At 40.7% G+C, this 72089-nt stretch overlaps 3 protein-coding genes and 1 long non-coding RNA gene across 8 annotated transcripts in view; 3 read left to right on the forward strand and 1 right to left on the reverse strand.

Annotated features, from left to right (window-relative positions):
* The window catches only part of LOC121654236, a 10237-nt gene extending 8562 nt beyond the window's left edge, over window positions 1-1675 (forward strand). The window contains exon 2 of the mRNA XM_042008271.1: window positions 91-1675. Within this exon, the coding sequence (XP_041864205.1) occupies window positions 93-1424 (1332 nt within the window). The 5' untranslated portion in view covers window positions 91-92 and the 3' untranslated portion in view covers window positions 1425-1675. The remainder of the gene's footprint in view (window positions 1-90) is intronic.
* A 14050-nt stretch (window positions 1676-15725) lies between these two features.
* Window positions 15726-17000, forward strand: LOC121655608. 2 transcript variants are annotated; one of them, XR_006013251.1, is made up of 4 exons: window positions 15726-15900; window positions 16322-16665; window positions 16786-16851; window positions 16975-17000. It is a non-coding gene; the product is annotated as an uncharacterized LOC121655608 (long non-coding RNA). The 2 variants fall into 2 exon arrangements; XR_006013252.1 differs by lacking the exon at window positions 15726-15900 and having other exon boundaries at window positions 16295-16440; window positions 16543-16665.
* A 12-nt stretch (window positions 17001-17012) lies between these two features.
* Window positions 17013-19784, forward strand: LOC121655150 (PHD finger protein ALFIN-LIKE 1-like). The gene is made up of 5 exons (XM_042009602.1): window positions 17013-17258; window positions 17403-17508; window positions 18347-18429; window positions 18774-19082; window positions 19735-19784. The coding sequence occupies exons 1-4, from the start codon at window positions 17253-17255 to the stop codon at window positions 18867-18869; spliced, it is 291 nt and encodes a 96-aa protein (XP_041865536.1). The 5' UTR covers window positions 17013-17252; the 3' UTR covers window positions 18870-19082; window positions 19735-19784.
* Window positions 19785-22059: 2275 nt separating this feature from the next.
* On the reverse strand, window positions 22060-39744 carry LOC121653721 (interferon-induced very large GTPase 1-like). 4 transcript variants are annotated; one of them, XM_042007374.1, is made up of 7 exons: window positions 39602-39744; window positions 38783-38838; window positions 38601-38632; window positions 32599-32636; window positions 27835-27928; window positions 27472-27509; window positions 22060-27378 (listed from the first exon to the last, which is right to left on the reverse strand). In XM_042007374.1, exons 5-7 carry the CDS (start codon window positions 27866-27868, stop codon window positions 22624-22626), a joined length of 4827 nt encoding a protein of 1608 aa, XP_041863308.1. In that variant the 5' UTR covers window positions 27869-27928; window positions 32599-32636; window positions 38601-38632; window positions 38783-38838; window positions 39602-39744; the 3' UTR covers window positions 22060-22623. The 4 variants fall into 4 exon arrangements, with proteins under 4 accessions (XP_041863308.1, XP_041863326.1, XP_041863318.1 ...); XM_042007392.1 differs by having other exon boundaries at window positions 38738-38838; XM_042007384.1 differs by having other exon boundaries at window positions 38783-38890; window positions 39602-39724.
* Between the last annotated feature and the right edge of the window lie 32345 nt (window positions 39745-72089).

Raw genomic sequence — 72089 nt, forward strand, 5'->3', positions numbered from 1 at the left:
AACGGCATCAGAAATGTATTAAAATGTGGAAGAATGAAAGTGAATGCAGAAAAAGAAAAGCGAACACAAAAGAAATGGGTGGAGGATTAGATATGACTGGAGATATAGGAAACAGGAGGGATAATGCATCCCTGCCTAGTGCACCTCCACCATATAATAATTCAGGGCATTCACGACTCTCTCCATATCGTTCACTGCAGGAGCGATTACAGGCGCTGAAGGTGGATCCAGACCTGGACTCCTGTCCCCCGGTGTTGCAGCCCCAGCCGCCTCAGCAGCAGGAGCAGCATCGTCCAGAGGACCGACGGAGAGATGAGACACCGGGTCCCGCTGACTCCACCCAGGACCAGGCTACAGGGGGAACTGAAAGACCATCAGCAGACATGGCCAGCCCTTCACACACCAAGTCCGGGAAGATCTATGGACCGGAGGTGTCATCAACCTCCCCCCTCCACAGACTTGGGAAGGCTGCCAAGGGCCTATTTCTGGGACAAAATACTGCTGAAGATGAGGACACTGAGGTCTTCATTGCCCCCATGGTGGAAGTATCAGGACCCACCGGCCCCATACTGGTTTATCGCCCTTGGTCCCCCTCTGAAATCATGGAGCATGCCAAAAATCTTCCTGACCCCACTGAAGATGGTGAGAAAGCTAGCGAGGAGTGGAGAGCTTTCTGCCGCGAGCACCGCCCTACTGGACTTGAACTAAGGAAAATCTTCGCTAAAGTGCTCACTGCTAGTGATCTGGCTAAAGTCCGTCCCCACCTTCCTCCTGATGACACCTGCCTGAAAAATCCGAACTGGGACGATGACACGAACCGAGTCTACAGAGAGGCCATCACCACACTCTGTAATGGCATAAAGACTGAGTTCCCTAATCGAGGGAGTCTGGCTGCCCTGAGAAATCTGATTCAGGGCCCAGATGAGCGCATGGAGGCCTTTCTGCACAGATGTGAGACTGTTTTCACCCGACATTCTGGCTTGGAGCGCCCTACAGGAGAACTGGGAGACACTCCAGGACCATGGGAACGCCTTCTCTGTCAGACGATCATTGAAGGGATGAACAGAGATGTGTTGGAGTTGGTGAAAAGACAGTATGTGGGGATGAGACATGCGACCAGATTGACTGAGCTTCAATGTCAAGCTAAACATGCACAAGATGTCATGGATGAAAACAAGAAAAAAGCTGAATCCAAGAAAGACAAACAGATGTCAGCAGCTCTGACTCTGTTCACCTCCCAGAATCAGCCACAATCCAACAGGGATGGGAGGGGCAGAGGCAGAAGCAGAGGAAGACGAGGGAGGGGCGGCAACCAACAACAGCGTGGGGCGTGTTATCGCTGTGGCCAATACGGACACTGGAAGGACGAGTGCCCTCATGTTCATGGGCCCACCCACCAACAGGGAAACCAGCAGGCTGACTGAGGGGCGGACCCGGGAGGCAGGACTCCAGAGGAGCTTTTTTCTCCACCCACCACAGCTTTTGCTGAAGCATCTGTTGAGGGAAGTGAAATGCACACACACACATACACTCATTTAGCTGCTAAAGCTTATAAGCGTTTTCCTTTGTTTACATTGTCTGTGAATAATCAACCAGTTTCTTTTATGGTTGACAGTGGAGCAACTCATTCAGTTCTTAAGACAGGCACCCTAAATCCCACTCCACCATTCAGTGGTAAGACTGTCATCTCCGTTTCTGCTGGGGGCCATCATGACAAAGAGAAATTCACGGTACCTTTAACCTGCTCAGTACAAGGTGAGCATCAATTCACACATTCCTTTCTTTTGTCCAAAGTTTGTCCTGTAAATTTACTGGGCCGTGATCTTATGTGCAAACTGGGCATTCAGATTTCCTCTGGGTCTCAGGGGCTGACCATATCATGTTCACCTTCTGAGTCTGAGGAAAAAGATTTTATGATGGTTAAATATAGCCCAAGAGCTCCCTGCTATGTTTATCAGTGGAAAATGGGAAGCTCCCCTCTTTCTTCACATTGGCTGTCCCTCTGCAGAGCCAGAGTCTCCCCAGGGGCAGAGGTGATGGGGGAGAGGGATTTACATTGCACATCCCATGTCTGTCCTGATGGTCCTGACCAGCAGTATGAAAAAATCTTTTTTAGGGACTGCTCTGACAAACTGACTGTGACGTGTATGTTTTGGAATGAAAGTGTGTGTGTTTTGTCTGTTTCACTAACTTCTGACCAGCTGAAGTTGTTTAAACTTCACACACATCCACATGTCTCCCTTTCCAAGTCTCCCTCGGCTGAGTGGAAGGATTTGGGCCCCTTTGTTGCTTCTGCTCTCAGTGAGTCTCAGTGGCAATCCACTCATGACTCAGCAGTTTTGTTTTCTCCAAGGCTGGGTGTGTTCAAGCAGAGCATGCTCTCTGTGATTCACTGCCAGAAGGTGTTCAGTTGGTGGATGATGATTTTCTGACATGTTTCTCTGCTGACTCACCTTTGCCACCTGTTCCCCCAGCTCTCTCTCAGGTTCCCTCTGATTTGTGGGCCACTTCTCCTCATGATGTGGGCCTGGTTAAGAACTGCCCCCCAGTAGTCATCACTCCGAAGTCTGACTACCGCCCCTGCCAGAAGCAATATCCTCTCAAACCTGAGGCTTTGGAGGGTATTACACCTGTCTTTGATTCACATCTTAGGAGTGGTATTGTTGTTTCTTGTCCAAATTCACCTGTTCGCACTCCTATTTTCCCAATCATAAAACCACGTAAACCGCCAGCCAAACCTGACTGGCGTTTTGTCCAAGATCTTCAAGCTGTGAACAAAGCAGTTGTTCCACGTGCACCTGCTGTGCCCAACCCCCACACCATCTTGTCACAGATTCCTCCTACTGCCACACATTTCTCTGTTGTGGATCTGGCTAATGCTTTTACATCTGTTCCTGTTCATCCAGACAGCCAGTTTTGGTTTGCTTTTGAGTTCAATGGGAAGCCATACACTTGGACCCGGCTTCCCCAGGGGTACTGTGAGTCCCCCACAATTTACAATGAGGTTCTAAGAGATTCTCTTTCTTCTCTGCAGCTTCCACAGGGCGTGGTTTTGTTAAGCTACGTCGATGATCTTCTTCTCTGCTGTCCCTCTGCTTCAGCATGTGAGGAAGCCACACTGGCCCTCCTCCTTCATCTTCATTCTGAGGGTCATAAAGCCAGTCTACACAAGCTGCAGTTCTGCCAGTCTCGAGTTCTCTTCCTGGGACATCACATTTCTGCCAACACCAAGGCCCTGGCTCCTAAACGGATTGAGGCCATTCAGAAAGCACCGAAACCTGTCACCAAGAAACAGCTGATGTCCTTTCTTGGTATGGTAGGGTTCTGTCGGGCCTTCATTCCTCATTTTTCGGAGCTTGAAGCCCCCCTTGCGGCCTGCATACATGGTAAAAATCTATCTGCTCATGACCATTTCCTCTGGACCCCAGATGCTGAGCAGGCTTTTCTGTCTGTGAAACAGGCTCTGTGTTCTGCTCCAGCTCTGGCTCCGCCTGACCCATTCAAACCTTTCTTTCAGTTTGTGGATGAAAAACATGGGTTCATGTCTTCTGTTCTCCTTCAACAGCACGGCTCTCACAAACGCCCAGTGGCCTATTACTCTTCCAAGCTCGACTCTGTTACTGCAGGTCTTCCTGGATGTCTGCGAGCTGTGGCAGCATGTGAAAAGGCTGTTCTTGCATCACGTGACATTGTGGGCTACAGTGAGCTAACTGTTTTTGTTCCTCATTCTGTTTCCATCATTTTGCTTGAACAAAAGACTTCTCATCTGTTTGCAGCTAGATGGCTGAGATACACCACAGTTCTTCTTGACATGCCTAACATCACTGTCAAACGCTGTACCTCACTTAACCCTGCCACTCTCCTTCCTACAGCAGATGATGGTGTTCCACACTGCTGTGAGACTGTTCTGTCTGAAGCCTGCACTCCAAGACCAGATTTATCTGATGAGCCTCTTCTTAACTCTGACCTTGTTCTTTTTTGTGATGGCTCCTCCTCCAGAGACCCTTCTGGTAAGAACAGAGTGGGTTTTGCTGTCTGTAATGAGCATCAGGTTCTCCTCTCTGGCTCTCTCCCTTCTCATTTCTCGGCTCAGACAGCTGAACTTGTGGCTCTCACTGAGGCCTGTAAACTCGCACAGGGTAAGTCTCTGACTGTGTACACTGACTCACGTTACGCCTTTGGTGTGGTCCATGACTTTGGTGCGCTGTGGCGTCACCGTAAATTCCTCAAATCTGATGGTAAGCCTATTCTGAACTCCACACAGGTCGCTGCTCTCCTGGATGCTATTCTCCTCCCTTCAGAGGTCGCTGTTGTGAAGTGTCAGGCTCACACTAAAGACACTTCTTCTGTTGCTCATGGTAACGCTTTGGCTGACCAGGCTGCTAAGCAGGCAGCTCTGTCAGCCTCCCCACACATTCTCACTTCCTCTCCTGTCTCAGAGGAGGATCAGTCTCCTCCTTGCTCTCTACAGGACATCCAGTCTTTTTCTACTCCAGAGGAACGTCTCATCTGGAAGGAAAACTCCTGCACCCCTGACTCTGCAGGTATTTGGCGCTCTGCTCATGGTAAACCTTGCCTTCCTCGTCATTTCTTCCCATGGTTTGCTAAGTTGTCACATGGGGCAGACCATGTGTCAAAAGGAGGGATGGTATCTTCCATAACATCTCTTTGGTTCACAAAAGGCTTCACTGTGGTGGCTGAAAATTACTGCAAAAAATGTTTGATCTGTGCAGGCTACAATACAGCCCGTCCTCTTGCCTGCCCTCCAGCTGGCCACACACCACCTAATCAGCCTTTTGATCATTTGATGATGGATTTCATTGAGTTAACACCTGCAGAAGGTAAGAAATATTGTCTAGTCATGGTAGACATGTGGTCAAAATGGGTTGAAGCTTTTCCAGCTAAGCATGCTACAAGTTCAGTCGTGGCTAAGGCTCTGGTGACCGAAATCATTCCAAGATGGGGAATTCCAGCTAAGGTCTCATCTGACAATGGTTCACACTTTGTCAATGCAGCCCTGAAAGAGGTAAGTGGACTGTTGGGGTTCCAGCTTAAGACTCATTGTGCTTATCACCCACAATCAGGCGGAGCTATAGAACGAGAGAACGCCACTTTGAAAGGTAAGCTGGCTAAATGTTGTGAAGAAACAGGACTGTCTTGGCCTAAAGCCCTCCCACTCGTTCTTATGCACATGAGGATGAGGAAACGTGCCCGAACGAACCTGAGTCCATTTGAGATTCTGTTTGGCAGACCTCCTCACACAAGTCTGGATCCCCCAGGACTCTCCGTGTCCACCACACACTGTGAAGGTAACATGCTTGCTTATTGCCAAAATCTGTCCAAAGTTCTCTCACAGGTGCAGAGTGTGGTGAAGGAGGCCCTGCCACGCCCAGCATCAGATCTGCTCCACTCTTTGGTTCCGGGAGACTGGGTCCTGGTCCGGGAGACGAGGAGAAAACACTGGCGGTCTAAAAGGTGGCTGGGTCCATTCCAGGTCCTGTTGGTCACTCACACAGCTGTGAAGGTCGCTGAAAGGTCCACGTGGATCCACGCATCCCACTGCAGGAGGTTCCAAGGTACACCGACTCCAGCTCCAACTGACCTCCCAACTACAGGGCAGAATAATCCCTGAGGTCAGTCCAGTGTGAGGTAGTCTGTCCTTCACTGGCAACATGAAGTGCACCCAGGCTGCAGTGATGGGGTGGGCGTGCACCGTCCTCCTCATCCTCATCACCCTCCTCCTCTGGTACCTGGATCCAACCGGTCCTCGCCCCACACAGCGAACCCCAGCTCCGTCCCAACCCGCCAGACGACTGCAGGGGACAGAAGCACCCTCCTTAAGGAGGCACCGTCGAGATGACCACACCCTTCAGCATCATGACCACACTGATAATCTTTGGTGGCAGGTTGCAAACATGTCAGCTCAGACATTGACCAATGACAGCTGTTATGTTTGTGGACTGGTGCCACATGCCACACCTTCTCAGTCAGTTTTCATTCCATATCCAGTCCCTTTGAACACTACTTTGTGGACTCTGATTATGGGTAATAGATTAAACCAAAGGAACATTACCTGGCCACACCAGCGCCCTCCCCTCTCATGGAGGAGACCAGCTGGGTTTTCCAGCAATACAAACTCTACATGTGTTTCATCCAGAACTGTTTTCCGCTTGAGAGACTAGATCGTACTAATCCATATTCCTCTCCACCTCTCTGTTTTCAGCGGAACGGGACAGATGCACAGACTTTTTTAGGACACACTCTAGGTTGTCAGCGTGTTATTCATGTATCATGTGTATCCTCACCTTGCTCCAAACGCTCTGACTCGTTCACCTTAAATCCTTGTGATTTATTCCCTGACTGCTCTCCTTCTACAGATTGGGGAGCTGGAACTGTTGTGTTTAACCTTACAGCACTTTTGCCTTTTTCTGACCTCCCTATGTATAATAACTCTGTTCTCAAAACCACCTGGTCCTACATCCCATCAGACACCGGCTTTGGATGCCCTCAGAATATGGTTTGGACATGTGGCAGACACTCCTACATTTACCTTCCTGTTAATTGGTCTGGGACTTGTTATTTAGCTTACCTGCTTCCTGATGTCTCTGCCTTCACCCTGACTCCTAATGGCACTCTACAGCCCCTTTTTAATCCCCATTCCCATTCACACCGTGTTAAACGTGGTCTTTTCTCTCCTCAGCAGAAAGGTGCTATGATGATTCTGCCCTGGTATGGTGTGGGGGAATTAGCCTGGGCTGCGGAAGATTTATCTATCTCTCTGGAGAATTTAACCTCTCTTGTAGATTCTGGCTTTAGTTTGCTGCAGAAGGAAGTTCAGGCCTTAAGAATAATGTCTCTGCAAAACAGGATGGCTCTTGATTTCTTCTTAGCTGCTCAAGGTGGCACTTGTGCTCTCATTGGAGATCAGTGTTGTACTTTTATCCCTGATGCATCTGCTAACTTCTCTGTGATCCATGATGCCCTTACTGACCTCTGGGACACTCTACACGACCGTAATAATGCTAATTCGTCTTCTGAGGGGTGGGGGTTATGGGATTGGCTTATTAGTGGTTCCTGGCTCACTATTTTAACTAGAGTTGCTATTCTCCTGACTGTATTTTTCCTCTGTGTTCTGGTTGTATTTTGCTGTGTGATTCCTCTCATCAAGTGTATGCTCAGCAGAACGTTCAATTTCCATGTTCATCATTATGCTCCAGTGGATTCCTCTCCCTGCAATGATGTTGATTCTGGTGATTTGGAGTTCTTTGAGTAAATTTTCTCTTTATGTGTGATTAATATGGTTCATTTTAATCAAAGGGGTGGATTGTAATGGAAAATTTATACACATAGCCCTTATACTCTATAATTTACTCTTTGTATTATTAACAACCTTGACTTGTGCTTCACTGAGGAAGAGAGCGACTTGTACCCAGATAATATTTAGTGAGCTCTCCTCCCCAGCACAGATGCTGATAACAGTCTTTAGAAAACATTGTACCAGGTGCAGACAATGTACTGAAGATTTGCAACCAACGACCTTGATGCCATCACGTCATGCGAGTCTATATTAACCAAGCCCATGTATGTCTCTGCGGATTTGCTCAGCCAAAACTGTTTGACTGTGTGACTCTCATTGCTGATCAGCTCTTAATAAAAATACTCTGTTTGATTCTCACTTAGTGTGTGATCTTTGATAATAAAATTCCACAACATTAGGAAGCAGGGAGTTGTAGGTGACAATGCACTGATGTAATGGCTGATGTACCAGCAGAGTTTGCTCCAACGACTGGATGAGGATCGTCTCAGAATCTGGGTTGAGGGAATCCAAGGAGAGATCCGCTGCGGGGTGTGGGAAAAGGCTGCTGAGCAGATAAGAGGTTAGAAGGAGGTTTACTGACCACATGTTACAGCCTGGAAATATTGAGTTATAAAATGTTATAATTTAGATATTGTCCAGGTGAAGTGTTTAGGCAATGTTCCTTTCTTTTATTATTATTATTCAGGTGATTTTGAAGTCATCCGTTCTGTGGGTATTTTCTGTTGTGTGTGTTGCAGGGACATGTAACACTTGTGAGTTATAGTACGTCATCAGCCTGCGTGCAATGGGGTGTGTATACGCAACGTGTGTGGTGCAGCGGGCCCGGTATGTGTAACGTGGCCACCTTTGCATGTCCTGGCTGCCTCAAGAAAATCCATATTCTTTTTAAAGAAATATATGCAACGCGGGGCGAATAAAGTTGCCAAAATCAAGACGGAGTCTTGTCTGCTTCAAGGGTGCAACACACAGGTCGGACCGCTGAAAGGCAGACAGCGGGGAGTCCAGAGAATCTCCGATGGGGCAAGGAAGGTTGAGTCCGTGATCCGATATCTTATTCCTATAAGCAATTCCAGAGGTCAGAGAGCCAGGAGATCCAAACATAAACAAGCAGAGTACCAGACAGGGGGCAGGCAGAGGCGAAATCCAGATTCAAACAAGATAGTCAACGACAGACAGGCAGAAATACAAAGGCTGGATACGTACAGGAATGAACCAAGACGATCTGGCAGGGAAGAGTTGTCACCAGCAGGTATAGGCGAATCTTTGTTTACATCTTTTTGCGCATGCGCGTGTGGTTGGGTGGCAAGAAGACCTGTTGAGATGGCGGAACCTGCTAGCATAAACAAGAAAGTAAGCGGGCGAAATCCAAATTATATAAGTACGCTAAGCTCCGAAGACCAGAGGAGGTATAGAGAGAAACTAAAAATTTGTGTTGCAGACAAAATCGAACAAATACAAAGCCCATATGAAGTCTGGGATGACGAAAAATACTGGTCTGACTCACCTGCAACTTGGCCACAGATGTGCTGGGGAGATATTTATTCTTATTTAGTTGAAAGCCCTGGACCCTTCACCCACGAGAAGTTAAAAGCTTTTAAAAGCCTCGAAGCTTATAACTATTTTGTTTCAAGAAAGGTTGGGCCAATCTTTTCGGTGAAACAAAAATCAGTGGTCGTGCTCAAAGCGGAGGTCAGACCCGGCCAAGCAGAGTCACAGCGTGATTCGCATCTTCCGTGGGTGATCGCCCAAGAAAACGGTGAAATAATCACATGTCACTGCGACTGCAAAGCCGGGTAAGGCTTTATTTATCAGTGCCTTTGAATTTTTCATTTTAAATCTAATGACTGTTTTTCAATTTTATTGGTCCTGTTAACTATAATTTAAATGGCGTTTGGTCTATCGTGAAAAACGATCATAACATCTTACAAAATTTTTCTTTCAAATCCAGTCTAGGAGAAACATGCAGTCATGTAGCAGCTTTAATGTTTAAAGTAGAAACAGCGGTCAGGATAGGACTTACAACAGCTGCGTGTACCAGTGAGGCTTGCAGGTATGCAGCTTCTTGCCACCCAATACCGTGATGCAATGCGGCAAAAGGTAAACACTGACGTCACAAAAGATTCGCCTATATAAAGCACTCAGCGCAGGTGGAGCGCATCAGCAATCATGCACGAATGAGGGGAAGATGCCTTCAGGGCAGCTGGGAAACCTGAGCCCCGTACCACGGAGCATGACAATTGTATCTGTACACTTTCTCTGGTTTCTCATATATTGATTAAATAATTTTCTGTTTTCTGGCTTAATATGAGTTCAACATATCAGTGGCAGTTCTTTTTCAACTTGCTAATCTCATTAACCCGTATTTTATTCCCAATAGAACATACTTAAATAAACAATTAAAATTAACTTACATAAATAAACAATACTAGATGTTAAAACTGAGACATTTTACCATTTCATGGAAAATATTGGCTCATTTTGAATTTGATGGCAACAAAACATCTCAACAAACTTTTAACAGGGGAAAGAAAGGCCTGGAAAAGTAACTGGTACCAAAAAAAAAAAAAAAAAAAAAAAAAAAAAAGCTGGAGGAGCATTTGAGAACTAATCAGGTCAATTAGCAGATGAGAAACAGGACTGGGTATAAATGGAGCATTTCAGAGAGGCAGAGCCTCTTAGATGTAAAGATGGGCAGATAATCTGTGACAAACTACATTTAAAAATGATGTACTAATTTCAGAACAATGTTCTCAATGTAAAATGGTTAGATCTAAAATTTCTGTCGAATCTGTTCATTTTCTTTATGAACAAGGATGGGTATAGAAAGTGGACGAATGAATGAATGAATTAATTTTATGTTTGAAAGCTGTACATATAGCAGCCTAATTGTACCAATTCCAGTTACTGTATTGTCTACATTGTATAGCAATGTAACTAACAAATATAAAGATAATATACAGACTTAAAGGTAGCACTTTACAGCACAGTAATAGTATGGTAATAGTGTATTAACATAATACAAATACAGAGGAAATAACTGTGTAATACCATGTAAGTAATAACCAGGTAACATCCTGGTAGTAACACTGGGTACATCAAGGTAACAATAGAATATAAATTAAGTTACAGGGTAATAAGGAGCATGTAAGCTACAGTAATGGGAGACAAACAAATTTAACAATAAAGTGAAAGTATTTGGTAGTAGTATGGTAATATTATGGTATTTATTTGGTAACTGGAAATGTCTACAAAATGTTTAGACAAGGCAAGTTTATTTGTACATAACAATTCAATGACGGTGATTCAAAGTACTTTACAGATAATAAGAAACATAATTTAACATTTAAAACAAAAGAAAAAGGAAAAAGAAAGAATATTGGATAAAAATAGTATTACAACATGGTCCAGTTTAAAAATGAAAGCTTAAAAGAAACTGATGCAGATCGAGGCTTTTTGAATAAAAACTAGTGAAATACAGCAAAGAAGAGGAGGATCTTTAACCTGGAATAAAATAAATTGAGTGTTTCAGCTGATCTGAGGCTTTCTGGGAGTTTGTTCCAGACATGTGTAGCATAAAAGCTGAATGCAGCTTTTCCATGTCTGGTTCTGACTCTGGGAACTAATAAGAAACTGGATCCAGATGACCTGAAGGGTCTGGTAGGTTCAGAGGTCTCTGATGTATTTTGGTCCTAAACCATTCAGAGCTTTTTAAACCAGCAGCAGAACTTTAAAGTCTATTCTCTGATGAACAGGTGTCACGTACCAGGAGATTGGACTCATAAATAATCAGAAACCCAGGGATAAATGATGGAGTTTTATTTAACAAACGAAAGAATGCACAAAACTCAGGTAACTGGCGGAGCTCAGAGAGACCGAGTGGAGAATGGCAGCAGCGGGCGCTTCCGTGTTTCTCCGTCTGAGCAATAAAACCAAGTCCGTGATCTAGAGACAGTATCTTGTGAGCAATCCAGATGTCAGTAAACCATAGAATCCGATAATGAACCAAGGCAGAGTTACAGGTGTTACACCAAAATCTGTGACCCATCAGATACTGTGACTGCAGGGGGCGATAGTGGGTTCCTTTTCTGTATGACCGTCTTGGTAGACGGGATAGAACAAGAGCATTAACGAAAATTACGGAGGAAAATAACGTTACCTCCGTTGTTTCCATGGCTGTTAAGTTGCCAATTATCGCTCAGTTCGACTAATACCATTATAAACATGTATGCTGTATTTGAGGAGTAATGCTCAGCAGAGAGACTTCTTACCATAATAGTAGCCTATCCCATTTGAGACCCCTTACTGTGTGGTACCTACCCATAAAATATAAAACGGAGTCTATTTTTTTAAACTAAGCAGTAGGCTACTTAGCACCTATATATCGTCAAAATATCTATGTCATCATATATATATATATATATATATATATATATATATATATATATATATATATAACACTTCAAGGTGTTTAACACGTAGTTAACCCGCTGTCAGAAAGTGTTCCCTTACTGTACCTGCATTATAATAAACCCACAGCAGAAAAAAATGTGTTTTTATGTACTCCTACATCTCTCCTCTTTATTTCGGACACAATTTATAAAAGTATGTCACTCTACAGGGACAGAAAAGCCCAGGTCACCATTTCTGATAGCCATCAGAAAGTGTTACCTTACTGTACCTGCACTATAATAAACCCACAGCAGAAAAAATGTGTTTTTATGAACTCTTACATCTCCCTTCTTTATTTTGGACACAATTTTAAAAAGTATCTCACTCTACAGGGACAGAAAAGCCCAGGTCACCATTTCTGATAGCCATCAGAAAGTGTTACCTTACTGTACCTGCATTATAATAAACCCACAGCAGAAAAATTGTGTTTTTATGAACTCTTACATCTCCCTTCTTTATTTTGGACACAATTTTAAAAAGTATCTCACTCTACAGGGACAGAAAAGCCCAGGTCACCATTTCTGATAGCCATCAGAAAGTGTTACCATACTGTACCTGCACTATAATAAACCCACAGCAGAAAAAATGTGTTTTTATGTACTCCTACATCTCTCCTCTTTATTTCGGACACAATTTATGAAAGTATGTCACTCTACAGGGACAGAAAAGCCCAGGTCACCATTTCTGATAGCCATCAGAAAGTGTTACCTTACTGTACCTGCACTATAATAAACCCACAGCAGAAAAAATGTGTTTTTATGAACTCTTACATCTCCCTTCTTTATTTTGGACACAATTTTAAAAAGTATCTCACTCTACAGGGACAGAAAAGCCCAGGTCACCATTTCTGATAGCCATCAGAAAGTGTTACCATACTGTACCTTCAGTATAATAAAACCTAAAATCATGCCTGTTGTCCTCTACAAAGAACACAAATAATGATTTTCAAACAGGTTTCAGAACTCCCAATATTTTTCGAATGATTTTCGGCCAAAATAACCATCAATTTAATCCCCAAAAGATTAATATGATGTTTTCTATTTTTGCCAATCGTCTTCTGCAAACGGGCGTTTACATTTCATCAACCAATCACAGCTCACCTAACTGCTAATAGCTGAACCAATTAGTTTCGCCTTGACCTGATGGTAATATACGTCGAAAATCTTCACCTTTCTGGTAACACACTGAGCACGCTTTGACTTCGTCAACATGGAGCCAGATAAATATACAGAACTGACCAATTTCCTTTTGAAAGGCGAGTATCCTGACAACTTTGATAAGCACCAGCGATACATGCTCCGAAGACGAGCAGCGAACTTTTGCGTGGCAGGTAAGCTTCATTAGCTTATGATCTGGTATCACTAGCATGTAGTTAAATGTGCCAAATAGTTGTCTTGAAACAAAAACATTAACTTTGAATGTGTTTTTTTTCTAATAGACGGAGAGCTATATTATGTTCGACATAAAGGCTCTGAAAAAGAGGCCAAGGCCAAAGTCGTCTGCGGCGCATCCGAGGCAAACTCGATTTTCATCGAGTTCCACGCGAGTGAAATTGGTGCTCACTGTGGCCAAATTAAAACCAGGGACGCCATTTCCCAAAGGTTTTATTGGCCATCCATGACAAATGATATAACTAAATGGGTATGATAAATCCCTTACACAATTTTTCAGCGTATTTCAAATCACAGTCGTGTACTGTTGAACTAGAAACAAGTTTATAACAGGTGTTTCTTTGGTGGCTATATTTTACCATTTGTACTTTTAGAGCTTACCTTTATGAATGGTTTAAACCGAACCAAGCCTTTCTTTTCTTTCAAGTAAATCAAAGAAAGTAAAGATAAAACGTAGTCATTATACACCAATAAACTAACGCTTTCGTACATAAATTTTCTTACCCAACATCATAACATCAACATACTTTTTAACTAACATTAATCCATGGGCAAGTAGAATAAGAGGACATCCATATTTTGCTGACTCCATCCTGAGGTTAAAACGTAGACAAATGTACTTCATATTACTGATATGCCAAATTTCTGCTTTTCTTGTGGGGCAACAACAACAAAACAAACCTAAAACACAAAAATTTGAAAAATGTTTATTAAGAAAATATTCTATCCTCCTAGGTATCAGAATGCACAGTTTGCCAACAATACAGGGCTGATCTTAAAGTTGGCACAGATTACAAACCCATCAAGGTAAATATTTTCTCTTCTGTCAAGCAATAAATTGTATAATTGACCATAATTAGCCACATTTACATAGCAATGTCAAGTTTACACTACAATTTTATCACAAGAATAACTTTAATAACCTATTATGTAATGATGACTATCATGACTAAACTGCTACTTATTCCCATTTGAACAAATTTAATTTTTTATCTTTTCCTTCCTTTAACAGACCAAACATCCATTTGAGCTGGTAGGAATGGATTTGATTGGGAAGCTTGTGGTAACTGACCAGGGCAACCAATATATTTGTGTTATTATTGACTATTGCACAAGATGGGCCCAGGCCTATCCAATCAAGTCAAAAATAGCAGCAGAGGTCACAGGATGCATCCAGAAATTCGTCTATCAGTTTGAGGTTCCCCAAAGAATCCTCACTGATCAAGGGAAGGAGTTCCTGAACAAAGTATGTGTTGCCAGCTATGTCTGACATAAACTTTACAGTTTTCATTAAATAGCTCCTTAACAATTTTTAGTTAAAAAGAATTCTATAAAAAAAGACTCAAATGACATACCCTTTTTTATTTGTACTTTTTTTTTACAGATCAACACTGAAGTGTGTCAGATTTTGGGAATTAAAAGGAGTCTATGCGCACCATACCACCCACAGACAAATGGTTTGGTGGAGAGGCTCAACGGTACCATTCAAAGGTTTGTTTTTAAAATGTGTTCTGTCAAGGCCAGTGGGAGACTTGTAGTAATATAATTTTCAAAATTTCTGATTGCTTGAAAATATATCCATGAAATTATTTTTTAGAGCTTTGGGAAAACTGGTGCAGGACAAAGGGAAAGACTGGGATCTCTACCTGGATCCAGTAATGTTTGGTCTGCGCACCAAAAAGCAGCTAACAACTCGCTTCTCTCCATTCTTTTTAATGTTTGGAAGAGAAGCGCGTTATCCGGCAGAGGTAGCAGAAAACTTTCAGGTAAACTACTTCTAATTTTAATATCTTGTACAGAACATATTTTTGATTTTTAAACAATCGTAGGAAAAATGTTTGATTATGGTATGAATGTCTAAGAAAAATTGTTATATCGTTTTGTGCCATGTTCTTTCTCTTTTTACAGGTTGATGGTTCTTTTGAGGAGTCTTTCTTTGAAGAAGAAGTGGCTGTAGACATACGACGGCACGAAAAAATACTAAACATTGTCCAGAGTAACCAAGAAAAAGTTCAACAAAAAACGAGGGCAAGACTACAAGCACAAGCTGAGCCTCAAAGTTTGCAGGTGGGGGACATGGTATGGCGAAAAAACAGTAGAAGTCAACAACGAAAGGGGCGGAAGCTGGAACCAGACTTCCTCGGACCATACATGGTCACAAAGGTTGATGGAAAAAGTGTTGACCTTGTCGATGATAGTGGAAAAACAGTCTACAAGGTCAATATTGACCACCTTAAGAGATACAAAGAGGAGACCCCGAGGATCCCTGGGAGACTAAGCACATCTCCACCACCCACTCCTACGTGCACCCCAACTGCTCCTCCCAGCACCTGCCTTCCAGCCACTCCTACTACCTGCACTCCAGCCACTCCTGCTACCTGCACTCCAGCCACTTCTACCACCTGCACTCCAGCCACTTCTACCACCTGCACTCCAGCCACTTCTACCACCTACACTCCAGCCACTTCTACCACCTACTGTACACTCCAGCCACTTCTACCACCTACACTCCAGCAACTTCTACCACCTGCACTCCAGCCACTTCTACCACCTGCACTCCAGCCACTTCTACCACCTACACTCCAGCCACTTCTACCACCTACACTCCAGCAACTTCTACCACCCGCACTCCAGCCACTCCTACCACCTGCACGTCAGCCACTGTAACTTCTGCCACCACTGAAACATCCTTGGCAAGCACCTCTCCACCAACATCTGCTTTTTCCAACAATGCTGAGAAATGTGAGGCCATTAAAGATACACACAATAGTTATATTATAGACTCAATTTGTAAACTAATGGAATTCGCCATTATATAACTGAAATCACAGTAATTACATGGCAGTTATTACTTTGTTATAAAAAATTTAAAGAATATTTTAATGAGAAACATTACTGATGCTCATTGACCATGTTTTTGTATATACAAATGAACACCAGTAAGAATAATGTTATTGGTATACCCTTAAAGAATTTATTCATTTGCTGGTTTTTAAAAATTCTTCCCATTAGAATGTATTATTTACACATTTCTGTAATCTATCTATCTATCTATCTATCTATCTATCTATCTATCTATCTATCTATCTATCTATCTGTCTGTCTGTCTGTCTGTCTGTCTGTCTATAATATTGAACACCTAATCCTCTCTACTTTTTGTTAGATGTTCAAGAGGCTTGGAAAGGCAAATCTGTTCATGTCCTCCTGTCACGGATTGGACCTTACAAAATATTTTTCTGGGACATAAACAGGACAAGTCCCAATAAGGAACTTGAGAGTGAGGTAATCTTGAATAATTGACTTGGCCTTGACTCTTATTTCCCCATTTAGCATCCAAAAGCTAGCATGCCTCTAGTAAAATATATTTTTTTTCACCTTCCCTAGTTAATAAATGCCTACCTCTACAAACTTGTGAAAAGACACAATGACAAAGGAGGCAAGCAAGCGTTCTTTGTTGACTCATATGCCATGACAGACATATGGAGGAAGAAGAATACTCGACTGAAAGTAAGACAGTATTTTGTCTTTTGCTTTTATTAAAAATAAACAAAAAGTGCATTTTGCTTTGCTCATAAAATCTGTTAAAAATCTCACCCTGCAAATTTTATTTTTATGTGTTTTTTTAAGTGTGACCCTGCGTTGTATGACGTAATCCTGGGAGCAGTTAACGAGCCTGGCCATTGGATATTTACAGTAAGTTTGCTCTTTCTTCTATCACATGTTCCATGCCAGTTCCAAGTTAACTACTCACACCCTTGAACATCTTACATCACAACACTGAGCTGACTATTAAATGTTTTTATTTTGATTTCCAAGGCCATCTTTCCATTAGAAAGAAGAAGGCTTGTCCTTGACCCAGCAGGCAATGCTCACTCTAAGGTCAAACAGTGTCTGGAGTCCAACAGGTTACCACTGTATCATTTATTGTTCATTAGCTCTTGTATTTAGCCTTATCTTCCGAAATAAGTTTGGATAAATTATTTATTCTTTGTAGGGCATTCATCAGGCAGAGGACTTTGAAGTTGTCCAGGTGGAATGCCAGCACTGTCCCACATAGTTTACAGAAGGATGCCACATCCTGTGGAGTCTTTGTCATGAAAGTATGAATATTTTAACACTTCCCTTATTTATTGCTTTGCATATTGATATAAACATTTAGCCTGTTTTTTGCCTTCATTAATATAATAAAGATTATTATACATAGGGTGGGTACTTTTTCACCATTACTTAATTTATGTCCTTAGTATGCTGAGAAAGTGCTGGCAGAGGAGTCACTCATCTTTGACAATTCAGCCAAGGCAGTGGAAGGATACAGAATGGAGGTGGCACTGGCAGTCTTGAGAGACACTGGTATGTTTACACCCCCAAAAATGATTTCTTTCAACACAAGAGGCATTTGAAAAATGAAATGCATGTAGTTCTAAACTCAGAAAACGATTGAACACACAGTTTAGAAATCTTAAAGGAAAACATACTAAGACTTGCTGTTCACAGTAAAGGCACAGCATCATATCTTCTTATCATAATCTATAATACTATAAAAATCACTTCACAGTTCAGACCAATTTTAACAACACTGTCCCATGCAACACCATGTTGGGTGGCAAAAAGCTAGACTTGGTCTCTGCGTTGTCCATGGAGTGACTATTAACTTGCTGTGAGCTTCCTCATCGAGTGTGGTTCTAGACTTGACACTTTGTAAGCCAGTTCAGCTTTTATAAGGGCAGGTCAGACAGCCATATTTTGATAAATTTGCTCTTGCTGGTGCTGGAAAGCATAACTTTTTTCCAATGATATGAAAAAACTGAAGCACCTGTAAGTTGTCAGGTTTAGTCCATGCTGGGCTGACAGAGATAAAGATGCATTTTAGAGTGTTATTGGAATGACAATAATACTTTATTAGCATTTCTCATAACTTTGACAAAATGTAGTATTATTTTAGAGAACATATCCATCCATTTTCTACACTGCTTGTCCAATTCAGGGTCATAAGAGATGGAGCCTGTCCCAGCTATTTGCATGCAAAATAGCTGGGACAGGGCTTGCAAGTCCCCCTGAGGACCAAATATGTTAAAACATGTTTGACTTGATTATATTTGTGTTGGAAGAAGATTGCTTTATGCATTCTTAAACTCCCCTCTGTCTTTAACATGAAAATTAATTACAATCATCATTATATTGTTGACAGATGATCTCAGTATGCTCTGCCACTGTTGTGGAGAAAGTGAGACAGAGAAGGGCTCAGACAGCGACAGCAACACCACTGACTGGGTAAGCTATTACAATAACAATTTATTTTTCATTTGTTTGCATTCAGGACCAAAAAAATAGTACTGAGTTCCAGAGATAAATATATAAACAATGATGATAGAAAGTATTAAAATCATGTCAAATCGGGTTTGAAGAGGTAAGATTTCTATTTACTGCCTCGGTCTTATCTGAAGAATCATAGACATGTCATTGTGTCACCACCTTAAAAATATGAAGAAAGATGTGATTTATTGAGTGGAAAATGTTCAAAATAATGATGAGAATGACAAAAATTTCAACAACCTGAATAATCAATCTAATTAAAATCCTTGCATTCATGTTATGGAAAATCATGTTGTTTACAGATTGAGTGTGACCAGTGTCAGCGGTGGTACCACAACAAATGTGTTGGCAATCCAGATGGCAGCGTGTCGTACAGCTGTGGCGCTTGCAGAAAGTGAAAAGGATGTTGACTCGCCCTAAATGCCCAGTGCAATCCCCCCATCAACAATGTCCAGATTAAACAAGTTGAAAAAAGAAGACATACGTTTTGTAAATATTCCATAAATGTTATTAAAACAATTTGTAAATGTTTGGATAAAGAGAGTAACAATTATCTTGTGTATTATTTGTAAAGACTAAAGGTATTTAAATTTGGGTTTATTATAGTGCAGGTACAGTAAGGGAACACTTTCTGATGGCTATCAGAAATGGTGACCTGGGCTTTTCTGTCACTGTAGAGTGAGATACTTTTTAAAATTGTGTCCAAAATAAATAAGGGAGATGTAAGAGTTCATAAAAACACAAATTTTCTGCTGTGGGTTTATTATACTGAAGGTACAGTATGGTAACACTTTCTGATGACTATCAGAAATGGTGACCTGGGCTTTTCTGTCCCTGTAGAGTGACATACTTTCATAAATTGTGTCCGAAATAAAGAGGAGAGATGTAGGAGTACATAAAAACACATTTTTTCTGCTGTGGGTTTATTATAGTGCAGGTACAGTATGGTAACACTTTCTGATGGCTATCAGAAATGGTGACCTGGGCTTTTCTGTCCCTGTAGAGTGACATACTTTCATAAATTGTGTCCAAAATAAATAAGGGAGATGTAAGAGTTCATAAAAACACAAATTTTCTGCTGTGGGTTTATTATAATGCAGGTACAGTAAGGTAACACTTTCTGATGGCTATCAGAAATGGTGACCTGGGCTTTTCTGTCCCTGTAGAGTGAGATACTTTTTAAAATTGTGTCCAAAATAAAGAAGGGAGATGTAAGAGTTCATAAAAACACAATTTTTCTGCTGTGGGTTTATTATAATGAAGGTACAGTAAGGTAACACTTTCTGATGGCTATCAGAAATGGTGACCTGGGCTTTTTTGTCCCTGTAGAGTGACATACTTCTATAAATTGTGTCCGAAATAAAGAGGAGAGATGTAGGAGTACATAAAAACACATTTTTTTCTGCTGTGGGTTTATTATAGTGCAGGTACAGTAAGGGAACACTTTCTGACAGCGGGTTAACTACGTGTTAAACACCTTGAAGTGTTATATATATATATATATATATATATATATATGATGACATAGATATTTTGACGATATATAGGTGCTAAGTAGCCTACTGCTTAGTTTAAAAAAATAGACTCCGTTTTATATTTTATGGGTAGGTACCACACAGTAAGGGGTCTCAAATGGGATAGGCTACTATTATGGTAAGAAGTCTCTCTGCTGAGCATTACTCCTCAAATACAGCATACATGTTTATAATGGTATTAGTCGAACTGAGCGATAATTGGCAACTTGACAGCCATGGAAACAACGGAGGTAACGTTATTTTCCTCCGTAATTTTCGTTAATGCTCTTGTTCTATCCCGTCTACCAAGACGGTCATACAGAAAAGGAACCCACTATCGCCCCCTGCAGTCACAGTATCTGATGGGTCACAGATTTTGGTGTAACACCGGTAAGGAAGCAGGCAGAGGCAGGTCGGGAATACGGGGTCGACGACAGGCAGGCAGGCAGACAAGGCTAAGTAATTAGGGAGCAGGCAAAGGCGAATGTCCAGGTAACGGAATACAGGATTGGCAACAGGTAGGCTGGCAGACAAGGCTGAGTTTTCAGGGAGCGGGCAGAGACGAAAAGTAAAAAAAAAAAAAAAAAAAAGAGACGAAAAGTTCAGGAGCAGGAATAAAGGGTCGGCAACGGGCAGGCAGACAGACAGGTAATACGGGGAAACAGACTGGGAACAGAGGCTGGATACGTGCAGGGTGAAACCGAGACGATCTGGCCGAGAGAAGCTGTCACAGGCAGGTATTTAAAGAGCGCTGTACAGGTGAAGCGCATAAGCAATCAAGCCAGCGTGCAGAGAAGATGCCTTCAGGGCAGCTGGGAAAAACAGGCTCCGAACCACGGAGCATGACAGTAGGCAGCCAGTGTAAAAACCTCAGAGCTGGACTGATGTGGTCCACTTTCTTGGTCTTAATGAGGACTCGCGCAGCAGAGTTCTGAATAAGCTGCAGGTTTCCGATTGAGTTTTTAGGTAGAACCTGTTACAATAATCAAGCCGACTAAAGATGAAAACATGGACTCTCAACATTAAAACCTTGCATGGTGGTCATATTGAGTTTGTGGCCAGTATAAGTATTTAGGTATTTTAATTGATGAACATTTAACTTTTAGATTACATATCGAAACCTTGGTAGGAAACTTAAGCTTAAGCTAAACTTGTATTACAGGAGTAACTCTTGTTTCACCTATCTTAACAGAATAAAGCTGGTCGAAGCTACTTTCCTTCTCTTGATAGACTATGGAGACCTGCTGTATATGCATGCCTCTGTGCAGTCCTTACGTTCTTGGGACAGTGTTTAACCACAGAGCCTGAAGGTTTGCAATGTGCTGCAAAGCTCTTACTCTCCACTGCGTCCTTTATGCCAGAGTTCAGAGGCCTTCCTTATCTATACGCAGATTGTCTCATTGGTATTATTTGATCTATAAATGCATTCTTGGCCTGCTTCCTTCTTACCTTTGTGATTATATTTTATTTAAGTTGAATAACTATTGTCTGGGCTCTAGGATATTTCCATGTTATTATTATATGTCTTGATGTCTGGTTTATTATTACTTGGTTATTATAATATTTATGTCACTATAATCCTTTTTTTACATATATTCTGACATTTTCTAGACATTTCCTGGCAGTTACCACATAATCACCAAAAGACACATTATCAAGAGGCTGAAACAATGGTTGATTATGGACAATGTTTATTTATTACCTCAATGGATCTATCTTCTGTTGCAAATAAAATTTATTCAGGCAAGAGACAATGAATTTTCAAATATGGAAATTATAAGATAATTGCCTGTAGTTTTAAAATCCCTCACACAAATTAAATAAGTCCGTTTACAAACATTCGTTGCTTGTAAAAAAAAAAAATCTCCTTAATGACCTTTAAAACAGTAACAATTCAAATATATGTTCCATATTCTTTTATAAATTCTTTATCAGAAAAACAAAACAATAAGAAATTGAAAATGTAAAAACAGCAAAAAATAATTAAAATAAAATAAATCACACATCACATGATTCCTTAGTTTAACGTTTTACATCTTTTCACTGTTCTTCAGACTTTAAACATCCAAACATGAAATTACAAGAATTTATTTTAAAAAAGTTGAGGTGAGTTAAAAGTTGTTTCCACACATTACAAAGACAACAAGTAATACATATAAAGTTAATATATTTAATGTTTGATTAATGTGATTAATGACATAATGAAAAAAAAGTAAAAACAAACAAAAAAGTTAAATCAGACTAAATGTCTCTGTTTCTAAAGAAATGAAAAAACTATTCAGTTTTATTTTATCAAAAATCTTTATATTATTTATAAACACCGTATCATGCATCTCTATAATATTGATGAATAGGAAGAAGTTTGATTTTAGTTGAAAAACTAAACATTCATGACTAAATATGTTAGAGGATTTTTTTAGAACTAAATAAATTATAGAAACGTCTCTCTTTCAAATCTTTTTTGGTGATTTTCTCATTACAGTGTTTCTAACTTTTTCTATATTTAATAAACATTGAGAATATATTGATCAATGTTTAAGTAGATGTTTTGCCGCTGATATTGGATCAGATGCTATTTTTATTTGTAATGGAAATTCAATGTAGACTCTTTATTTTAAGAACAGTTGCAGTTTTCTTACTACTTGCACATTTCATCCAGACTTTCAATCGCTTCTTCTTTGTTGTACCTTTTCCATTCATTGGGAATTTCTCCTTCCCCCTGGAATTTCATGTTATAGTAATCCTCCAGTTCCTTCTGAAAGTGACATACAAACCATTTCCAGTATGTTAGCTTAGATTCATCAGCAGTAATCCTCCATGAAGCATACGGATCCCCAGCAGTTGGATACTGTTTATAAGGAAACGTTTCCTCTGAGTCATGCCTGGGGTAGAATCTTCTGTCACTTCCAACTAATGTGGTGCAGAAATCAATGACCAGATCCACTGTGCCTTTTGTGTGCCATCCTTTAACTCCAGAGGGTCGATGAAAAGGAACATTGTGTTTATCAGGACTGTGGTCCTTCAGGGTGTTGGTGCAAACAGCTGCACAGAAAGGACAGCGTTCCCAGCAGCAGTTACACAGCTGATCAATGAGGACTTGATCAGGTGTCTGTCTGCACTCCATCACTTTATCCAGTGGGAGAAGGCTCATCTCCATAGTGACGGTTTCAAGGCCTTTCTCTAACTTTTCTTTAAGAAAGTCAAAATTGTTGATGTCTCTGAAGTTTTGACAAAAAATGGTATCAAGTGTCAGCTTGTTGTTCAGTGAGGAGGAAAACACCTTTACCCACATGTCTATGTTTCCTTCCTGCTTCTTCACTTTGTCTGTTGCTTCAAATAAAGCTTGTTTGATGAGCTTATTGATGTCATCTACATTCTTCTTGAGTATTTTCAGTGCTTTTTCTTTCTGATTTGTAAAGATGTATTTCTTCGTTTCTTCTTTTATAAAAGCCTCTACTTGCTTCCTTGGATTTTGGATGTAGGTTTTGTATTTACTGAAGTCTTCTGTCTCTGCAAGTGATGTCAACACATGTTTCTCCAGGTTCAGTCTGTTCCCATTGAATGCTGGGAGACTGCATCTCATTTCTCCAGCGAGATCAACTGCAGTCTGATCAATGACGGCTTCAACAGCTGAAACCTTCAGTCTTTCACACATCATTTCTCCAAACACCACAGCAGATGAGCTTCCCTTGCAGTAGCTTTTGAAAATGTTGTAATATTCATTTTTCTTGCTGTTCAAATAGGTGAGGGCATCGTTGTTCTCTTTGTACGTCTTGTGTGACTGTAAAAGCCAACTTGTTGCTCTGGCAAAAACATACAGTAAGAGATTAACTGTAAACTCCTTCTGGAAGATATACTTTCGCTCTGATTCAAATTCTGTCACTTTCTTTTGAACATGTTTGGCCACTTCTTGTAGATAAGTTGAAGTGTAGCCTTGTGTTGCTACAGGTTTGGTCTGAATGACCTTCAGTGATTCCTGTTCCACTTTGTTGATGAAGGATCTGATCGCTTCCTGCTCATCATGGTTTAAAAGACTCACTTTTAAATGTGTTTTCTCTTTGACATAATCTAATGCCTTTCCTATTACTGATTTCTTCATTGGGGTTATATAACCAAAGTAATTCCCAACGTCTGACAGTTTTTTGTATTTCTCTTCTTCTCTTGACTTCATGATGAGATTCCATTCAATCCCAAGGACTTGAAGGACATTAAATTGATCTTCTTCCAGGTTGATGTCTTTAATGGGTATTGTATCTTTAGTTAGTTTAGCTACCCAGTAACTCCAAACAGAGTCAAACTGCGCTTTGAGTTCTTCTTCATTTTCTACGACATCTTTTAACTGGTGTGCGAGCTCTTTGCTCTTTTGCAGCAACTTGTTCTCAAACTCTGTCTTCTTGTTGTCAAGCTTTTTTCGAGCATTCTTCTGCTGGATAACTTCATCCAATTTTCTTTTCACTTCTCTAATGTGCTCCTCATGAAACTCTTTAATTTTGTTTTCAAACTGGCTCCGCCACTGAACCAACATTTCTTTGTCTCTGTCATCCTCAAAGTAAGACACCATTTGTTTTTTTAATTCTTCATATGTTTTGTTCATTTCTTTAGAAAGATAGCTGTTCTCAATCTTGTCGAGCTGTCCCTTTTCAATTTTGGGATGAAGATGGTTTTCAATTTTCAGCATCTCACTCCTGAGGGTCCAGGTCCAGTTACCGTACTGGACCTCAAGTCTTCTGTATGCTGCAATTTCTTGAGTGTTTTTGAAGCTAAACACAAAGTGTTCTTTCATCAGTGCGTTCCACAGATCCTGGATTTTGCTGCTGAAATGTGACAGAAGGATTCCTGTAGACTTTGAAGCCTTAGACAGGATGATGTTCTTCAGTTCTTGGACACTCTCACTATAACCAGGATTTGGAGGCGCCATTGGTGGACTTCCCTCCCATAACTGGGCAAAGTATTTCACATCCTTCTGCACATCAAATGCAATGACATCATTGAAGCACTCAACGTCACACTCCTCTTCCTCTGCAGCAAGTTGAGTCATCTTGTCCAGTTTTTCTTGCAACCGTCTCTTTCCGTCCATGTTTTTCTCTACAGCTGCAACATCTGTGACATTCTGGTGAACAAACACACAACTTGGGGAGAGCTTAACTTTCTTCATCCTCATGATGGCCTGAACAACAATCTGCAGGACATCTTGCATGTCAGCTGGATTCTCACCAAAGATGTTGATCAATGTCATGTTTCCCACACCAACAACAAACGTTGCCAGTTCATTATCGTGATGAAGAGTGGTGTTACCGGCCAACTCAAGAGCACGTAGTCCTTCAGTGTCCACAACCAGAACATAGTTAAACTTGTAGTTTTTCTTGATTCCATCAGAAAGTTTGACCAGCTGCATGTAGGCACCCTTGGTGCACCTGCCAGCACTCACTGCAAACTGCAATCCAAACATGGCATTCAGCATTGTTGATTTCCCACTGCTTTGTACGCCCAACACTGACAACACAAACACTCTCTGGTCACCCAGTTTCTTGATGACTTCCTGTAAAAGACTAGAGATCCATGTTAATGGAACATGACCTGCATCACCGTCCATCAGCTCCATGGGGTATCCTGATATCATCAGATCTGCTGCCAGCTCAGGGTATTTAACCCAGTCAGTGTGTCGGCGTCCTGTTTGTTTCTTCTGAGACTTATGGGCTTCGTAGATCTGTCCCATCTCTCTGAAGATGTGCTCCAAGCCAAAAGTTGCTGACTGCAGCTTTTTTGATAACTGTTCAAGTTCAGCTTGTTTTTCTTTAAACTCTGCAGATTTATTATGTTTCTTCTTCAGATCCAAGACCTCAGACCATGTTTCATCATAGTTTTGGAGAATTGAAGACAGATCATCAGTGGAGAGGCCATCTATTAGGATCTGAGTCCACTTCAGGAAATATTCTTTGTCTTTAGATGGTAGATTCAGGAGGCTTTTAGTGAATGACTTCATCAGTTCACTACAGGAAGCATCACATTGTTTCTGTCGTATTTCCATCAGTTGTTTTCCCTTCTGTTCTTTTTCTTTCTCAATGTTTCCTTTGAGGTGATACAGCTCTTTGTTTGTTCTGCACCAGTTGTGCCAAAGTTGTCCTTCACAAGGGAGAAATTCCTCTTTGATCTTGGAAATATCCATCCCCTCAATCATTTTCACTATTTCCATGGCAGCAGATTTCCCTTTTTGGCAGACGGAGTCATTTTCATCCACTCTGATCCCAGAGACCTCGGCCAAAGATTCAAGCTGGAAGGTTGTATGTGGTCCAGACAAAATCTTTCCAATAATCCCTTTCAGCTCTTCAGAAACATCTGACTGGTTTCTGTCCTTCAAACCCAGTTTGTATTTTCCTGATTTCATCTGAACTGCACCACAGTCACTATCAGCAATGAGAATTATTAGAGGCTTTGTAGACCTGTAAAGGGTCTTTGTGACTGCACTACTCTCCTGACTTTTCTCCAGAGTTGGAAGCAGAAGAACAATGACTGAAGATTTTTCAGTCAGTATTTCACGCTGTTTTTCAAACAACAGAGAATCACCATGAAGATTACAGAAGGCAACGCAGTCAGTGAAGGAATCATTGGGTCTTCCTGCAGGACAGTACCAGGTAATCTCTGCCACACCATCCATCAAATGACGAGATTTGGTGCTACCTGGACAGTTTCTGTGGAAGAAGGTGCTGTGACGGTCGTTGATCAAAGTGTTCATCAGCTGAGATTTAGACAGAGACAGTGAACCCAGACGGAAAAATGACACCAAGGATGTCTCAGCTTTGCAGACTGGCATGCTCTTCATGCTGACAGAGACTGAATTTTCCTTTTTGTCAGTTTTCTTCCATGTTTTGGTTATTTTTCTGAATGTCCACAGAGGACACTCAATATCCATTGAGACAGGATCAGGAACAAGCAAAGGTAGGGCATACTGACACTGTGACAACTTTGTGATCATGTCCTGCTTAAGGAAGCTGTCTGAGCAGTGAAATACTGCCATTTGGACATCCATTGGGTGCACATGAGCTTGTTTTGATTGATCAAGATCTAGGTTGACGCTATAAAGAGCATCTAAATCACTGTCATCAGTATGAACACTGTCAGACTCTGGAACTGGTTGTGAACACTTCACATCAGAACTGCCCTGGTGTACAGGGATGTATCTGGTTCTGTAATCTAACATCATTAACCTCTGAAGAAATGTTTTAGCTAAATCTTTCTCACAGGTTTCATTGCTCTGTTTCACAGGTTGACCTATTTTAAGAAAATCTGCTGGTGACAATTTTTGTATATAGCTGTCTTGAAGGTGAATTCTGCTGAGCAGTCTCTCAGTTTCTTGTTGACGTGTCTTCATGTTTTCTTCAGAAACATTCAATGACTGCAATAAAGTAAGATATGCATTTATTGTTTTTTCTTTAATTTTTTAAGGACATTGTGTTCTAAAGATCATGTGAATTAATGATCATTTTACCTTTGTTTGTTGTCCTGCTATATTCAAATCAAAGCCGCCTGCAGAACAGAGATGATGTTGTTTCAAGCATTTTGATCAACTGTTGTGCATTAAAGTGCTTAATAAATTAAATTTGATTTCATATTGACAGTATCCAGTCAAAATTCTGGATATACCCTTTTTTCCTCTTTATGAAATGTACTTCTTTACAAACAGACTAAGACTGAATGACAAGATTGAAGATTTATGAAGACATTGTAGACACAACTTATTTTGGCTATTTTTTAACATGCAGAACAAAACTAAAGACATAATCTAGGAAATAACTCTGCACTATTTAGCACTATTTTCATTGTACAGTTAGAATCTCCAATAAATTGTTACCTTTCTTCTCTGTTTTATGTGGAACAGAGTTCATTTCAGACTCTCCAGCTTTGTTGTCATCTTTCCTCTCTGAGTGTTCAGTACCACAATTTTCCTTTCATGGATCAAAAGAAGCATGATGTCAGTTAAGTTTGACTTCCCCCAGAGACAATTCACATATACATCACCAATGCACTGAACTGTGAAATACATCTGCTATGTTTGGGAGTACACATTGTTTAATGCAGTAAGTAGTGGCCTTGTTTGTCTCATTCACAAACTCTGCCATGAATTTAATATATGTGCACCAGCAGCTCTCATTCTCAATCCCTGCCTACTAAAAGAACCTTAAAATCAATCCTGAAATGCACGGGGAGCCACTACAATGATTTTAAAACTGGTGCAATATGTCCCCCCTTCTGGTCCTCATCAGAACTCATGCCACTGAGTTCTGAAGTATTTGTAGGTTTGAAATTTTTGGGAAGACCAGAGAGCAGGGCATTACAGTAATCTAATATACTAGAAATAAAAGCAAGAGAGAGATATGGGAGGACTTTGGTGACGCATTTAAGATGATAAAATCCAGTTTTTGTGAAATTTCTGATGATGTGTGGAATAAAATCCAACCGAAAAGAACATCCTAGTTTTCTCACACTGATGCTGGGCTCACACCAAACGATTTTCACGGTCGCAGACTAAAAACGGAAGTCTTTAGGAAATCTTAGGAGTTTTGCTGGAGTCACAGCGCGCTCCCGTCATCTCGTCGTTAGGTGTGAGCTGGTAATCTGCGCTGTTTAACGTCAATCTTTCTCCAGTCTTGGATCTGCGACAATGTCAAACATGTAAGATATTATCGCAAGTCGCAGTGAGATGAGCTCTGACAAAAGCAGAAACAGGAACCCCGACATTCAGACCACAGGCAAAATAGGAGCGGGTGGTTATTAGAAGTAAATGTCTGCTGTGGATCATTTATGTGTTACAGTATAATGATCTAACAAATAAGAGAATAAAAACTCATTCATCCTCCAGATTCTGATGAGTCGGTGTAACACCTGGTGGAGATGCAAAGCCACACTTAATAATGATGATGTGTAATTCCCTCCTGGAGGGAAACTCTCTCCTTGCTTGCTTAACTGTGTGCAGATCAGCCCTGTTCCATATCAACTGTCCAACATGTCACAAAAAACGCTAAAAGAATCTATTTATTTATTTGAGCGGGACAGTGCATGTTAATGAACAGACAGGCTTATACAGCATGAATGTAAACATACCGGATTATAGCAAATGCTAATTTCCATCAGTTGTCCCGGCGATTTGGGGGGAATGGGAGAACAATATAATACAATAACAATTTGTATTTACAAACCAATATAAAAATACACATTCTTACATCTAAAACAGTACATTCACATACACAATTACCAACACTCATACTTAACCAAATTCAATATCACTACATACTTACACCTGCACAATACTTACACATACACAATTACCAACACTCATACTTATCAAAGCTCAATATCACTACATACTTACAGAGCCCTTCAGAGTTTTGCTTATTGTACGTTACAGTGTATGTTACATGTGGGTACACTCCTGATTCGACCAAAGCCAACTTTTTAATTGGACTTTAAATGAGTTATGTAGGACATTCTCTTAATGTTTGTGGTAGATTATTCCATAGCTTTCCGCCTTGGACAGATAACACACCCTTACCAAAAGAGGTACGTCTGTGTGGGATTATCACATCTCCTCTAGTGGTGGCCCTTGTTGTCCTCTGCATACCAATGCAACGACTAATGAAATCTCCCAGCGGAGGGGGTGCTAGAGAGTGTAGCCCCTTATAAATCAGGCAAGCGTTTTTTAAATATATCATGTTCTGGAAATTCAGTAACTTACGTTTTCTTAAAATGTTGCAGTAATGGTGCGATTGCGGTTTTTTATCAAGCATTTTCAGTGATCTTTTATATAGAGTTTCCACGGTTTTAAGAGTTGTAGGACAGGCAAGTGACCAACTGATTATACAATAATCCATGTGAGAGATGATCATAGAATAAAAAAACCTCTTGGCTGCGTTTAAGTTTAAGTTATTTCTGATATGTCGAAAATTTTGGATATTTAATTTGATTACTTGTGCTACTTTTTTTTACATGACTTTTAAATGTTAATGTAGGATCCAAAATTACTCCAAGGTATTTAAATTCCATAACCAAATCCAGTTCTAAACCATTTAGAAATACATTAGATTGAAGTATCTGTAAGTTACGTTTTGAGAAGTACATACAAACAGTCTTCTTGGTATTTATGGAGAGGCAAGAGTCAGTAATCCATTTGTGTACAGAGGACAATGCAGCTGTTAGGGTATTAGCGGCTTGCTGGACATTTTGTGCCTGAGTATAAATTATAGCATCGTCCACATACATCTGGGAAAATACATTTGGACATGCCTTCGGTAAGTTATTGATAAAAAGAGAGAACAGAACAGGTCCAAGAATTGACCCCTGCGGGACCCTGACATTACAGTCCAAACAGGAGGATTTGACACCACTCAGTCAGTATTTCACGCTGTTTTTCAAACAACAGAGAATCACCATGAAGATTACAGAAGGCAACGCAGTCAGTGAAGGAATCATTGGGTCTTCCGGCAGGACAGTACCAGGCAATCTCTGCCACACCATCCATCATATGACGAGATTTGGTGCTACCTGGACAGTTTCTGTGGAAGAAGGTGCTGTGACGGTCGTTGATCAAAGTGTTCATCAGCTGAGATTTAGACAGAGACAGTGAACCCAGACGGAAAAATGACACCAAGGATGTCTCAGCTTTGCAGACTGGCATGCTCTTCATGCTGACAGAGACTGAATTTTCCTTTTTGTCAGTTTTCTTCCATGTTTTGGTTATTTTTCTGAATGTCCACAGAGGACGCTCAATATCCATTGAGACAGGATCAGGAACAAGCAAAGGTAGGGCATACTGACACTGTGACAACTTTGTGATCATGTCCTGCTTAAGGAAGCTGTCTGAGCAGTGAAATACTGCCATTTGGACATCCATTGGGTGCACGTGAGCCTGTTTTGATTGATCAAGATCTAGGTTGATGCTATAAAGAGCATCTAAGTCACTGTCATCAGTATGAACACTGTCAGACTCTGGAACTGGTTGTGAACACTTCACATCAGAACTGCCCTGGTGTACAGGGATGTATCTGGTTCTGTAATCTAACATCATTAACCTCTGAAGAAATGTTTTAGCTAAATCTTTCTCACAGGTTTCATTGCTCTGTTTACGATATCGAAGGCTTTCTTCATATCTAGGAAGACGGCTCCGACACAGAGATTCTTATCAAGTAAGTTTTTTATGTTCTCAATTAGCATGCACATTGCAGTGTCCGTGGAGTGGTGACGTCGGAAACCAAATTGTAATGGATGAAGTGAGGGGTGTGTGTTCCCTAGATGTTCTGTTAAGAGTTTGACTACCCACTTCTCAGCTATTTTGGATATGATGGGCAGGATACTTATTGGCCGATAGTTAGTTATGTCATTTTTGGAGCCTGCTTTGAAGACTGGTGTTATTGCAGCTATCTTCCACACTGCTGGGACAACTGAACCCCTGAAACACCTATTTAATAAATGAGTAATTGGACATACTAATGAGTCTTTGTGCTCTTTCAGTATACATGTATTAAATCCAAAAGCATCAAGTGCTTTTGATTTTTTCATGCCAGTAATGATTTTAGCTACTTCATAGTCTGATATATCTAGTTGCAGTCTTGTAATTTGTGACCCTATAGATTCACAGTCTTTGTCAAATCTCAGTCTGAGACTAAGCTGAGACTTAAGACTGTAAACATTGGTCTTTAGATGTGAGCTGGTAGTCTTTCAGTGTCTTGTGCAAATCTTTTAAAAGTCTTCTGGTGTAAGCCTAGCCTAAGAAAGATTCAAATGTAATTTTGATAAAATTATCTCTCTCTTGTCCTTGGGACAGATAATTAAAAGGTCAGTTTTTGTCCTGGTTAAGTTGTTTAATCCATGACTTTATATCTAAAATATAGTTTAAAAGAGTGTTAACTGGCTGCAGGTCATCAGGAGACATGGTGATGTAAAGCTGCATATCATCAGCCTAGCTGTAAAAATAAATAAATATATCCCTTGATTAAATCCCCAATAGGCAACATGTACAGATTAAAAATGTATTGGGCCTACAATTGATCCTTGGGGAATGGCACACTGGATTTCATGGATTCCTGGGAGGAGCATGTATCTATACTTACTAAAAATAGTCAATCTGTGAGATAGAAATAAAACCATTTAAGAGGAGTACTTAAGAGGTAAAATCTGAACAGGAGTTTGGTTTAAAATGTCAAAATAAATTTGCAGCCACTTCAAAAGTAATATATTGTTTCCTTGCAGTTCTCACCAGGGCAAGTTGGATAAACCTGGTGATGTTAATAAAGACAAAAAGTAGTGGTCTGACACAGTCATGTCTTCAATAACTTTGTTGTCTCACCTTCATTGACACATTTTCCTGATAACTAGTATGTTTAAATAAAATAAATGTATGGTAAATAATAAAAATTCATTTTTTTGTTGAGAACAATTTTTCTTACATGGTGAAAGTATTTGCCCACCGAATCTTTCACATAGTAATTAGTCCTTCTGTGAATCTATCCTCTATATGCAAGTTTTATGTATTATTATTAATGTTAATTTATTCTGAAACTAAAAACATTCCTACAAATAAAAAAACATATAAAAACAAAACAAAAGCAGTTTGTCATCTTACCTTTAACTTGATGTCAGTTGCAGTCTTCAACTTTACCACTGCAGGATGATGTAGGGAGACAAAAAGCAGATTTCAAATATTTAATTTTTGAAAAATTTCATTATTAAAACAAAACACCCCAAACTCGTTCTAACTGCAAATGTTCTTTCTTTATTTGCAGAACATTGCTGTCATCAAGACAAGGAGCCTGGATATGAATTATTGTTACATCATTTCTTACATGTTCATTTTTTTTTTCTCTTGTTTGATCATTTTTTTCTTTTTGCATTAATTCTTCTTGATTTGATATTGTAATAGAGTACATGTTATACCCCCCCCCCCAAAAAAAAAAACAAAACAAAAAAAAACAAAAAAAAACAAGAGAGTTAGTTGTTAGGGATTCATGATCAAATAAAAACACATCCAAAACAATTTAGGATAAGTTAAGGACATGATTTTTTCTCTTCATGGAATTGCAGCTTTTGCAGCTTTTGCATTTTTTGTTTTTATTTTTTATTTAAATTTTTGTCTTAGTTCTGTATAATACAAGAGAATCTCACAATGACATAAGCAGCCCAATCAACCATTTAATGTGGACTATAATCATCAGTGTTTAAGTTACTTCTTATTAGCAATATATGTTTATCTGATTGAGTTATTTGTTACTTTTCAATAAATTGTTCTATATAATGTGACCTGTCTCCTTTGGTTCACATGGTCCACGTTTTATTTCAGGTTGTTTTGCTGTATCCTCATCATTCTTCTCTGAGTCTTTAACATCACACTCTGCTTGATTACACTAAAACAATGGATTAATTTTACTTTATTTTCCTCTTTTTAGATTCCTGGGAATTAAGACTGTTTACAGTTTAAAGCCCAATAACTAATTCTGGTTTTATTTTACTGACTACACCTGATACTACGGAAGCGTGGAGCTGTCACCCAAATAAAAAAAAATCGGACCTTATCACGTTATAACGTGATATGTTCATTGTAAAAACGTAAAACGTATCACGTTATAACGTGATACTTTATTGTAATAACGTGAAGCGTATCACGTTATAACTTGATATGTTTATTGTAAAAACGTAAAACTTATCACGTTATAACGTGATACTTTATTGTAAAAACGTGAAACGTATTACGTTATAACGTGATACTTTATTGTAAAAACGTGAAATGTATCACGTTATAACGTGATACTTTATTGTAAAAACGTGAACCGTATCACGTTATAACTTGATATGTTTATTGTAAAAACGTGAAACGTATCACGTTATAACGTGATACTTTATTGTAAAAACGTGAAACGTATCACTTATTGTAAAAACGTGAAACGTATCACGTTATAACGTGATACTTTATTGTAAAAACGTGAAACGTATCACGTTATAACGTGATACTTTATTGTAAAAACGTGAACCGTATCACGTTATAACTTGATATGTTTATTGTAAAAACGTGAAACGTATCACGTTATAACGTGATACTTTATTGTAAAAACGTGAAACGTATCACTTATTGTAAAAACGTGAAACGTATCACGTTATAACGTGATACTTTATTGTAAAAACGTGAAACGTATCACGTTATAACGTGATACTTTATTGTAAAAACGTGAAACGTATCACGTTATAACGTGATACTTCATTGTAAAAACGTGAAACGTATCACGTTATAACGTGATAAGTTTATTATAAGAACATAGCCTGTACTGTATGCAGATGTTGTTACGACCTATATTGGAGCAAAATACATTGTATGGAAAATATACTCATCAAGCAGAAACTTTTCAGTTCTTTTTGACAATGATTAATTGTTCTACTCTGGTTTATTGTTGTACAGAAATGTGGGACAGTTATGAGAAACACGTAGGTCACCTGCCTGCGCACAGTGAGACGGTGCGTGCCTGTGTGTCTGAATTGCCACAGAGCAGCAGGCATCCCCAACTTGGGACCTCTTGAGCCAGTGTCCTGCAGGTTTTCAGTATGGTTTATTATTTCCAGAGAAATTCCTAATTTACTACATGGGATTAAGTTTTTCTTCATTGGAGAGATTTGATGGAGCTTGGAGGACACTTGACGTTGCACCCTTTAAGTAGACAGGACCACGTCTTTGTGTCGGCAACTTATTTCTCCTAGTCCCAGCGGCGCATAAAGCCTTTATAATTTTCATTTTTATTGTCAGAAGACAACATATTATTAACTGAAAGCAGCGCACACACTCTATTGCCACTCAGACACATGCACGCACCGTCTCACTGCGTGCAGGCAGGTGACGCACCGTGTTGCTTATAACGGTCTTGTGTGCAAGAATAAATCAGGTCTGCACCAGCCTCTTAACGACCCATTATTTGAGTCAGGTATGCTGCAGTATGGACATACTGAAAACCTGCAGGACACATTTCTGTACAACAATAAACCAGAGTAGAACAATTAATCATTGTCAAAAAGAACTGAAAAGTTTCTGCTTGATGAGTATATTTTCCATACAATGTATTTTGCTCCAATATAGGTCGTAACAACATCTGCATACAGTACAGGCTATGTTCTTATAATAAACTTATCACGTTATAACGTGATACGTTTCACGTTATTACAATAAAGTATCACGTTATAACGTGATACGTTTCACGTTATTACAATAAAGTATCACGTTATAACGTGATACGTTTCACGTTATTACAATAAAGTATCACGTTATAACGTTATATTATATCTTAAGATACTAATACAATATACTGCATCTTTGTAACAATTATACAATCATATTAGTTGAAGTGTCTAAAACACTTTTTATAGGAAATTAATTGTACATCTGTCACTTAATTGCTACAGACCCACATTAAAGTTTAATTTATATGTAATGGGATTCTGATCAATGCCGGCTCTAGGAATGCATACATGAGGGGGCAAGCAGAAATGTGAAGGGGGCATCATACGTACACATCAGCTTCAGACCTTTTGTTGTTATTGTTGTTGTAGTTTACAATTGTTTTTTTAATGAGACTGTTAGCGGAATCCAACTCCCAAGAAATGGATTGCACTTTGTCAGACCTCTAACCTAAGACCTGCTGTCCAGCTTGGGTGTCCCACCTGAAACCAAAGCTCCTGCTGGTATTGCTTTTAGGGTCACTGAGGCACACAAACCCCCTGTCCACAATAAGGTGGCAATAAATAAATAAAAATAATAAAATAATAAAATAGAATATCCTTCATCAAGGTTTTAAAAACCAATAAATTAACAAATGTCTTATAGGACAGCCATTAGACATTTGAACCTAATAATAATAAACTGAAATATTAAACTAAAACTTAAATAGTTAGGCCTATCACAAACAAACTCAGAAACAACGAAAATAGAGCAGAACATTAAACCCCTGACCACAATAAGGTGGATGTCCCTCAAAGAATAACCTCAAATTTACATAACAATCAAGAACAAACAACAAAAATAGAGCAGAACAATATATATATATATATATATATATATATATATATATATATATATATATATATATATATATATATATATATATATTCTTTGTAAATTTCTATTTTATTTTATTTTATTTATTTTTATCTTTTTATTATTTTGTTTAGAAACTCTTTCCTCACTCTGCAACAACAGTCTCCTATTTCTCCTCACAAAACCTCTCACAAAGTTGTCCGTGTCCAGGTTAACTGTAGATGACAGTTGTCTGTTTGAGTTTGGAGGAAATGGATGTATGCAGAAGCACACATAAAGCTCTATATGAGCTGCTGAAACCAGCAGGACTGGGAAAAAAGTAAAATTTACTTTGATTATCCTCAAACCAGCATGCAGAACTAGAGGCTGGGTGGAGCGTTCTGTGGGGATCTGACACACACGGGTCATTTTCCCTCAGTCTGTTTTGCACCGAGTGGACACACACATCCAGCGCTCATGTGTGATTGATCAACCCATTGACAGGCTCACACACTTAGAGCAGCAACAATCCCCCATTGACAGCAGAAAAAGATGCTATACTTCTTTATTGATTGTTAATTAGTCATTATTATTATTCATAACATAAATCGCTACGAGGTATTTAACAGAGCTTCACTCCCTCAGTTCCTTAAAGACCCACTCCAGAGCTTATTTGGAACTATTTCAAGACGAAACTCATCGCAACCTTTGTGAAACCGAACACACTGGACATGGCAAACAGCAGCAACGGCAGCGGGTTTGTGCATCACACTCTAAGATCGCGTTTCTTCAAGAAATTTGATTGGTTATGATATTGGTGGGGATTTTGACATTTTCAAACCAGTCCATGACATGATAAAGTACGACAGAGGGAGAGTCAGAAGATTTTGCAAGAATTGACAGAAATCTTTTTGTTTACTGTATAAATAAGACACAACCCTGGGTTCATCCGAGTTTACAAAATAGGAAGCAACATTGTGAATATCATCGTTTGATGGACCTCTACGCTGATCCAGATAAATCCAGAACGTACATTCAGACTAATTCAATCTGGCGCCACTCGGATGCCTTTTATTCAGCTAAAATGGTTTATTCTTCCATGTTCAAAGTGTTTGCAGACTGTGCTGTCTAGCCTGCTCTCATTGGTCAGTCCATGAAGCCCCTCGCTGGCTGGCTGAAGTGCCAGGCGACAGCAACAAAAATTGAACGTTTTTCTATTTTCTTGTGTTGCGTCGCAAGCCTCGTGTGCACATCGTTTCCCCGGCCAAAAGGGGGTTGTGAACTTCAACTTTATTTTTGTCTACTGAAGACAGACAGAGAGAGAGAGAGAGAGAGAGAGAGAGAGAGTGTAACCCGCACAGTCAAGATATATTGCGGGACAAGTTATTCATACACGCTACATTGGCAGCCAGTTGACATGGAAAGGCTTATGTGTTTTGCTCCTACTGCTGCTGCTGAGTAAAACTGAGCAAGAAACACAACTTGTAATGTTAGCAAATGTTAACAGGCAGGCTTGGTTGTATTATGCACCTTACAGAAAAATAAACTTATTGATAAACACACATGATCTCAACTTGATGGTGTCTTGATAGAAGGCACAGCATCAGGCTTTAATTTTAACTTTCTTGCGAAGCCCCCCCCCCTTTTGTTTTCTGCTGCTAGTTGGTAAAGCAGTCTTCCTTGAAGTGTTTTTACAAACCAACTGGTGGTTTGTTATATTGTGAGGACCTAATCCATTGCTCTCTCACAGCAAAGTTTGTTGGTAAATAATGAAAGCTAACATGAACTTTTATCTTAACCTGCCAACCTGCTACTGCGCATAACGTGTGGATCAGCCATCTCTTCATCCTCAGTCAGAACAGGCGGAGAGGGCGGGGCAGAAGCTTGTAGGCCCGCCCTGTGGGGTTATTACGTGTAAATGAGGGTCTGTCTGAGCTCGCCTGTTCCTGTCTGCCATTGCTTCACAATTAATTAAATGCAGAAAAGCCATTTTGATCCATTTTTTTTTACAAGATATGTCCTCTAGCATCAGATAAATGCCACATGGACATGTGAACAACATGAAAAACATGCTTTTCACCGGAGGGGGTCTTCAAAGTTTTACCGCTGCAGCTCAACCAGCCCACCACAGCGAGGGGGAGAAATCTGACATCCAATTATCAGGCTACTTGTCAACTCATTTGCATCCTAAACGCTGATTGGGTGTTTACTGAGAGGAGAGAGAGGGGGGTCCTGCAATGCAAACAGTAGATACTGTACAGCATTTTTTTTTTGGCGGATTTGATTTGAAGGGATGCCTCCTGTTGCCCCTGCCTAAAGCTGGCCTCTAACATTTTCCATAAAGGTAAAGGAAAAGAGCTCAAGAAAATGTTATAATTATGTAACTTTAAATTTAATGTTAAACTACTTCAAAACATGATTTATGAAATGAGATAAAAAAAGATAAAACACCATCACATGAAAGAGAATTTCTGTTTGCAAAAGTGTATTAAAAACTAATAAATAAAGCTATGAACACGATCTGTGTGGTGAAATTATGATTTAAAGATATATGTTACAAAGAAGAAAAATCCCACCTTACTGTCAGCTGTACGTTCCTCCAGCTGAACTGCATTGTCATGAAAGAGAGAATACAGGATCAACTTATGGAACAATCTCACCATCAAGTCATACTTCTTTCTAGTGAAGTTTTATTTTCAAATAAATGAATTACCTTCATCATTTGTCTCAGAGGAAACAGATTTGGTTTCAGACTCACCCTTCCCTCTTCTTGTTGGGTTGTCTTTGTTCTCCTCCATCTTATCTGCTCTTCATCTTTACAGCCACAGGATGAAGTCGATTATAAAAATGTTGTAATACTTCCTCACTAAAAACACAGATCATCATCCAAAGTGCTTTGTGGACAGTTGGAGGAATTCAGAAATTTTAATGTTTAATTCTGTTTTCCAGAATTAATGCAAAGTACCTTAAAAATTTCTATCTTCCTGGTTTATTTAGCATAACCTGAAGGGGTGCTTTAAAGCTTCTTGTACAAAATACAGCATGTGTAGGACATTCATTGTCCTATTTCTAATATCTACAACATATTCAGATAAATTGGAGTAAAAATATCTTGTTTTTTCTAAAAAAATAACTGCATGGTAAAAAACACATTCAACAGCCTATAGAGGAAATAGGAGACTTACACGGTTACGTTCACCAACTTATTCTGACACACCTGATTTAGGCTGTCAGACAAGGAAGTAAAAAATGTTTATGGAAGAATAAAAATCTTGTAGAAGTGGAAAAATTGTGTGTATGCAGGGAAAATTATAAAACCAATCCAGATCCAGATGCAACATTTAAAATGTTTTTTCTTTTCTTTTTCTTTTATTTTTTTTGTTTCTTTCTTTTCTGGAAAAATCACAAACATTCACTTTAAGTGAACAGATGAATTTGTAAAGCAAATATGTGTCTGGATAATTTTGAAAAATCACTTTAATCCATATTAGTCAAAGAGTGTAAGTAACATTTTTATTGAAATACAAACTAGACAAACTCAGATATTAAAGCAAAAACACTGTTTGCATGAACTCACCTTCTGCTGTTGTTTTTTTTTCTTTTTCCTTAATCTTATTGCCTCTGTTGGTCTGTTTAGCTCTTGCTGTCTTGTCTGAGAGCCTCCAGTCCCATTTAATGACTGTATGTAATATCAGATCAGAGGCTTGTTTGTTTTAAAATACCTGCTCCTCACATACTCCTCCCATGTTTTGCAATAGGCTGTAAACTCTGCAGGTGTAATTTTTTTAAATCAAAATGAGAAAAGTGAAAGAGTAAGAAAGGCAGACCTGTTTCTCTGAAACCGTGACTTAAAAGAAAACTATACCTTTTGTTTGTATTGGAAAATAACAACTTACAGTCACGTAAAAAGAAAAAAATAAGAATTCCAAGATTTAAGATATCAGAACCAAATCTTTAGTCTTAAAATGTGGTAAACATAAAACTCAGTTGAACTACAGTACTTGTACATACCATGTATTAAAAAAAAGTACAAACAAAACTGTAGAATCTCTGCGTGAAGAAAAACTAAATATAAAACCCAACTACTCAGTAGCTTGTAGAATCACCTTTAGATAAGAAATTATTTTTTTTCATATAATGTCATCAGCCTCCCAGATTGTTGTGGAGGAATTTTGGTACATCTTTTTTTACAACACTGTTTCAGGTTATTGAGGTTTGCAGACAAATTTATGGAAAGTTGTCTTTTTCATTTTTTTTCCATTTATCACTCTGGTGGACAGAGACACGCTGTCCATGATTTGGAGAGCCTCTCTTGACATTTCCAGTTCTTCTCTGATGCATTCAGGAAAGTCATACTTGAACTGTTGGCTCCACATGTCATCCAGCTTAGCAACAGATATTCTGTTTACATAAGCAACTCCATTTCCTTTTGCATCACAGTTGTTTTCCCGTAAGGATCTGTTCACTGTCCATCCCAGAGGGGTTCATATGGTGTAAGGTCCATCATTTATACTCCTGATGACCTCCTCAGGTTCAATTGCCTTTGGAACATTAGTCCCAATTAGTAGACCAATTTCTGGCTGGATGCTAGGAATCTGTACTCTCTCCAGATAAGGCCATTTGTCCACGTCTTCTTGCTGTGGATTATTCTTTGTGCTTGCAGGGATAGTCATTTGGGAAAAAAAACTTCTGGTAGGTCTATGAAGTTATAACTATCTGGACTGCTCACCTCTCGGCCAGTTACAATGTGACTGCTAACAGTCTTTTCCTGTCCCATAGTTGTTAGAAGAATATCAGGCTTCTTTCCATGTAGGTTTAGTTCATTCTTATCTTTTCGGTGCAAAGCGTTGCAGTACTGCCTGGGTCTAAAGAAGCGTATGATGTATCAACTTTGTTGCCTTTCTTAGCCTTTACTTGTACAGGAACAATGGCAAGTATACTGTCTGTGTCACCAGCCCCATTGTCAGAACATAGTTTACTTTCTGTTTCCACAAACCTGCTCACAGCGTGATGCTTCTCATTATCTACTGATGTTTCCTCATTCTTTAAAGGCGTGTCCTTGATCTTAGCGTGCAACACAGCGGCATGAGTCAAGGAGCACAATTCACAGCTTAACTTAACATCACAGAATTTGCTCATGTGACCCCTTTTCAACCCAGGCTAAGATTTCCTTCATAGTAAGTGTTTATACCAAATTTTAAACTGCCCGTCTTTTTAGAATGTCTAAACAGCTTTTGTCACATAGATAAATACATGATTAAATCTTGATAAGTGTTTCAGAGAGCAGGAAGAGTGTTTTTTTTTTAGGTTTTACAACACCTGTTTTTGAAGGAAAACATTTACACAGTATCATATCTGTTTAACATAAAACATGAAAGCTATAAAACTTAGAAACATTTTACTTAACATTTATAATGGCATAAATTTTCCAAACTGTTAGAATTTGTAACACAACCATCTTTAGCTATTGCAGTCATTAAACGCTGTCTTCACTGCTATCATTAGAAATCATAATTATCTTGATCTTTATTTTACAGTTTGTGTACAGAAAAAGAGATCAGAGAGAGGGCTAAACATGCAGCAGAGGGCTTCAGGTAGGGCCAAGCACCTTGTCAAAGAGCTGTAGCATCCGAACATGAGGCGACGGTTCAACCAGTTGTGCTTAACACCACGGCATTATTATGAATATTAATTGAACAATCATCACTTAAACTCAAAACGTTAAATGATAAAATGCTTATCATGAACTACTTTCATTTGAACTACAGAAGTTATATCTCCTCCTCTGTCCCCTTGTGTTGGCTTCCTGTGTGAAACCAACAAATAGCACAGATTTATTTATTTATTTACTGACTTATTTTCTTCCATGCTGTCTCCCTACTCTGATACATTCTCTTCCAACTTCCTCCTCTTGGAGGATCAAACAAAGGGCATGTTGCACATAATGCCTTGCTACAGCTAATGTACCTTTATAATGTTATGAGTCACCTACCACCACCCTCTTAACCTAAATTTATTAATTTGTTTGTGTATTTTATTACATTGCAAGTGTTTGCAGGTTCAGATCTTAAAGCTCCTCACAACTATATTAATGCACAATGTGCTTCAAACTCATCCCTGTCAGACATGGGTACAGACCAAGGCGTGTCACCCATAGACACCGCAATCCGCAAAACCTGTCCTTTCCAATGGCATGCACGTCAGCCACACCCTCTGTTACCTTTGGTCTCTGGAACTGTCAGTCTGCAGTGAACAAAAGAGATTTCATCAATTCTTTGAAAAATCTCTCTGACATTCAGGTCCTAGCCCTGACTGAAACCTGGATCCATCCAGAAAACACAGCTACACCAGCTGCCCTTTCTGTCAATGCAGAATTTACCCAAACACCTCGCTCAGCTGGACGAGGAGGTGGAACGGGCATTCTTACCTCTAAAAAGTGGAACTTTACTTCTGTCCGTCCTATGGCTACCTGCTCATCACTTGAGTATCGCGCAGTAAAGGTCTTTATACCCATCACTGCATACATTCTGGTCATCTACCGCCCTCCGGGTGGCAGTATACTGTAGATGAGTTTGTCTCTGAAATGGACATGATTCTCTCTGACATTCCTGATGATGGCACACCACTAATTGTCATGGGAGACATGAACATTCACATTTGCAAACCACAGGCAACTGACTTTCTGGCTCTCATCTACTCTTTCAATCTCAAACTGGTACAGACTCCTCCAACACACAAAGCTGGCAATACTCTTGACTTGGTGCTGACCAGAAACTGCTCCACAGCCAACCTGTCTGTCACCCCGCTACATCTCTCAGACCACTTCCTGGTTAAATTCTCTGTCTTCCTTCCTCATGTCAATCAAGTGGCTCCAAAAATGGTGTCCTACCGCAGAAACTTGAGATCCCTCAGACCTACACAGCTGTCTGATGAGGTTTACTCTACCCTCCCTTCCCACTCAGACTTCTCCTTACTGTCTGTTAATGAGGCTACAGAAACACTCTGCTCCTCTCTCACGTCCTCTCTGGACAAACTCTGTCCTCTGGTGTCAAAACCAGTCAGACAAAACCCTCCCAGTCCATGGCTCACAGAGGTTCTGAGGGAACACAGAGCCGGACTCAGGGGTGCAGAAAGAAAGTGGTGCAAATCAAAAGAGCACACTGACTTGTCTGAGTACCAGCAAAAACTTGAGACTTTCACATTCAGCCTAAAGGCAGCCAAGATAGCCTTTTATCAGAACAAGATCCGCAATGCTCCCAACACACGACAACTGTTCATGGCGTTTAACTCTCTTCTATCTCCACCACCCGCTCAGCCTCCCACTGTGCTGACTGCAGAAATGTTTGCTTCCTACTTCACTGAAAAGGTTGCTACCATCAGTAACCAATTCACTGAGCCTGACCAACTCAGCCTTGCCAATCCAGCTACTGGTGCCTCACTCTGCTCTTTCCGCTGTCTAAATGAGGACGAAGTCTCTAAACTTCTAGTCAGCTCAAAACCCACAACCTGTCCTCTTGATCCTGTTCCCTCTGACATCCTGCAGAGCATTTTACCTACAGTCAAAACTGCAGTAACTCATATTATCAACTCCTCTCTTAAATCCGGTGTCTTTCCTTCTGCTTTCAAGCAAGCTCGGGTTACCCCGCTGCTGAAGAAACCCACACTCAACCCAGCCCAGGCTGAAAACTACCGGCCGGTCTCATTGCTTCCATTCATGTCTAAATTACTAGAGCGTGCTGTCTTCAGTCAGGTCTCACAGTTCCTCTAAGATAACAACCTGTTTGATCCATATCAATCTGGCTATAGGAAAGGTCACTCTACTGAAACTGCTCTCTTGTCAGTTACTGATTCCCTACGGCTTGCCAGATCCACTGGTCAATCCTCAGTCCTTATACTGTTGGACCTGTCTGCTGCCTTTGACACGGTCAACCATCATATACTGTTCTCCAAACTCTTGGAGCTTGGCATCTCAGGATCTGTCCTCTCGTGGTTTACGTCCTAACTCACAGGGAGATCATTCAAAGTATCTTGGCAAGGGGGAATGTCCAGATCACATGGGCTGACAACAGGGGTGCCTCAGGGCTCAGTGCTTGGCCCTCTTCTCTTTTCACTATACACCTCCTCACTCGGTGCAGTCATTAGCTCTCATGGTTTCTCCTACCACTGCAATGCAGATGACACTCAGCTTTTCCTTTCTTTCCCACCTGACGACGCAACCGTCTCAATGCGAATATCAGCATGCCTTGCTGATATCTCCGCATGGATGAAGGATCGCCACCTTCAGCTAAATCTGTCCAAGACTGAGCTTATTGTCTTTCCAGCCAATCCTTCCTTACCGCCACAGATAAGCGTGCAGCTTGACTCTATCACACTTGTGCCTACGTCTTCTACCAGGAATCTTGGTGTCATGGTAGACAACCAGCTGACCTGTACCATGTTGCCTCAGTTTCCCGGTCTTGCCGATTTGCTCTTTACAACATCAGGCGGATCAGACCCTACCTGACTGAACACACGACCCAGCTCCTGGTCCAGGCTCTGGTCATTTCACGCATTGACTACTGCAACTCCTTACTGGCTGGCCTGCCTGCATGCTCAGTTAAACCTCTGCAGATGATCCAGAATGCAGCAGCACGTCTGGTCTTCAACCAGCCCAAAAGAGCTCATGTCACTCCGCTGCTAATTGCTCTTCACTGGCGTCCAGTTGCAGCACGCATCAAATTCAAAGCTCTGCTTCTGGCTTACAAAACAATAACCCAAACGGCTCCAGTCTACCTTCACTCCTTAATCCAGAGCTACACTCCCTCTCGACAGTTACGCTCTGCCAGCGAAAGACGCCTAGTGCTCCCACCACAAGGTGGCGCAAAATCAGTAGCTAGACTCTTCTCCTCTGTTGTTCCCCGGTGGTGGAACGATCTACCAAACTCCATCCGATCCACAGAGTCCTTATCCACTTTTAAGAGCAAGCTAAAGACTCAGTTGTTTAAGGAGCATTTCCACATTTAGCTTAACTAAATGAGTTAGAAAGATTTGTCCAGCTCTTTGGCTCAACCAAGTACTGAAGAAGCTGTGTGCACTTACACCCAAGTTGATATTGTGTGTTGAAATCATGCACTTACGCCCAAGTTGATATTGTATATTGTAATAATTGCACTTATGACCGAGTTAATATTGTGAGATGAAATCGTGATCTTGAATTTAAAAAAAATGACTTAAAAAAAAAAAATAATAAAAATATTATATGCACTGCCTCTAGCACTACATAACAGCACCTGGGTCCAACTGGACTCAAAGCGGTCTGACTATCACTTAATTATGATGTCCCATCTTGTTTGAATTCATGCTTGTGTTGTTCTTACTCTCAAATGTAAGTCGCTTTGTATAAAAGCGTCTGCTACATGACTGTAGAATAGAATAGAATAGAATAGAACAGATCTTGTGTCTGTGTCATGGCACCGTTTGACCTCTGCATGAATTCTGTTCTTTTTCTACACCACGTATGATCACTGCTCTGCTGTTTCACTACTTTACGGTTTGCCGGTCCTCCCCATGCTCCTTGAAAAGCCAGCAAGTGTCTGTTTCTGTGTAAACCAAGGCAGTAGTAGTAGGACTGCAGACAGGTCTCATGACAGTAAATACCTGCTTCTCACATACTCCTCCCATGTTTTGCAATAGGCTCTAAACTCTGCAGGTGTAATTTTTTTAAATCAAAATGAGAAAAGTGAAAGAGTAAGAAAGGCAGACCTGTTTCTCTGAAACCGTGACTTAAAAGAAAACTATACCTTTTGTTTGTATTGGAAAATAACAACTTACAGTCACGTAAAAAGAAAAAAATAAGAATTCCAAGATTTAAGATATCAGAACCTAATCTTTAGTCTTAAAATGTTGTAAACATAAAACTCAGTTGAACTACAGTACTTGTACATACCATGTATTAAAAAAAAGTACAAACAAAACTGTAGAATCTCTGCGTGAAGAAAAACTAAATATAAAACCCAACTACTCAGTAGCTTGTAGAATCACCTTTAGATAAGAAATTATTTTTTTTCATATAATGTCATCAGCCTCCCAGATTGTTGTGGAGGAATTTTGGTACATCTTTTTTTACAACACTGTTTCAGGTTATTGAGGTTTGCAGACAAATTTATGGAAAGTTGTCTTTTTCATTTTTTTTCCATTTATCACTCTGGTGGACCGAGACACGCTGTCCATGATTTGGAGAGCCTCTCTTGACATTTCCAGTTCTTCTCTGATGCATTCAGGAAAGTCATACTTGAACTGTTGGCTCCACATGTCATCCAGCTTAGCAACAGATATTCTGTTTACATAAGCAACTCCATTTCCTTTTGCATCACAGTTGTTTTCCCGTAAGGATCTGTTCACTGTCCATCCCAGAGGGGTTCATATGGTGTAAGGTCCATCATTTATACTCCTGATGACCTCCTCAGGTTCAATTGCCTTTGGAACATTAGTCCCAATTAGTAGACCAATTTCTGGCTGGATGCTAGGAATCTGTACTCTCTCCAGATAAGGCCATTTGTCCACGTCTTCTTGCTGTGGATTATTCTTTGTGCTTGCAGGGATAGTCATTTGGGAAAAAAAACTTCTGGTAGGTCTATGAAGTTATAACTATCTGGACTGCTCACCTCTCGGCCAGTTACAATGTGACTGCTAACAGTCTTTTCCTGTCCCATAGTTGTTAGAAGAATATCAGGCTTCTTTCCATGTAGGTTTAGTTCATTCTTATCTTTTCGGTGCAAAGCGTTGCAGTACTGCCTGGGTCTAAAGAAGCGTATGATGTATCAACTTTGTTGCCTTTCTTAGCCTTTACTTGTACAGGAACAATGGCAAGTATACTGTCTGTGTCACCAGCCCCATTGTCAGAACATAGTTTACTTTCTGTTTCCACAAACCTGCTCACAGCGTGATGCTTCTCATTATCTACTGATGTTTCCTCATTCTTTAAAAGGCGTGTCCTTGATCTTAGCGTGCAACACAGCGGCATGAGTCAAGGAGCACAATTCACAGCTTAACTTAACATCACAGAATTTGCTCATGTGACCCCTTTTCAACCCAGGCTAAGATTTCCTTCATAGTAAGTGTTTATACCAAATTTTAAACTGCACGTCTTTTTAGAATGTCTAAACAGCTTTTGTCACATAGATAAATACATGATTAAATCTTGATAAGTGTTTCAGAGAGCAGGAAGAGTGTTTTTTTTTTAGGTTTTACAACACCTGTTTTTGAAGGAAAACATTTACACAGTATCATATCTGTTTAATATAAAACATGAAAGCTATAAAACTTAGAAACATTTTACTTAACATTTATAATGGCATAAATTTTCCAAACTGTTAGAATTTGTAACACAACCATCTTTAGCTATTGCAGTCATTAAACGCTGTCTTCACTGCTATCATTAGAAATCATAATTATCTTGATCTTTATTTTACAGTTTGTGTACAGAAAAAGAGATCAGAGAGAGGGCTAAACATGCAGCAGAGGGCTTCAGGTAGGGCCAAGCACCTTGTCAAAGAGCTGTAGCATCCGAACATGAGGCGACGGTTCAACCAGTTGTGCTTAACACCACGGCATTATTATGAATATTAATTGAACAATCATCACTTAAACTCAAAACGTTAAATGATAAAATGCTTATCATGAACTACTTTCATTTGAACTACAGAAGTTATATCTCCTCCTCTGTCCCCTTGTGTTGGCTTCCTGTGTGAAACCAACAAATAGCACAGATTTATTTATTTATTTACTGACTTATTTTCTTCCATGCTGTCTCCCTACTCTGATACATTCTCTTCCAACTTCCTCCTCTTGGAGGATCAAACAAAGGGCATGTTGCACATAATGCCTTGCTACAGCTAATGTACCTTTATAATGTTATGAGTCACCTACCACCACCCTCTTAACCTAAATTTATTAATTTGTTTGTGTATTTTATTACATTGCAAGTGTTTGCAGGTTCAGATCTTAAAGCTCCTCACAACTATATTAATGCACAATGTGCTTCAAACTCATCCCTGTCAGACATGGGTACAGACCAAGGCGTGTCACCCATAGACACCGCAATCCGCAAAACCTGTCCTTTCCAATGGCATGCACGTCAGCCACACCCTCTGTTACCTTTGGTCTCTGGAACTGTCAGTCTGCAGTGAACAAAACAGAATTCATCAATTCTTTGAAAAATCTCTCTGACATTCAGGTCCTAGCCCTGACTGAAACCTGGATCCATCCAGAAAACACAGCTACACCAGCTGCCCTTTCTGTCAATGCAGAATTTACCCAAACACCTCGCTCAGCTGGACGAGGAGGTGGAACGGGCATTCTTACCTCTAAAAAGTGGAACTTTACTTCTGTCCGTCCTATGGCTACCTGCTCATCACTTGAGTATCGCGCAGTAAAGGTCTTTATACCCATCACTGCATACATTCTGGTCATCTACCGCCCTCCGGGTGGCAGTATACTGTAGATGAGTTTGTCTCTGAAATGGACATGATTCTCTCTGACATTCCTGATGATGGCACACCACTAATTGTCATGGGAGACATGAACATTCACATTTGCAAACCACAGGCAACTGACTTTCTGGCTCTCATCTACTCTTTCAATCTCAAACTGGTACAGACTCCTCCAACACACAAAACTGGCAATACTCTTGACTTGGTGCTGACCAGAAACTGCTCCACAGCCAACCTGTCCGTCACCCCGCTACATCTCTCAGACCACTTCCTGGTTAAATTCTCTGTCTTCCTTCCTCATGTCAATCAAGTGGCTCCAAAAATGGTGTCCTACCGCAGAAACTTGAGATCCCTCAGACCTACACAGCTGTCTGATGAGGTTTACTCTACCCTCCCTTCCCACTCAGACCTCTCCTTACTGTCTGTTAATGAGGCTACAGAAACACTCTGCTCCTCTCTCACGTCCTCTCTGGACAAACTCTGTCCTCTGGTGTCAAAACCAGTCAGACAAAACCCTCCCAGTCCATGGCTCACAGAGGTTCTGAGGGAACACAGAGCCGGACTCAGGGGTGCAGAAAGAAAGTGGCGCAAATCAAAAGAGCACATTGACTTGTCTGAGTACCAGCAAAAACTTGAGACTTTCACATTCAGCCTAAAGGCAGCCAAGATAGCCTTTTATCAGAACAAGATCCGCAATGCTCCCAACACACGACAACTGTTCATGGCGTTTAACTCTCTTCTATCTCCACCACCCGCTCAGCCTCCCACTGTGCTGACTGCAGAAATGTTTGCTTCCTTCTTCACTGAAAAGGTTGCTACCATCAGTAACCAATTCACTGAGCCTGACCAACTCAGCCTTGCCAATCCAGCTACTGGTGCCTCACTCTGCTCTTTCCGCTGTCTAAATGAGGACGAAGTCTCTAAACTTCTAGTCAGCTCAAAACCCACAACCTGTCCTCTTGATCCTGTTCCCTCTGACATCCTGCAGAGCATTTTACCTACAGTCAAAACTGCAGTAACTCATATTATCAACTCCTCTCTTAAATCCGGTGTCTTTCCTTCTGCTTTCAAGCAAGCTCGGGTTACCCCGCTGCTGAAGAAACCCACACTCAACCCAGCCCAGGCTGAAAACTACCGGCCGGTCTCATTGCTTCCATTCATGTCTAAATTACTAGAGCGTGCTGTCTTCAGTCAGGTCTCACAGTTCCTCTAAGATAACAACCTGTTTGATCCATATCAATCTGGCTATAGGAAAGGTCACTCTACTGAAACTGCTCTCTTGTCAGTTACTGATTCCCTACGGCTTGCCAGATCCACTGGTCAATCCTCAGTCCTTATACTGTTGGACCTGTCTGCTGCCTTTGACACGGTCAACCATCATATACTGTTCTCCAAACTCTTGGAGCTTGGCATCTCAGGATCTGTCCTCTCGTGGTTTACGTCCTAACTCACAGGGAGATCATTCAAAGTATCTTGGCAAGGGGGAATGTCCAGATCACATGGGCTGACAACAGGGGTGCCTCAGGGCTCAGTGATTGGCCCTCTTCTCTTTTCACTATACACCTCCTCACTCGGTGCAGTCATTAGCTCTCATGGTTTCTCCTACCACTGCAATGCAGATGACACTCAGCTTTTCCTTTGTTTCCCACCTGACGACGCAACCGTCTCAATGCGAATATCAGCATGCCTTGGTGATATCTCCGCATGGATGAAGGATCGCCACCTTCAGCTAAATCTGTCCAAGACTGAGCTTATTGTCTTTCCAGCCAATCCTTCCTTACCGCCACAGATAAGCGTGCAGCTTGACTCTATCACACTTGTGCCTACGTCTTCTACCAGGAATCTTGGTGTCATGGTAGACAACCAGCTGACCTTTAAGGACCATGTTGCCTCAGTTTCCCGGTCTTGCCGATTTGCTCTTTACAACATCAGGCGGATCAGACCCTACCTGACTGAACACACGACCCAGCTCCTGGTCCAGGCTCTGGTCATTTCACGCATTGACTACTGCAACTCCTTACTGGCTGGCCTGCCTGCATGCTCAGTTAAACCTCTGCAGATGATCCAGAATGCAGCAGCACGTCTGGTCTTCAACCAGCCCAAAAGAGCTCATGTCACTCCGCTGCTAATTGCTCTTCACTGGCTTCCAGTTGCAGCACGCATCAAATTCAAAGCTCTGCTTCTGGCTTACAAAACAATAACCCAAACGGCTCCAGTCTACCTTCACTCCTTAATCCAGAGCTACACTCCCTCTCGACAGTTACGCTCTGCCAGCGAAAGACGCCTAGTGCTCCCACCACAAGGTGGCGCAAAATCAGTAGCTAGACTCTTCTCCTCTGTTGTTCCCCGGTGGTGGAACGATCTACCAAACTCCATCCGATCCACAGAGTCCTTATCCACTTTTAAGAGCAAGCTAAAGACTCAGTTGTTTAAGGAGCATTTCCACATTTAGCTTAACTAAATAAGTTAGAAAGATTTGTCCAGCTCTTTGGCTCAACCAAGTACTGAAGAAGCTGTGTGCACTTACACCCAAGTTGATATTGTGTGTTGAAATCATGCACTTACGCCCAAGTTGATATTGTATGTTGTAATAATTGCACTTATGACCGAGTTGATATTGTGAGATGAAATCGTGATCTTGAATTTAAAAAAATGACTTAAAAAAAATAAAAATATTATATGCACTGCCTCTAGCACTACATAACAGCACCTGGGTCCAACTGGACTCAAAGCGGTCTGACTATCACTTAATTATGACGTCCCATCTTGTTTGAATTCATGCTTGTGTTGTTCTTACTCTCAAATGTAAGTCGCTTTGTATAAAAGCGTCTGCTACATGACCGTAGAATAGAATAGAATAGAATAGAATAGAACAGATCTTGTGTCTGTGTCATGGCACCGTTTGACCTCTGCATGAATTCTGTTCTTTTTCTACACCACGTATGATCACTGCTCTGCTGTTTCACTACTTTACGGTTTGCCGGTCCTCCCCATGCTCCTTGAAAAGCCAGCAAGTGTCTGTTTCTGTGTAAACCAAGGCAGTAGTAGTAGGACTGCAGACAGGTCTCATGACAGTAAATACCTGCTTCTCACATACTCCCATGTTTTGCAATAGGCTCTAAACTCTGCAGGTGTATTTTTCTTAAATCAAAATGAGAAAAGTGAAAGAGTAAGAAAGGCAGACCTGTTTCTCTGAAACCGTGACTTAAAAGAAAACTATACCTTTTGTTTGTATTGGAAAATAACAACTTACAGTCACGTAAAAAGAAAAAAATAAGAATTCCAAGATTTAAGATATCAGAACCAAATCTTTAGTCTTAAAATGTGGTAAACATAAAACTCAGTTGAACTACAGTACTTGTACATACCATGTATTAAAAAAAAGTACAAACAAAACTGTAGAATCTCTGCGTGAAGAAAAACTAAATATAAAACCCAACTACTCAGTAGCTTGTAGAATCACCTTTAGATAAGAAATTATTTTTTTTCATATAATGTCATCAGCCTCCCAGATTGTTGTGGAGGAATTTTGGTACATCTTTTTTTACAACACTGTTTCAGGTTATTGAGGTTTGCAGACAAATTTATGGAAAGTTGTCTTTTTCATTTTTTTTTCCATTTATCACTCTGGTGGACCGAGACACGCTGTCCATGATTTGGAGAGCCTCTCTTGACATTTCCAGTTCTTCTCTGATGCATTCAGGAAAGTCATACTTGAACTGTTGGCTCCACATGTCATCCAGCTTAGCAACAGATATTCTGTTTACATAAGCAACTCCATTTCCTTTTGCATCTCAGTTGTTTTCCCGTAAGGATCTGTTCACTGTCCATCCCAGAGGGGTTCATATGGTGTAAGGTCCATCATTTATACTCCTGATGACCTCCTCAGGTTCAATTGCCTTTGGAACATTAGTCCCAATTAGTAGACCAATTTCTGGCTGGATGTTGTAATGGAAAATTTATTCATATACCCTTATAGTTTGTAGGTTACACTTTGTATGTTTGTGTATTTAGATAAGAACTCCTTCTCACACCTTCCCCCCTCTCTCATCCCCTTTGTATGTCTGTGTATTTAGATAAGAACTCCTTCTCACACCTTCCCCCCTCTCTCATCCCCTTTGTATGTCTGTGTATTTAGATAAGAACTCCTTCTCACACCTTCCCCCCTCTCTCATCCCCTTTGTATGTCTGTGTATTTAGATAAGAACTCCTTCTCACACCTTCCCCCCCTCTCTCATCCCCTCAACAGATGTTGAGAGTTTAGTGAGCTTCCTCCTTTGCACCCTTCACTCCGTAACATTTGTTAACAGCTATGTGAGGAATTTAAAACAATGACCTCCTACTGTGATGTTATCAGCTCATGCCTGGTATATTAACTAAGCTCACTGGTATCTCCCCAGACTCACGCAGACAAACTCCTTTGACTGTGGGACTCTCATTGCTGATCAGCTCTTAATAAATAATACTTTGTTCGATTCTCACTTAGTGTGTGATCTTTGATAACTAAAAATTCCACAACAATTTGGCGTTGTCGGCAGGATATCTTGAGTGACTGACCGGAGGACCAGAACCCGTGATTGCGCATCCTGAAGGATACTTCAGCCCCTGGGTCAGCCTTAACCGACAGGGGACGGTGGAGGGACTCCGTTCAGGCACCACTGATATCCAGAACGAAGTCTGCATGTGGAGCAGCATCCAGAATCACACACGGTGAGAAGTTTACATATCGGACTCCCATTTACTGCTCCTTTTCGCAGGGTCCCACTATCTTGTGAGGCAAGGTAGGTCACTATTCTACTGCGGTAGGGTAGAGTTAGTCCGGCACTGGAGTGAAAACTTCAGTGGTAATAAGAGGCGTTTTAGTAATTTTTGTGCCTGGGTTTGGACAACCCGAAAACAGAGAGAAAATCCAGCAGGAGACGTCCTAGCTGCATAATGGGAAACACAGCTGTAACGGGGAAGGAGAGTAAATGGGACTCCCCAATATGTAACAAAGAAAAAATAAATAAATAAATAAATAAATAAAAGGGCCAAACAAAATATTTAAGGATATATATAAGTAATAAAATAAATATATGAAAATGTCAAATAGGTGCACCTTATAAAATAACTAAAGAAGAAATAAATATATTACATAAAATAAGTGTATTGCTGAAGCATAAAAGGGAAGAATAATGATACCAAATAATAAGAAGATAACGAAAGAGTTAAAGTGTTAAAGTGTGTGGTTGGATATTTCCCTCACATTCCGAAGCAACAGAGAGAGAGGACACGTTGCTGGTAATAATGAAGCTCTGTCTAACAGTTTAAGTAGGATTGAGAAATCTCATGAAGAAATAAAATGGGTACTTTTAACAGAAAAAACTAAATTAGAAGGAGATGCTAAAATTACGTCTGGAAAAGATCCAGATAATGAAAAAATGATCTGATCAGGCTGAGGAAATGTTTTGTTCTGCTCCAGAATACTTAATACATACAAGGACACCTTCGGGTTGTAAAAGCTGGTTGTTTGAAAAACCATAGTTTTTGAGTCTCAGCTGACTTGTATTTGCATTTATAAAATATTTTATAAGACTTTCAGTCCTTTCTTCCAGACACCTTCATCACAATGCTTTAATTTTATTGTGTTCTTTCTACTTAATTTGTGTGTTCTTTAAACCTTGTCAAACATAAACAATTTTTACCTTAAAGGAAATTAGATACACACACTGAAGATTTATTTTTAGCTTTGTCAAATCTCTGAGAGAAAACACTTGCAACTTTCCTCAGACACATGCATAATCTTTGTAGGATAAATATTGACCCTATTTTCTTTTTCTTCTTTTCCTCCTTCCTCCGTCTCCGTCGGAGACACCCTCTCCTGAAGCTCACAGGCTGCATACCTGACCCGACTCAGTTCTTCCACCGGGATAAAAGTCAGCAGAGACCCACTGATATATATATATGTATATATATATATATATATATAAACTTTCTATCACCACCATGTCCTACGAACTGATACGGATGCCATATCTACCAACACCACCCGATGTTCTACAAGATTCAAGAGAAGAAACAAAGACATCTGATATCCAGCAATTACCACCAGAGTTCCTCTGCTTCTAGTTTCAAAGAGACTGAAACCAGATGTTTGATGGACATGTAAACATCTGTTTTTGGATGGTAGGACACCATCCTCCACAACGCTCCTGATCATGCGTTTTGTTCAGAGGACAAGAAGATTAACTGGGACAAGAAACTGACTGTGAGCTCTGTAGTCCAGCTCTGAGGTGGCGTGGCTGCTGGACTTTGAGGGGCAAACCGAGAGGTGGGTGCTGAAGACCCGAGGTTGGAAAACCATCCGGTTCTACTGACCAGAGAGAGAACATCCACGTGGTGAAAAAAGGGTCATTGGCCATAAAATCAAAAGGCGGTTTGCCGTCTGACTGATCCACGGTAGAGCTGACTCGGGGATGGAAGCAGTCATGTGACCAGTTAAAACAATGATGGTGAGATTGTTCTGATTTCTTACCACAAATAATTAATGATTTAATTCAAAATCTTTATTGAAGTTAAGCAGATCTACATCGTTTATGGAAAGAAAGTGTTAAAGAGTAAACAGAAGAAGCTTCACGTCTAGACATTTCACACACAAAAGACTAGTTCACAGCTGGAACTAGAGACACCTTTACAAATACACGCACGCTCACTGCAACGAAGTACTTGCTTGCTACTGACATCACATAACATGAAATGATGAGCTACTAACCCTGTCTTGTTTGTTTTCATGATTTAGAAAGAACAGAACATGTTTAGTGAGCTGGTGGCAACAACCTTTCCTCAGTTATCCAACACTGATCGGCTCATTTATAGAGGAGAAGAAAATGAGTAAAACGGGATGAAAATAATGTTTTGTTTATTTTATCCCTTCAGATGCATTCTAATTGTTACTCACTGACACATGAAGTTATATTTCCTCCAGATTACCCGTCTAACCGTTGACCCAGGATCAGATAAGATGGTTTCTCTCTCATTACTACAGCTGAAGTAGTGAGAGTGAGTAAAACCTTCCTGCCAGAGGTGGAAATGCCAACATACTGATCCTTTTGTACATTTCTGTAATACTGAATGGCAGTTTCCCTGCTTGGTTCTCTGTGGTGATGCAAACTGCAAGTCCCCTGATTTCCAGAAAACCTTAAGTGTGTGCGTAAATTGCACCAAAACCGTTCATGTGTCTCTGGGTCCTGATTATTTTAAATTTTTATCTTTCACAAATGGCTTAGGTTAGGGTTTTAATACTCTTGGTACGGTATCTATAATCTATATTAAACAAGAATTGAATCTGAAACAGTTTTAAAGATACAAACTGAAAACATAATAGATTTATTTTTCAGTCAAGCAAACTAAAAATCTGAAATCTGTCTGAAAACAGATGAATCAATAAATAAATTGCTTAGAGGGAATTTCCTAAGACCTAAAGAAAATGCTGATGTATGAATTAAATTACGTTAAGGAGCTCCTCTATTAACTGTTATCAGATGTAACTGTATGCAAATTACTTTAGGGAAAACAAAGAAAACCTTAAACACTTAAACAACAAATGTTGAGGCAGATAAAATTACTTTTAGGTCATTGTTAGCTCTGCATTAAAACAGGAAAATGCACTATAAGATGACCATTGAGATACCAGAAGAAGAAAATTAAAAACTTGTTTCACATTGGTCTGATATCCATGGATATTTTAAACTGATTCTCTTATACAAATAATAATAATGGAAAAAGGGTTTTGTAAAAGACTAAAAGAGGAAAGCGCTGCTCGAGCAAATTTGGCTGATGATGGACACATTATTCAAAGAAATTCCAATTGGGTTTACGTCCATATCATCTTGGAGTTGAAAGCATTAATAATAAAAATCTCCAAAACAATTAATGTTTTCCAAACAATTTTAAAATGAATTTAAGGATCCTCACGAATGCAGGAAAATTGACCTGCTCTGATTTGGCCTTTCTGCGCAGAACTACTGACATGACTTTGACAAAGTTTTCTGACTCTGACCTGACGACAAACCACTGATGGACTGATATTGAATGAACTTTTCTTCCAGCAGGTTCTTATCCAGGATTGTTTCCACAGAAGGCTGATTGCTGTTTTATAACGCTGTTAATTCTGCTGCCATTAACAGTTACACACATTTATTGTCATGAAAAGAAGGTCTGATAATCTGTTTACAGGAGGAGGAGACGTCTACTCTACATCTCTTTTTGTAAAATATGTGTATGTGCATTCTAAAATCAAAAATGACTTGACCCTTATGACATTTTGGGATAAACTTTTACAGGTGGAGTGGAATATATCACCATGTACACATGTGCTTATGCTGATGAGGATTGTTTTTACAGGGGGATGCCGGAACAGGCAACTTTAGGATTCAAGCATACAAGAATTTTAATGTTTTGTGTACAATTTCACTCTTATCTGGATAATGTGACATATTAACAAAGATGGAAAGTATATCAGTTTTTTTTGATAAATTGACTATTCCACCATGCACCCCTGGTTCTGCAGGTATTGTGCGCGCTACTGATGGACAACCCTGCCTTTCTTATCATTCTTCCTTGTCATTTCTTCCCATGGTTTGCTAGGTTGTCACATGGGGTGGACCATGTGACAAAAGGGAGGTGATATTCTAAATAACATCTCTGATTCCTTTTGAACAGAAAGTTCTTTCACAGGTACACAGTGTGGGTAAGGAAGGCCTGCCACGCCAGCATCAGATCTGCTCCACTCCTTGGTTCCGGGAGACTGGATCTTGGTCCGGGAGACGAGAAGAAAGCACTGGCGTTTTTGAAAGGTGGCTGGGTCCATTCCAGGTCCTGTTGGTCACTCATACAGCAGTGAAGGTCGCTGAAAGGCCCACGTGGATTCACACATCCCACTGTAGGAGGTTCCAAGGTACACCAACCCGAGCTCCAGCTGACCTCTCAACCACAGGACAGAATAATCCCTGAGGTCAGCCCCGTGCGAGATAGTCCATTCTCCACGTGACAACATGAAGTACACCCAGGCTGCCGTGAGGGGATGGTCGTGCGTCATCCTCTTCATCCTTGTCGCCTTCCTCCTCTGATGCCTGGATCCAACCGGGCCTCGCCCAACACAACGCGCCCCAGCTTCGTCCCAACCCGCCAGATGACTGCAGGGGACAGAAGCACCCTCCTTGAGGAAGCACCACCGAGACGACCACACTCTTCAGCATCATGACAACACTGAATTTTCCAGCAATACAAACTCCACATGTGTTTTATCCAGAACTATTTTTTTTTTTTTTTTGTGAAACGGGACAGATGCACTATTCTCTTTAAGACACTCTAGTTTGTCAGCGTATTATTCCTGTCTCATGTATATCCTCACCTTGCCCCAAACGCTCTGACTCGTTCACCTTAAATTCTTGTGATTATTCCCTGACTGTTCTCTTTCTACAGAGTGAGACTTAGGAGTTGTTGTGTTTAAACATTACGGCCTTTTCCTGACCCCTTTTATCACCCCCATCCGTTAAACGCGGTATCTTCTCTCCACAGATGAAAGGATTTATGATGGCTTTGCCCTGGTGGGGGGTTGGGGAACTAGCATGGACTGTGGAAGATCTATCAATCTCTTTGGAAAATTTAACCTCTTTATGTGTGATTAATATGTTGCATTTTAATCAAAGGGGTGGATTGTAATGGAAAATTTATTCATATACCCTTATAGTTTGTAGGTTACACTTTGTATGTCTGTGTATTTAGATAAGAACTCCTTCTCACACCTTCCCCCCTCTCTCATCCCCTCAACAGATGTTGAGAGTTTAGTGAGCTTCCTCCTTTGCACCCTTCACTCCGTAACATTTGTTAACAGCTATGTGAGGAATTTAAAACAATGACCTCCTACTGTGATGTTATCAGCTCATGCCTGGTATATTAACTAAGCTCACTGGTATCTCCCCAGACTCACGCAGACAAACTCCTTTGACTGTGGGACTCTCATTGCTGATCAGCTCTTAATAAATAATACTTTGTTCGATTCTCACTTAGTGTGTGATCTTTGATAACTAAAAATTCCACAACAATGCTAGGAATCTGTACTCTCTCCAGATAAGGCCATTTGTCCACGTCTTCTTGCTGTGGATTATTCTTTGTGCTTGCAGGGATAGTCATTTGGGAAAAAAAACTTCTGGTAGGTCTATGAAGTTATAACTATCTGGACTGCTCACCTCTCGGCCAGTTACAATGTGACTGCTAACAGTCTTTTCCTGTCCCATAGTTGTTAGAAGAATATCAGTCTTCTTTCCATGTAGGTTTAGTTCATTCTTATCTTTTCGGTGCAAAGCGTTGCAGTACTGCCTGGGTCTAAAGAAGCGTATGATGTATCAACTTTGTTGCCTTTCTTAGCCTTTACTTGTACAGGAACAATGGCAAGTATACTGTCTGTGTCACCAGCCCCATTGTCAGAACATAGTTTACTTTCTGTTTCCACAAACCTGCTCACAGCGTGATGCTTCTCATTATCTACTGATGTTTCCTCATTCTTTAAAGGCGTGTCCTTGATCTTAGCGTGCAACACAACGGCATGAGTCAAGGAGCACAATTCACAGCTTAACTTAACATCACAGAATTTGCTCATGTGACCCCTTTTCAACCCAGGCTAAGATTTCCTTCATAGTAAGTGTTTATACCAAATTTTAAACTGCCCGTCTTTTTAGAATGTCTAAACAGCTTTTGTCACATAGATAAATACATGATTAAATCTTGATAAGTGTTTCAGAGAGCAGGAAGAGTGTTTTTTTTTAGGTTTTACAACACCTGTTTTTGAAGGAAAACATTTACACAGTATCATATCTGTTTAACATAAAACATGAAAGCTATAAAACTTAGAAACATTTTACTTAACATTTATAATGGCATAAATTTTCCAAACTGTTAGAATTTGTAACACAACCATCTTTAGCTATTGCAGTCATTAAACGCTGTCTTCACTGCTATCATTAGAAATCATAATTATCTTGATCTTTATTTTACAGTTTGTGTACAGAAAAAGAGATCAGAGAGAGGGCTAAACATGCAGCAGAGGGCTTCAGGTAGGGCCAAGCACCTTGTCAAAGAGCTGTAGCATCCGAACATGAGGCGACGGTTCAACCAGTTGTGCTTAACACCACGGCATTATTATGAATATTAATTGAACAATCATCACTTAAACTCAAAACGTTAAATGATAAAATGCTTATCATGAACTACTTTCATTTGAACTACAGAAGTTATATCTCCTCCTCTGTCCCCTTGTGTTGGCTTCCTGTGTGAAACCAACAAATAGCACAGATTTATTTATTTATTTACTGACTTATTTTCTTCCATGCTGTCTCCCTACTCTGATACATTCTCTTCCAACTTCCTCCTCTTGGAGGATCAAACAAAGGGCATGTTGCACATAATGCCTTGCTACAGCTAATGTACCTTTATAATGTTATGAGTCACCTACCACCACCCTCTTAACCTAAATTTATTAATTTGTTTGTGTATTTTATTACATTGCAAGTGTTTGCAGGTTCAGATCTTAAAGCTCCTCACAACTATATTAATGCACAATGTGCTTCAAACTCATCCCTGTCAGACATGGGTACAGACCAAGGCGTGTCACCCATAGACACCGCAATCCGCAAAACCTGTCCTTTCCAATGGCATGCACGTCAGCCACACCCTCTGTTACCTTTGGTCTCTGGAACTGTCAGTCTGCAGTGAACAAAAGAGATTTCATCAATTCTTTGAAAAATCTCTCTGACATTCAGGTCCTAGCCCTGACTGAAACCTGGATCCATCCAGAAAACACAGCTACACCAGCTGCCCTTTCTGTCAATGCAGAATTTACCCAAACACCTCGCTCAGCTGGACGAGGAGGTGGAACGGGCATTCTTACCTCTAAAAAGTGGAACTTTACTTCTGTCCGTCCTATGGCTACCTGCTCATCACTTGAGTATCGCGCAGTAAAGGTCTTTATACCCATCACTGCATACATTCTGGTCATCTACCGCCCTCCGGGTGGCAGTATACTGTAGATGAGTTTGTCTCTGAAATGGACATGATTCTCTCTGACATTCCTGATGATGGCACACCACTAATTGTCATGGGAGACATGAACATTCACATTTGCAAACCACAGGCAACTGACTTTCTGGCTCTCATCTACTCTTTCAATCTCAAACTGGTACAGACTCCTCCAACACACAAAGCTGGCAATACTCTTGACTTGGTGCTGACCAGAAACTGCTCCACAGCCAACCTGTCTGTCACCCCGCTACATCTCTCAGACCACTTCCTGGTTAAATTCTCTGTCTTCCTTCCTCATGTCAATCAAGTGGCTCCAAAAATGGTGTCCTACCGCAGAAACTTGAGATCCCTCAGACCTACACAGCTGTCTGATGAGGTTTACTCTACCCTCCCTTCCCACTCAGACTTCTCCTTACTGTCTGTTAATGAGGCTACAGAAACACTCTGCTCCTCTCTCACGTCCTCTCTGGACAAACTCTGTCCTCTGGTGTCAAAACCAGTCAGACAAAACCCTCCCAGTCCATGGCTCACAGAGGTTCTGAGGGAACACAGAGCCGGACTCAGGGGTGCAGAAAGAAAGTGGTGCAAATCAAAAGAGCACACTGACTTGTCTGAGTACCAGCAAAAACTTGAGACTTTCACATTCAGCCTAAAGGCAGCCAAGATAGCCTTTTATCAGAACAAGATCCGCAATGCTCCCAACACACGACAACTGTTCATGGCGTTTAACTCTCTTCTATCTCCACCACCCGCTCAGCCTCCCACTGTGCTGACTGCAGAAATGTTTGCTTCCTTCTTCACTGAAAAGGTTGCTACCATCAGTAACCAATTCACTGAGCCTGACCAACTCAGCCTTGCCAATCCAGCTACTGGTGCCTCACTCTGCTCTTTCTGCTCTCTAAATGAGGACGAAGTCTCTAAACTTCTAGTCAGCTCAAAACCCACAACCTGTCCTCTTGATCCTGTTCCCTCTGACATCCTGCAGAGCATTTTACCTACAGTCAAAACTGCAGTAACTCATATTATCAACTCCTCTCTTGAATCCGGTGTCTTTCCTTCTGCTTTCAAGCAAGCTCGGGTTACCCCGCTGCTGAAGAAACCCACACTCAACCCAGCCCAGGCTGAAAACTACCGGCCGGTCTCATTGCTTCCATTCATGTCTAAATTACTAGAGCGTGCTGTCTTCAGTCAGGTCTCACAGTTCCTCCAAGATAACAACCTGTTTGATCCATATCAATCTGGCTATAGGAAAGGTCACTCTACTGAAACTGCTCTCCTGTCAGTTACTGATTCCCTACGGCTTGCCAGATCCACTGGTCAATCCTCAGTCCTTATACTGTTGGACCTGTCTGCTGCCTTTGACACGGTCAACCATCATATACTGTTCTCCAAACTCTTGGAGCTTGGCATCTCAGGATCTGTCCTCTCGTGGTTTACGTCCTAACTCACAGGGAGATCATTCAAAGTATCTTGGCAAGGGGGAATGTCCAGATCACATGGGCTGACAACAGGGGTGCCTCAGGGCTCAGTGCTTGGCCCTCTTCTCTTTTCACTATACACCTCCTCACTCGGTGCAGTCATTAGCTCTCATGGTTTCTCCTACCACTGCAATGCAGATGACACTCAGCTTTTCCTTTCTTTCCCACCTGACGACGCAACCGTCTCAATGCGAATATCAGCATGCCTTGCTGATATCTCCGCATGGATGAAGGATCGCCACCTTCAGCTAAATCTGTCCAAGACTGAGCTTATTGTCTTTCCAGCCAATCCTTCCTTACCGCCACAGATAAGCGTGCAGCTTGACTCTATCACACTTGTGCCTACGTCTTCTACCAGGAATCTTGGTGTCATGGTAGACAACCAGCTGACCTGGACCATGTTGCCTCAGTTTCCCGGTCTTACCGATTTGCTCTTTACAACATCAGGCGGATCAGACCCTACCTGACTGAACACACGACCCAGCTCCTGGTCCAGGCTCTGGTCATTTCACGCATTGACTACTGCAACTCCTTACTGGCTGGCCTGCCTGCATGCTCAGTTAAACCTCTGCAGATGATCCAGAATGCAGCAGCACGTCTGGTCTTCAACCAGCCCAAAAGAGCTCATGTCACTCCGCTGCTAATTGCTCTTCACTGGCGTCCAGTTGCAGCACGCATCAAATTCAAAGCTCTGCTTCTGGCTTACAAAACAATAACCCAAACGGCTCCAGTCTACCTTCACTCCTTAATCCAGAGCTACACTCCCTCTCGACAGTTACGCTCTGCCAGCGAAAGACGCCTAGTGCTCCCACCACAAGGTGGCGCAAAATCAGTAGCTAGACTCTTCTCCTCTGTTGTTCCCCGGTGGTGGAACGATCTACCAAACTCCATCCGATCCACAGAGTCCTTATCCACTTTTAAGAGCAAGCTAAAGACTCAGTTGTTTAAGGAGCATTTCCACATTTAGCTTAACTAAATGAGTTAGAAAGATTTGTCCAGCTCTTTGGCTCAACCAAGTACTGAAGAAGCTGTGTGCACTTACACCCAAGTTGATATTGTGTGTTGAAATCATGCACTTACGCCCAAGTTGATATTGTATATTGTAATAATTGCACTTATGACCGAGTTAATATTGTGAGATGAAATCGTGATCTTGAATTTAAAAAAAATGACTTAAAAAAAAAAAATAATAAAAATATTATATGCACTGCCTCTAGCACTACATAACAGCACCTGGGTCCAACTGGACTCAAAGCGGTCTGACTATCACTTAATTATGATGTCCCATCTTGTTTGAATTCATGCTTGTGTTGTTCTTACTCTCAAATGTAAGTCGCTTTGTATAAAAGCGTCTGCTACATGACTGTAGAATAGAATAGAATAGAATAGAACAGATCTTGTGTCTGTGTCATGGCACCGTTTGACCTCTGCATGAATTCTGTTCTTTTTCTACACCACGTATGATCACTGCTCTGCTGTTTCACTACTTTACGGTTTGCCGGTCCTCCCCATGCTCCTTGAAAAGCCAGCAAGTGTCTGTTTCTGTGTAAACCAAGGCAGTAGTAGTAGGACTGCAGACAGGTCTCATGACAGTAAATACCTGCTTCTCACATACTCCTCCCATGTTTTGCAATAGGCTCTAAACTCTGCAGGTGTAATTTTTTTAAATCAAAATGAGAAAAGTGAAAGAGTAAGAAAGGCAGACCTGTTTCTCTGAAACCGTGACTTAAAAGAAAACTATACCTTTTGTTTGTATTGGAAAATAACAACTTACAGTCACGTAAAAAGAAAAAAATAAGAATTCCAAGATTTAAGATATCAGAACCTAATCTTTAGTCTTAAAATGTTGTAAACATAAAACTCAGTTGAACTACAGTACTTGTACATACCATGTATTAAAAAAAAGTACAAACAAAACTGTAGAATCTCTGCGTGAAGAAAAACTAAATATAAAACCCAACTACTCAGTAGCTTGTAGAATCACCTTTAGATAAGAAATTATTTTTTTTCATATAATGTCATCAGCCTCCCAGATTGTTGTGGAGGAATTTTGGTACATCTTTTTTTACAACACTGTTTCAGGTTATTGAGGTTTGCAGACAAATTTATGGAAAGTTGTCTTTTTCATTTTTTTTTCCATTTATCACTCTGGTGGACCGAGACACGCTGTCCATGATTTGGAGAGCCTCTCTTGACATTTCCAGTTCTTCTCTGATGCATTCAGGAAAGTCATACTTGAACTGTTGGCTCCACATGTCATCCAGCTTAGCAACAGATATTCTGTTTACATAAGCAACTCCATTTCCTTTTGCATCACAGTTGTTTTCCCGTAAGGATCTGTTCACTGTCCATCCCAGAGGGGTTAATATGGTGTAAGGTCCATCATTTATACTCCTGATGACCTCCTCAGGTTCAATTGCCTTTGGAACATTAGTCCCAATTAGTAGACCAATTTCTGGCTGGATGCTAGGAATCTGTACTCTCTCCAGATAAGGCCATTTGTCCACGTCTTCTTGCTGTGGATTATTCTTTGTGCTTGCAGGGATAGTCATTTGGGAAAAAAAACTTCTGGTAGGTCTATGAAGTTATAACTATCTGGACTGCTCACCTCTCGGCCAGTTACAATGTGACTGCTAACAGTCTTTTCCTGTCCCATAGTTGTTAGAAGAATATCAGGCTTCTTTCCATGTAGGTTTAGTTCATTCTTATCTTTTCGGTGCAAAGCGTTGCAGTACTGCCTGGGTCTAAAGAAGCGTATGATGTATCAACTTTGTTGCCTTTCTTAGCCTTTACTTGTACAGGAACAATGGCAAGTATACTGTCTGTGTCACCAGCCCCATTGTCAGAACATAGTTTACTTTCTGTTTCCACAAACCTGCTCACAGCGTGATGCTTCTCATTATCTACTGATGTTTCCTCATTCTTTAAAAGGCGTGTCCTTGATCTTAGCGTGCAACACAGCGGCATGAGTCAAGGAGCACAATTCACAGCTTAACTTAACATCACAGAATTTGCTCATGTGACCCCTTTTCAACCCAGGCTAAGATTTCCTTCATAGTAAGTGTTTATACCAAATTTTAAACTGCACGTCTTTTTAGAATGTCTAAACAGCTTTTGTCACATAGATAAATACATGATTAAATCTTGATAAGTGTTTCAGAGAGCAGGAAGAGTGTTTTTTTTTTAGGTTTTACAACACCTGTTTTTGAAGGAAAACATTTACACAGTATCATATCTGTTTAACATAAAACATGAAAGCTATAAAACTTAGAAACATTTTACTTAACATTTATAATGGCATAAATTTTCCAAACTGTTAGAATTTGTAACACAACCATCTTTAGCTATTGCAGTCATTAAACGCTGTCTTCACTGCTATCATTAGAAATCATAATTATCTTGATCTTTATTTTACAGTTTGTGTACAGAAAAAGAGATCAGAGAGAGGGCTAAACATGCAGCAGAGGGCTTCAGGTAGGGCCAAGCACCTTGTCAAAGAGCTGTAGCATCCGAACATGAGGCGACGGTTCAACCAGTTGTGCTTAACACCACGGCATTATTATGAATATTAATTGAACAATCATCACTTAAACTCAAAACGTTAAATGATAAAATGCTTATCATGAACTACTTTCATTTGAACTACAGAAGTTATATCTCCTCCTCTGTCCCCTTGTGTTGGCTTCCTGTGTGAAACCAACAAATAGCACAGATTTATTTATTTATTTACTGACTTATTTTCTTCCATGCTGTCTCCCTACTCTGATACATTCTCTTCCAACTTCCTCCTCTTGGAGGATCAAACAAAGGGCATGTTGCACATAATGCCTTGCTACAGCTAATGTACCTTTATAATGTTATGAGTCACCTACCACCACCCTCTTAACCTAAATTTATTAATTTGTTTGTGTATTTTATTACATTGCAAGTGTTTGCAGGTTCAGATCTTAAAGCTCCTCACAACTATATTAATGCACAATGTGCTTCAAACTCATCCCTGTCAGACATGGGTACAGACCAAGGCGTGTCACCCATAGACACCGCAATCCGCAAAACCTGTCCTTTCCAATGGCATGCACGTCAGCCACACCCTCTGTTACCTTTGGTCTCTGGAACTGTCAGTCTGCAGTGAACAAAAGAGATTTCATCAATTCTTTGAAAAATCTCTCTGACATTCAGGTCCTAGCCCTGACTGAAACCTGGATCCATCCAGAAAACACAGCTACACCAGCTGCCCTTTCTGTCAATGCAGAATTTACCCAAACACCTCGCTCAGCTGGACGAGGAGGTGGAACGGGCATTCTTACCTCTAAAAAGTGGAACTTTACTTCTGTCCGTCCTATGGCTACCTGCTCATCACTTGAGTATCGCGCAGTAAAGGTCTTTATACCCATCACTGCATACATTCTGGTCATCTACCGCCCTCCGGGTGGCAGTATACTGTAGATGAGTTTGTCTCTGAAATGGACATGATTCTCTCTGACATTCCTGATGATGGCACACCACTAATTGTCATGGGAGACATGAACATTCACATTTGCAAACCACAGGCAACTGACTTTCTGGCTCTCATCTACTCTTTCAATCTCAAACTGGTACAGACTCCTCCAACACACAAAACTGGCAATACTCTTGACTTGGTGCTGACCAGAAACTGCTCCACAGCCAACCTGTCCGTCACCCCGCTACATCTCTCAGACCACTTCCTGGTTAAATTCTCTGTCTTCCTTCCTCATGTCAATCAAGTGGCTCCAAAAATGGTGTCCTACCGCAGAAACTTGAGATCCCTCAGACCTACACAGCTGTCTGATGAGGTTTACTCTACCCTCCCTTCCCACTCAGACCTCTCCTTACTGTCTGTTAATGAGGCTACAGAAACACTCTGCTCCTCTCTCACGTCCTCTCTGGACAAACTCTGTCCTCTGGTGTCAAAACCAGTCAGACAAAACCCTCCCAGTCCATGGCTCACAGAGGTTCTGAGGGAACACAGAGCCGGACTCAGGGGTGCAGAAAGAAAGTGGCGCAAATCAAAAGAGCACACTGACTTGTCTGAGTACCAGCAAAAACTTGAGACTTTCACATTCAGCCTAAAGGCAGCCAAGATAGCCTTTTATCAGAACAAGATCCGCAATGCTCCCAACACACGACAACTGTTCATGGCGTTTAACTCTCTTCTATCTCCACCACCCGCTCAGCCTCCCACTGTGCTGACTGCAGAAATGTTTGCTTCCTTCTTCACTGAAAAGGTTGCTACCATCAGTAACCAATTCACTGAGCCTGACCAACTCAGCCTTGCCAATCCAGCTACTGGTGCCTCACTCTGCTCTTTCCGCTGTCTAAATGAGGACGAAGTCTCTAAACTTCTAGTCAGCTCAAAACCCACAACCTGTCCTCTTGATCCTGTTCCCTCTGACATCCTGCAGAGCATTTTACCTACAGTCAAAACTGCAGTAACTCATATTATCAACTCCTCTCTTAAATCCGGTGTCTTTCCTTCTGCTTTCAAGCAAGCTCGGGTTACCCCGCTGCTGAAGAAACCCACACTCAACCCAGCCCAGGCTGAAAACTACCGGCCGGTCTCATTGCTTCCATTCATGTCTAAATTACTAGAGCGTGCTGTCTTCAGTCAGGTCTCACAGTTCCTCTAAGATAACAACCTGTTTGATCCATATCAATCTGGCTATAGGAAAGGTCACTCTACTGAAACTGCTCTCTTGTCAGTTACTGATTCCCTACGGCTTGCCAGATCCACTGGTCAATCCTCAGTCCTTATACTGTTGGACCTGTCTGCTGCCTTTGACACGGTCAACCATCATATACTGTTCTCCAAACTCTTGGAGCTTGGCATCTCAGGATCTGTCCTCTCGTGGTTTACGTCCTAACTCACAGGGAGATCATTCAAAGTATCTTGGCAAGGGGGAATGTCCAGATCACATGGGCTGACAACAGGGGTGCCTCAGGGCTCAGTGATTGGCCCTCTTCTCTTTTCACTATACACCTCCTCACTCGGTGCAGTCATTAGCTCTCATGGTTTCTCCTACCACTGCAATGCAGATGACACTCAGCTTTTCCTTTGTTTCCCACCTGACGACGCAACCGTCTCAATGCGAATATCAGCATGCCTTGGTGATATCTCCGCATGGATGAAGGATCGCCACCTTCAGCTAAATCTGTCCAAGACTGAGCTTATTGTCTTTCCAGCCAATCCTTCCTTACCGCCACAGATAAGCGTGCAGCTTGACTCTATCACACTTGTGCCTACGTCTTCTACCAGGAATCTTGGTGTCATGGTAGACAACCAGCTGACCTTTAAGGACCATGTTGCCTCAGTTTCCCGGTCTTGCCGATTTGCTCTTTACAACATCAGGCGGATCAGACCCTACCTGACTGAACACACGACCCAGCTCCTGGTCCAGGCTCTGGTCATTTCACGCATTGACTACTGCAACTCCTTACTGGCTGGCCTGCCTGCATGCTCAGTTAAACCTCTGCAGATGATCCAGAATGCAGCAGCACGTCTGGTCTTCAACCAGCCCAAAAGAGCTCATGTCACTCCGCTGCTAATTGCTCTTCACTGGCTTCCAGTTGCAGCACGCATCAAATTCAAAGCTCTGCTTCTGGCTTACAAAACAATAACCCAAACGGCTCCAGTCTACCTTCACTCCTTAATCCAGAGCTACACTCCCTCTCGACAGTTACGCTCTGCCAGCGAAAGACGCCTAGTGCTCCCACCACAAGGTGGCGCAAAATCAGTAGCTAGACTCTTCTCCTCTGTTGTTCCCCGGTGGTGGAACGATCTACCAAACTCCATCCGATCCACAGAGTCCTTATCCACTTTTAAGAGCAAGCTAAAGACTCAGTTGTTTAAGGAGCATTTCCACATTTAGCTTAACTAAATGAGTTAGAAAGATTTGTCCAGCTCTTTGGCTCAACCAAGTACTGAAGAAGCTGTGTGCACTTACACCCAAGTTGATATTGTGTGTTGAAATCATGCACTTACGCCCAAGTTGATATTGTATGTTGTAATAATTGCACTTATGACCGAGTTGATATTGTGAGATGAAATCGTGATCTTGAATTTAAAAAAATGACTTAAAAAAAATAAAAATATTATATGCACTGCCTCTAGCACTACATAACAGCACCTGGGTCCAACTGGACTCAAAGCGGTCTGACTATCACTTAATTATGACGTCCCATCTTGTTTGAATTCATGCTTGTGTTGTTCTTACTCTCAAATGTAAGTCGCTTTGTATAAAAGCGTCTGCTACATGACCGTAGAATAGAATAGAATAGAATAGAATAGAATAGAACAGATCTTGTGTCTGTGTCATGGCACCGTTTGACCTCTGCATGAATTCTGTTCTTTTTCTACACCACGTATGATCACTGCTCTGCTGTTTCACTACTTTACGGTTTGCCGGTCCTCCCCATGCTCCTTGAAAAGCCAGCAAGTGTCTGTTTCTGTGTAAACCAAGGCAGTAGTAGTAGGACTGCAGACAGGTCTCATGACAGTAAATACCTGCTTCTCACATACTCCTCCCATGTTTTGCAATAGGCTCTAAACTCTGCAGGTGTATTTTTCTTAAATCAAAATGAGAAAAGTGAAAGAGTAAGAAAGGCAGACCTGTTTCTCTGAAACCGTGACTTAAAAGAAAACTATACCTTTTGTTTGTATTGGAAAATAACAACTTACAGTCACGTAAAAAGAAAAAAATAAGAATTCCAAGATTTAAGATATCAGAACCAAATCTTTAGTCTTAAAATGTGGTAAACATAAAACTCAGTTGAACTACAGTACTTGTACATACCATGTATTAAAAAAAAGTACAAACAAAACTGTAGAATCTCTGCGTGAAGAAAAACTAAATATAAAACCCAACTACTCAGTAGCTTGTAGAATCACCTTTAGATAAGAAATTATTTTTTTTCATATAATGTCATCAGCCTCCCAGATTGTTGTGGAGGAATTTTGGTACATCTTTTTTTACAACACTGTTTCAGGTTATTGAGGTTTGCAGACAAATTTATGGAAAGTTGTCTTTTTCATTTTTTTTCCATTTATCACTCTGGTGGACCGAGACACGCTGTCCATGATTTGGAGAGCCTCTCTTGACATTTCCAGTTCTTCTCTGATGCATTCAGGAAAGTCATACTTGAACTGTTGGCTCCACATGTCATCCAGCTTAGCAACAGATATTCTGTTTACATAAGCAACTCCATTTCCTTTTGCATCACAGTTGTTTTCCCGTAAGGATCTGTTCACTGTCCATCCCAGAGGGGTTCATATGGTGTAAGGTCCATCATTTATACTCCTGATGACCTCCTCAGGTTCAATTGCCTTTGGAACATTAGTCCCAATTAGTAGACCAATTTCTGGCTGGATGCTAGGAATCTGTACTCTCTCCAGATAAGGCCATTTGTCCACGTCTTCTTGCTGTGGATTATTCTTTGTGCTTGCAGGGATAGTCATTTGGGAAAAAAAACTTCTGGTAGGTCTATGAAGTTATAACTATCTGGACTGCTCACCTCTAGGCCAGTTACAATGTGACTGCTAACAGTCTTTTCCTGTCCCATAGTTGTTAGAAGAATATCAGTCTTCTTTCCATGTAGGTTTAGTTCATTCTTATCTTTTCGGTGCAAAGCGTTGCAGTACTGCCTGGGTCTAAAGAAGCGTATGATGTATCAACTTTGTTGCCTTTCTTAGCCTTTACTTGTACAGGAACAATGGCAAGTATACTGTCTGTGTCACCAGCCCCATTGTCAGAACATAGTTTACTTTCTGTTTCCACAAACCTGCTCACAGCGTGATGCTTCTCATTATCTACTGATGTTTCCTCATTCTTTAAAGGCGTGTCCTTGATCTTAGCGTGCAACACAACGGCATGAGTCAAGGAGCACAATTCACAGCTTAACTTAACATCACAGAATTTGCTCATGTGACCCCTTTTCAACCCAGGCTAAGATTTCCTTCATAGTAAGTGTTTATACCAAATTTTAAACTGCACGTCTTTTTAGAATGTCTAAACAGCTTTTGTCACATAGATAAATACATGATTAAATCTTGATAAGTGTTTCAGAGAGCAGGAAGAGTGTTTTTTTTTTAGGTTTTACAACACCTGTTTTTGAAGGAAAACATTTACACAGTACTACTATTACACAGTATCATATCTGTTTAATATAAAACATGAAAGCTATAAAACTTAGAAACATTTTACTTAACATTTATAATGGCATAAATTTTCCAAACTGTTAGAATTTGTAACACAACCATCTTTAGCTATTGCAGTCATTAAACGCTGTCTTCACTGCTATCATTAGAAATCATAATTATCTTGATCTTTATTTTACAGTTTGTGTACAGAAAAAGAGATCAGAGAGAGGGCTAAACATGCAGCAAAGGGCTTCAGGTAGGGCCAAGCACCTTGTCAAAGAGCTGTAGCATCCGAACATGAGGCGACGGTTCAACCAGTTGTGCTTAACACCACAGGATTATTATGAATATTAATTGAACAATCATCACTTAAACTCAAAACGTTAAATGATAAAATGCTTATCATGAACTACTTTCATTTGAACAACAGAAGTTTTATCTCCTCCTCTGTCCCCTTGTGTTGGCTTCCTGTGTGAAACCAACAAATAGCACAGATTTATTTATTTATTTACTGACTTATTTTCTTCCATGCTGTCTCCCTACTCTGATACATTCTCTTCCAACTTCCTCCTCTTGGAGGATCAAACAAAGGGCATGTTGCACATAGTGCCTTGCTACAGCTAATGTACCTTTATAATGTTATGAGTCACCTACCACCACCCTCTTAACCTAAATTTATTAATTTGTTTGTGTATTTTATTACATTGCAAGTGTTTGCAGGTTCAGATCTTAAAGCTCCTCACAACTATATTAATGCACAATGTGCTTCAAACTCATCCCTGTCAGACATGGGTACAGACCAAGGCGTGTCACCCATAGACACCGCAATCCGCAAAACCTGTCCTTTCCAATGGCATGCACGTCAGCCACACCCTCTGTTACCTTTGGTCTCTGGAACTGTCAGTC

Source organism: Melanotaenia boesemani, chromosome 2 (assembly GCF_017639745.1).
Source record: "Melanotaenia boesemani isolate fMelBoe1 chromosome 2, fMelBoe1.pri, whole genome shotgun sequence".
Lineage (NCBI taxonomy): Eukaryota > Metazoa > Chordata > Actinopteri > Atheriniformes > Melanotaeniidae > Melanotaenia > Melanotaenia boesemani.

Excerpts from the sequence above, each read along its gene's own strand:
- LOC121655150 (XM_042009602.1), top strand. Across the intron at positions 17,509-18,346 it reads GGCAGTCTTGAGAGACACTG|ATGATCTCAGTATGCTCTGC; the intron begins GTATGTTTACAC and ends TATTGTTGACAG. Across the intron at positions 18,430-18,773 it reads ACAGCAACACCACTGACTGG|ATTGAGTGTGACCAGTGTCA; the intron begins GTAAGCTATTAC and ends TGTTGTTTACAG.
- LOC121653721 (XM_042007374.1), bottom strand. The coding sequence starts at position 27,868 with ATGAACTCTGTTCCACATAAAACAGAGAAGAAAG. Across the intron at positions 27,510-27,834 it reads ACATAAAACAGAGAAGAAAG|GCGGCTTTGATTTGAATATA; the intron begins GTAACAATTTAT and ends TCTGTTCTGCAG. Across the intron at positions 27,379-27,471 it reads TAGCAGGACAACAAACAAAG|TCATTGAATGTTTCTGAAGA; the intron begins GTAAAATGATCA and ends ACTTTATTGCAG.